At 39.3% G+C, this 56,527-nt stretch overlaps 5 protein-coding genes across 5 annotated transcripts in view; 1 reads left to right on the top strand and 4 right to left on the bottom strand.

The window, feature by feature from the left end:
* Window positions 1-8,924: 8,924 nt before the first annotated feature.
* Window positions 8,925-13,697, top strand: LOC135467396 (M-phase inducer phosphatase 1-like). The gene is made up of 10 exons (XM_064745170.1): window positions 8,925-9,109; window positions 9,650-9,689; window positions 10,127-10,408; window positions 10,734-10,772; window positions 11,040-11,129; window positions 11,309-11,555; window positions 12,051-12,250; window positions 12,451-12,584; window positions 12,884-13,001; window positions 13,560-13,697. Exons 1-10 carry the CDS (start codon window positions 8,925-8,927, stop codon window positions 13,695-13,697), a joined length of 1,473 nt encoding a protein of 490 aa, XP_064601240.1.
* Window positions 13,698-18,036: 4,339 nt separating this feature from the next.
* On the bottom strand, window positions 18,037-22,593 carry LOC135466331 (M-phase inducer phosphatase 1-B-like). Its single transcript, XM_064743765.1, has 7 exons — window positions 22,464-22,593; window positions 22,079-22,141; window positions 21,460-21,664; window positions 20,367-20,566; window positions 19,489-19,622; window positions 18,507-18,624; window positions 18,037-18,261 (listed from the first exon to the last, which is right to left on the bottom strand). Exons 1-7 carry the CDS (start codon window positions 22,530-22,532, stop codon window positions 18,100-18,102), a joined length of 951 nt encoding a protein of 316 aa, XP_064599835.1. The 5' UTR covers window positions 22,533-22,593; the 3' UTR covers window positions 18,037-18,099.
* Window positions 22,594-26,558: 3,965 nt separating this feature from the next.
* On the bottom strand, window positions 26,559-36,884 carry LOC135467745 (glutamine amidotransferase-like class 1 domain-containing protein 1). The gene is made up of 8 exons (XM_064745578.1): window positions 36,833-36,884; window positions 35,380-35,456; window positions 34,593-34,698; window positions 34,009-34,116; window positions 32,409-32,506; window positions 31,055-31,148; window positions 30,675-30,786; window positions 26,559-28,395 (listed from the first exon to the last, which is right to left on the bottom strand). The coding sequence occupies exons 1-8, from the start codon at window positions 36,882-36,884 to the stop codon at window positions 28,368-28,370; spliced, it is 675 nt and encodes a 224-aa protein (XP_064601648.1). The 3' UTR covers window positions 26,559-28,367.
* Window positions 36,885-44,614: 7,730 nt separating this feature from the next.
* Window positions 44,615-45,923, bottom strand: LOC135468076 (alpha-crystallin A chain-like). Its single transcript, XM_064746113.1, has one exon. The coding sequence runs from the start codon at window positions 45,808-45,810 to the stop codon at window positions 45,178-45,180; it is 633 nt and encodes a 210-aa protein (XP_064602183.1). The 5' UTR covers window positions 45,811-45,923; the 3' UTR covers window positions 44,615-45,177.
* An 8,625-nt stretch (window positions 45,924-54,548) lies between these two features.
* The window catches only part of LOC135467611 (uncharacterized), a 5,951-nt gene continuing 3,972 nt past the window's right edge, over window positions 54,549-56,527 (bottom strand). The window contains exons 6-7 of the mRNA XM_064745387.1: window positions 55,597-55,679; window positions 54,549-55,142 (exon numbers count right to left, since the gene is read on the bottom strand). Coding sequence (XP_064601457.1) covers window positions 55,116-55,142; window positions 55,597-55,679 — 110 coding nt within the window. The 3' untranslated portion in view covers window positions 54,549-55,115. The remainder of the gene's footprint in view (window positions 55,143-55,596; window positions 55,680-56,527) is intronic.

Here is a 56,527-nt window from a genome sequence, read left to right as displayed (position 1 = left end):
ACAGACAGGATCATTCATTTCTTTAGTTTTGTCTTACTACATACCAGTGTACGTTACAACAATATTATACCAAAAAATGGGACACCATGCACAATGGTGATGATTTTTTTATTATTTTCATTCAACCTGGTTTTGAAACGGTTTGTCAGGTTTTTGTGTGTGTGTTTTAATTGACTTACCTGGCAAGTCCAGTGTATGGGTATTGAAGTGTAATCTGTTAGAGAAGAGTTTGTCTGAATTTAGCATGTTGGATCAGGCTCAAATAATTATGTCCAAGTGTAACAAATATTTATGGCTGTCGTGTTAGTGATTCAGGAATCAAGATGTGGTACAGCAGTGTTGTAAATTTGTGAAATGAGAAATTCCTCTGAATGAGGTTATCAATTGTACTATAAGATAGATAGCCCCTGTCACTCATAAGTGAAAGATGAATCAGAATAATGTGAAGTCGCCACATATAGTTCGTCATATGTCTTTGTGGTTGTTTTAGTGTATACATATCACAATAGTGTTTATTTCATCCGTAGACTGTTGAGCTGCAGCTAAACCAGGTCATTTGATATCGTTTTAGTATATTAAGAATTGGTGCAAACTCATGCATAATTGAGAGGAGCTAAAGTGTTGAAATAGTGATTCTCAAAAGTAGGCAACTAAATAGTACTGTTGTGTGTTTCTATGTTTAGATATAGAAAAATAATGGAGAAGAATTTATCATGTTATTTATTGTTGCAAAGAGGTTCTTCTTTAAAAGATTGCAGATACCTTGTTTTATATATTTATTCTAAGAGAACTCAATGCAAAATCTTGTCTAACTTCATTCTCCATATTATGTGAATAAACACATTCTCCATGTGACATCTCAGAAATATTCTTTGCCTTCTGCATTTTGGTTTTATTCAGTGAATTAGAGATATCAGGAATCTAATCTGTGTTGTTAAGAAAAGGCCCTTGAGCAGTCTAGCCTGCCTGAGGTAAAACCTTTGACTGTTAAGATTTTGTGTTAAATCCAGTTCTTGCTGTATTGGTTGCGACCTTACTTACGGTGTCTGATATGGTGCGGTTGTTTCCACAGGATGTTCGCTTATGATTTCCTCAGCCCATAAACATTGCCATTGCCATTCAGGTGAAATATTCTTGAACATGGCACAACCACACAGTGATTGCTAATTTCTGAAATTATCAACCACAGACTGATATGGTTCACACTGGTCATCAACATTGGAGGATTCCATGAAAGAATCCTTATGCATCACTCTAATTGTTGCTTATTGCAAGGCCTGTGTTGAAAGGCTTCTAAACAAGGCACAGTTTCAATCCTGCTGTTGCAGATGTGCTCCATATGTATATTTGTGCAATGAATCCCAAATAACCGCGTGTCTTTTTAATGAAACTGATACGGCTTTACTTTGGGGTCGCCTTGACCATCAATTCAGGTTTAGTCGTTGGTCCACTTAAAACTAGATCATGATAACAGCACACCCAGCACTAAACCGGTATGTAACAGTGTACAGAGTACTTGCCTATCAGTTTCTAAGACACATGAGATCCTGTTTCAAACTCTGCGCTGGACAAAGAATTTGTAGAACTTCTGCTCACAGTGTTCTCGGTGTTGACGATGATTGTGTGTTCATTTGTGTGGACAAAAGTGTTGAAGATCGCGTGTCTTACCAGTTCACACTAGGGTAGGTTTGTCAATAACTTGCCAAAGGCTGGTGTTTTAACCTGAGCATTCTGGTTTCCACCACTCAAAGAACTGACCGCGATCATATGATGAAATGGCGTATGGCGTTAAACAACTATCTGGAAACCGTGAAAAGCTGGAAATTGAATGTAACTTTTCTAGGCCTTTAAAAACCAAAGAAATCAGAATGTTTTGTGGTTGGACTGGAAAAAAGCCTTGAAATTTCTTTCCTAGTATCTTTGTAATCTATTTCCTAGTTGCCTGGAAAATGCATTTTTGGTCTGGAAAAGGACTAGAGATTTGAAATCATTAACGCGTACGAACAACCCCTATAGATGACAAAAACCACACGAGGTAGTTCTAGCTCAGTGAGAGACAGAAATTCCATTGCCTCTAGCCTCAGAGCTTTCCTGGTCTTGATGGCAATAAAATTCAGCACTCACACATAGTTTCTGCTATTCTTTCATTCCCTCTAACAAACATCACACCTCAAGAGCAAAGCTGTCAATATTAGCGCATAGAAACCTAACTAATCTAATTCATCTTTTAATCGGCTTAATCTTCATCTATACTGTAGCTGGTAAAAGTGACTGCATACTTCATTAAAGTGATTACCGGGGATTAAGATGGGTTATAATTCCAAACGCTGACTTTAACTGAAATGATAAACAGCTATTCCCTAAAATCCCGCTCCAAGCATGTGTAACCGTGTCCGCTACGGTATAGCCTACATGAAAAAGTCTTGGATACAACTTTAAACCCCAGTCAAATAAATGTACTTTCTGTATATGCAATAAATCGCTTAAAAAGTAGATCATATAGACTGGTCAAGGAGAAGGCTGTTTCGAACCAGACTCAAGCGTCGTAAGAAAGTCCCTCTTCGGTTTTTACTTCCTCAGTTGACTGTATGTTTGCCGCATGGTTCAGCTGGGCTTTAGTCGATGAACCTGTTCATTATAGCTTCTACGTGAACATACGACAAAGGTAGTACGACTTCTAATGCGTAGTGTAAATACAATATAACACCAAGAAAACAGATGTAGGCCTATATACTGACTTAAGAAGCTATTAAGATCGAGTTTCAAAATTGCAATGAACTTTATCTATTTGCTGCCTAAAGATCAAGAAGTTTTGACATACGACGTCCGCCTAAGGTTTGTGAGTAGATTGAGAAAAACAGATGTGCCACAGTAATCCACCGCCTGTCGACATCTATCTTGCAAACCTCCAGTCGCAGCCGAACCTGTGAGAGCTGGATTCGAACCTGTGGCCTTATTGGTCTGGGGCCGATCGACTGAGGAAAAAATCGCGCAATGGTTGACTGAGACAGCGAAGGTTACTACAAGCCTTTCATAACGCCTTTTATGACAAGCGTGGAAATATAAACAAGTGTATGAGTGTGTGCAACGAGCAATAGACTTGCACGGATGAACCAAATGTTGACCTATAAATACTTGTATAGCTTTGGGGCGTGTACAAGTCACAAAAGCCGAATAGGCTATGTTATATCTAGCATAATTATAAATATTGATAACTTTAACCTCGGGGAAACATAATTGAATGTATCGGCGGTGATATATGTGTGTACGGCTTGTGCGAAGGAGCCATTCGTGATGTGCTTCGGAGGGTAACCGGTTACAGCACACATTTATCCCCCAAAACACATAGAGATGTGATATTATACACAAGTTGTAAAATTAAATCAAGCACACAGAAATATAATATGGTTAATTTTAACGAAATAAGGATTGATTACGTGCAATTAATGTATAAGATGGTCAGTGGTGAAACACACACAAAAAAGACGAACCTGTATTTTATCTCTAATGACGTGATAACCGCGATACAAAGTAAAGTAAGTATCAATAGTCCAAGATAGCGTCAACACCAGATTAATGGACTATCGCGCTTGATGCGACCCTTTAAACTTTTAATCCGATTATCTGTAGGTTTGCGGCTAGGATTCCCACGCCTGTCAACAACAACACGTATCTATTTACAATGATCGTGGGAGAAGAGAAATGTCCATTCTAAATTTATTTGACATTGTTTTTTTAACTGTCTATAGACGTGTATAACGGAGCAGATGTTGATGATTTGAATATGTACACACACTGTTATGACTGGGTGTCAGCATCAGGAAATACGTTGGATGTATAGTTTATAGTATAGCAATTGACAGGAACAACTATCACCCCATTTCACATTTGTATATATTATATATAATAAACATTCCAAGTTTAATATCCCGAAGACCAACTTCCAAGACTGCCCTTTACAGGTGCCACCCAGTAATCAGGAAGGTTTGCTGGCAATCAATTTATTAATTGATAAATTAACACCCACGTCATTCATATTGCCAAGCTCCAAATGTCTAACTAATTTCAGAGTCCGACTATATGCCATTTAATGTATCGAAGACATTTCTGATGGAACAAACTCTGTATTCTAATTGCTTCATCTTCCCTCTCTTTACTCTTCAAAGAATATCTTAGCGATTGCCTATTTGTCATTTTACAGTATACAATATAAACCGCTCGAAATTCACTCTGCCTTTTGCTTTTATTCTTATGCCCATGTATATGATATGTCGAGTGAATGAGTGCTTCGGGTTTAACGTCGTACTCAACAATTTTTCAGTCATATGACGACGAAGGAATCCGTAGGGTGTATGTAATGTGCCTCCTTGTTGCAGTATGGATTTCCACCGTTCTTTTATCTAGTGCTGCTGCACTGAGACCGAAGGTAAGTAAGCAGTCCTACCGATCAACCAGTCGTTGCACTTTCCCGTTTATGCTAAACGCCAAGCGAGGAAGTCACAACTTCCTATTTTAAAGTCTTAGGTGTGACTCGACCCAGGATTGATCTTGGATCTACCGCTCTGATATGTCGAGATCAGATTTTTCAAACGAGACGTTGTACTAGGTACTGCGATTCAAAATCCTGTCCTTAATTGTGAAGTGAACCCTGGCGGCAAGCGTGTACCATGCATGTGTGATGTTCAATACAGCATCATGAAAAGGATATTGCAACAACAGGTTGACCCGTATCAGTATAATTGCTCGAGCGGGCGGCTCACTTACCTTCGGTTAGGCGTCCCAGTGAAGCAGCACTAGATAAAAGAGAGGTGGAAATCCGTCCTGCAACAAGGAGGCACATTACAAGCATTCTAAGGACTCTTTCGTTGTCATATGACTGAAAAATTAAGTACGACGTTAAACCCCGAGCACTCACTCATTCAATGCGGCATCATACTTAAACGTATTCTTGTTGCTGATTAGACTTCGCCATACTCAAAAAAGATTCCAAATACAGGCCTATTTAAATGAATTGACAGCGTCCCTGGCCATGCTTTCATCTAATATTTATGCAATTGGTGGCCTATACAATAACTGATAAGGTGCGGTTTCTGTAGGTTATCTTAGTGCTTGTGCGACTTCAGAATGAATGTATATATCTGTTGATTTTGGATAATGTCATTTCGCTATGGAAGACAACCTGTACATGAGTAAACGCACTTCTTTTTTTTGTTTTGTTTTGTTGTTTCAAGAGTGCATGTTTGTTTGCTTTTAATAAAAAATGAAAGAAAATATGTATAAGTATATTGCGTTTTCCTCCGCATACTAATATAGCACATTCAAGTCAAACTATAACGTGTAACATCGGTGTTTTATTGACGCGCGGCTTGTGAGGAGAAGCCGTGCATGCGGGAGGTGCTCTGAAGGTAACCGGTTATACAACTCATTTACCTTCCAAAACACATTCCGAGGGCACTTGTTATTATTCGCACAAGCTGAGAAATCCAAACTGATAAAAACAGACAACAATCGAATACGGTTTATGGAATGATATAAGTGTAATTTTATGTAATGAATGCAAGATGATGAAGTGTGAAACAAAAAGACGAATCTATATCATTTATCCTTAATCACGTTATCCACGTGATAAGGTATAATGAATGAAGTGAAATAGGTTTGCTTGGCCTTAGATTACCTGAACACAAGATTAATGGATTATGGTGCCTGATAGTCCTTTGAGCTTTTAATCCGATTATCTGTAGGTTTATGGGTAGGAATCCCACGCCTGTATATCAAAGCCTTGTACGCAATTTATCTACTGTATAGAAGAAGAAATTAATATTCTTGAATTGTTATATATGTTAGCTCACAGCTGATATTGGGCGTCAGCGTATGTAAATAATCGCTGAGATGCTGGTCATGTATACGATCTGACATTGGCTTTATAATAGTTATGCTCAAGTCGGGATCATACGTAGTTTGTTCAGATGACGTATTGGGCGATGCTTTCATTTAATATTTACCAATGCAATTTACCTATACCATATCGAGTATATATCCTAATACATTTTTGTCTTGTCTCGTGTCTGGCTTGATCTGGGACTAATACAACATTATATAGAATTATAATATAACATTATATCAGTCCCAGGTTTGATCATGGTTCTGTCATCTTCATCTAAAAACCCTAACGTTATAGGGATAAATCTATTCCTGATCAACCGTTTACAATTTCTAATATATAATGGGAAGAAAATATTTTTGGGTACAAGGGTGTGGTTTAATCTCAAAAAAACTCTGCAGATGCACTTGACTTGGTCTTCTGGATATAGGCTACTCAGGCCGACATGTTTTGTTCTTCTTATTGTAATCTCCTGGAAACATACATATACATGTTTCATTACAACTGAATGTAACTGTGGTGATATATGGATGTGCGGCTTGTGCGGAGGCGCCATGCGTGAGATGGTTCGAGGAGTAACCGGTTATACCGCCCATTTACCCTCTAAACCACAAAGAACACTTGATCTTATACACAAGCTGAGAAATCAAAACTGATACGGTGTATGTAATGAAAGAAGTATTAATTTTATGTAATGATTAAGATGATCAGAATGATACAAAAAAGACGAATCTATAGGATTTCTCATTAATCACGTGAACCGCCCGATAACTTATAATGATTGGAGTAAATTAAGTTTCATTAGCTTAAGATTATGTTTACACAGGATTAAGGGGATTACTATGTATGATAGTCCTTTAAACTTTTAATCGGATTATCTTTAGAGTTATGACTGGGGTTCCCACGCCTGTGATGACACCTTATGCACATTTCTAGTTTGTATAACCATGCATAGTGAAGCGAAGTGGCAATTCTCCATTTGTTTGAATATGTGGCGTGTTTTGAACTATCTGTAGAGGTGTGTAACACAGATGGTGATGCGTTGAACATGTTTGCAAAGATTTAGGACTTACCACCAGTGCATATGACATCCTTACATTATGGTCATAAGCCAATGGCGAACACTCGTACCACCCCCAACACTAAGTAATAAACACATCTAGGATTGAAGTACCCCGTATTATTGATTATACACAGATCCTTAATAAACTACCTGATATTTACTATATCTACCAGTGCATTTAATTCTTATAATTCTTTGTATGTCTCGACGAGGTCAATATATGTAACAGTATTGTAGTTATTAGGGATTACACTTTCTGAAGGGTTGAGATGTATTGCTTTCTAGACGGTTGACATGAATTGCTGGCGATTTGGTGCCTGACTCTGAGGTCGCTGGTTCGAAACCCGCAGTGGTCTCAGTCAATTTCCAGCACTAGAATATGTGTTACATTCATAAGAGGAATCTCTAATAACGATAATACTGTTACTTAAAATCCGCTTTCTTAATGACGAGTATCAATCTGAGGTCAATATAGCTCAACCGTTATGTCGTATGGAGATCACATCCGTTTAACTCACATATTTAACCTCGATAGGACCACTGTCCTCGGGTGTGTATACCTTATGATGCTCCATGTTTTATGTTCATATGGAAACACACTCTGCATCCTGATTCAAATGTTTTCTAGGAATGATACAGCAGAAAATACTGTACGTCAAGGTGGAGTAAAACTGCATTCATTCATTGAACAATTTAGTTGTCTTTTGTGGACAAGTGACTGACAACAAAAGTATGGACATACTTTATCCCGTTCGTTATGGTAAAGACCCAATACCGTGACCGGGAAGAGTACATGTGTGTGAAAAAAAAAAGGGAAGTTGGCGGGAGGGGGATGGGGATGGGGGGGGGGGGGGGGGGGGGGCTGTATGGAATGAACTACAATGTGATTCTACCACGTCCATGTTTATTTCAGACAAAAAACCCATAACAGTCTGATTTGGATAAGGGCTCCATTGCACAAACCCATTTCCAAGTAAAAAATTGAAATACGATCATAGAGCTTATATTTCGGCTTTAGAAATTAAAATTTTGCCCACTTCATCAATATTAGCTGGAGAAAAGTGTCAAAATTTCGACTTCCAGAACCAAAAACATTGCGCATTGTAAAGATGTTTTAAATGTTGTCAGAAATGGCTTTGTGGAATCGATCCCTGTTGTTTTCTCTTCACCTTTACGTGAAAAATGTGTATACGTCATAGACATACGTGCTGATATTGAATTTACGATGTACCATTTGTCACTATGTCCATGCAGCGGAGACGGAGATCAGTATTGAAATAGGCATTAATAGTTCCTCCATTTTTAAAAAAATGTTCCTTCCATCTTTGAAAAATAAATTCTGGTATTATACATTATATCCAACATCTATTTTCTTTATTTTGGTATGTATTTTGTCGATGGTCAGGTTAGATCAGGTTAGAAACAGTTACCGTCTGGCGTGGTATACGTCTAACCCTGATGACAGTACAAGAGTAGTTCCTGCGTGGAATTTGTATTTTTACTCCTAAACACTGAAAGAGAGCTCACAAAGAAGTCTACCGGCTGGATTCCTCACTGGCCGTCTGTCCCTATTGTATAATCTATTGAGGTGAATTAAACTCGAAGCCCCGGGCCCAAACAGCAAGGGGTTGAGTAGAAAAGCCTGGCGAACCCCAACCGTATTCTTTAGGCGATTTCATTGGTTTTGACAAAGCAAAGGGTGGAAAGCGCGGGAGATCTGGACTCCAGCCACCCTCCCCCAAACCTTCCCCTTCTCGTTGTGTTTCCTGAGCAAACTAATGACACGGGGAAACGAGAAAAGCGCTCAGTGGTTGGACGAGACGGTACATTTCACACAGTTTTGGAGGGGATTACGTAAGTGTATATATACCTGGGGACTTGGACCAGGTGTATCACAGTCCACATTGAACCACACAGGTGACTTAATGCAGCGCAGTTTTATGTGTACCTTTATGCATCCTGGACTTGATAACATCTACCATGGCTAACTCTGTTGTCCAAACCCTGTTTGAGGACGCCTTGGATGGACTAACCCCAGTGAAGTCATGTACTGCATTCCTCGATTCCGATGTTTGTATTTCTCCTATGATGGAATATTTTCTCAATAAACCAAGGCCTGGATGTAACAGTACAACGTCGAAGGAGACGTCTGATGCCAAACCAAGGTAACTCTCAGTGCTGGTGTAACCCATTGACCTATATATGTCTTCACTAAATGCTCTGTAAAATTTGAGAAAGTCATGCATAAATCATATGCAGCAATTACCCGAAAAGTGGCAACACATTTCTTCATGTAGATGCAGAATATGGTATGAAAGACACATTCCTGTCATTACAAGTTGCAATGACTTGTACAGAAGATGCATGTGTGCGTATAGGTATGTCAAGCGTGAGACAAAACAATTTCTTGCGGTGATATTTCACCGAAAAATGTATACATATGATGCGGGCTATAAATCCCTGTCTAGTTAGTAATTTACTCAACTAACAGCTATGAAGCCGTGTAGCATGTACTTCAAGGGGTTTCCCTTATACAAACAACTATTATATAATCACTGTAGGCGGGGCATGGATTTTTCTTGTACGAAACCATAGGCAGTACACCATGGTACATTACATAACGTGTCCAATGTTCCTAAATGCTGGTGTAATAAGTACTGAGCTTTTGGGGTGACGCTGACGTTTCTGTTTCTGCTATTTTCCAGGCGCCGATGTCGTACCATAAGGAGAGTGGGAACGTTGTCGGTGAGTAATTGTGTTATTGAATTATGTGTACTGATAAGCATGCAGATCTCGTCACGGCCAGATTGTCATATTTCAGACATATTAGAACAGATAATCACTTAATCAATTAGGTCACAAGCGCAGGGTATGAGTTTATCACTATCCTGTGTAGAATAGCAGGTGATAATCGACAACGTTCTAAAACCATACTTCCGGATTAAATTGGCAATTCATATCTTCTTCCCTTATTTGTTCATAACTACTAATGATAGCGGTGTATATTTTGTCTTGTCGTCGGTTACGCATTGGATTATGCTTCTAGCCAGTGGTTCGATTCCATGTTACGCCAGTTGTTATCATTTCTATAGTTGTCTGACTGTCAGTTTGTCATCCCTGAACATAATATTACACTATACATTAAATGGTCTTGTTAACCAGAATCGGTTTGTGTTTTGTAGGACAAGGACCCTCAACCTAACCTGGATGAATCCCCGAGTAAAGATGGCGTCACGGTAACCGTGGTGAAGCACGATTTCGGCACCAGTCTGTTGCACGACGAGGGCTCACAAGACAGCGGGGTTCGCCTAGACGAAGACAACTCGAGTAGCGATTCTTTCACAGTTCCTCTTGGTCTGCCATCAAGGAAGATAACTCTGTTTGAGGAGGACGCATGCTCCCCTTTGTCCTACTCCCCCGTAAAGTCCAACCCCAAACCAATCTCCTTTTCATTGAGCAATGGGGTAAGCTTTTTTTTCTTTAACCTTCGGATTACTTTCAATATTTCCTTTATTTTCAACTTGAAGTAATACGTATGGAATTGAATATTTGAAGCCTTCCCTAGTTATGAAATACCCTGGGATGTAAAATACGCTTTAATTTTAATCATCACGCGAATCTCCCACGACCTTTCGCTGGTCCTGGCTTCTGGGGAAAATCGCCATGTTCTTCGAGTAAAACACCAATTTCTAAGCAAGTGCAAAAGTGTAAGCACATGTGCATATCTCCCGGAATCAAGGGAAATGAAAACGTATGGTGTGCTGTTGATACTTTTTCTCTCTGTTCAAGGACGATGGGTTCTTTGAGGACTTTGCAGCTGTGGAAACAGTAAGTCAAAGAACACTTGGGGCTTCTTAGCTCCAGGTAGGCACACTGTATAACTGGTGCTGAGCAAAATGTGTGTAAAGGTGGTGTTGAGCAAATGTGGCCATATTTTATGTATTTACATAGATATACTACTGCACGACACTCGAAATTGCAAATGAAAATGATACTGACAACAACGGTAACAGTAACAAACTATATGTTTAATCACGTGTTCGTAGTCTTCATATCCTTCTGTTTACTCATTCGTAGGTTCAATTCATTTTGCAGAGTGACAGCACCGATTTACCTGGCACGTTCGCCACACTCTTCAAAGCCCCAGTGCTTAACACACAGAAAAGTGCCAACGACGACTTTCAGGTAAGTCCAGTGTTATATCCCATCCGCATTACTTCTGTCCGAATAGAAGATCCCCAAATGGTAACATTGTCTTCTCTTTTTAGATTTATTGTTATTATTACTAATTGCAATTTAGTTACTGCTATTGGTCAGATATATTATTGTCATAATTAGTTTGTACAATGTTGACAATTTCTTAGATCAAGAAGCCGACCTGTTTGAAGGTTCTTAACCGCCTCAATTCGTTGGAGATCCGACCAAAGGGAGGGAAAAAGCGACAGAACCTAGACGACGAGGACGAAAGCCGGTTCCAGAAGAGGCGACGTGGTCTGGGGTTTGACAAGAGATCGTGTAGCGAGGAACTTCCGGCCAGAGAGCAGACGAATGCCGTGCCTCTGAAGAGATACCGCTCCGACACAGCTGCCATCATCCAAGCCCTGGATAGAGGTATTGAAATCAACCAATTTTAAAATGGATAGATTCCACAAACTGACGTTTTACTTTCGGCTGATCTAAACTAGATTTGTGGATTCCATAAAATAACAGCAGTGGTCCTGTTTCTTTTAACAGATGCGTCGTCAGGATTCTTGTTAAGGGTTTGCCCAGGGCTCTGCCCGGTTTCCTCCCACCATAATGCCCACCACTGTCGCATAAGTGAAATATTCTTGAGTGCTGCGTAAAACGCCAATCAAATAAATAAATTTCTTGTTAATTTCACAAAACAGGGTCATCGTTGCAAACCATTGCATAGAACTAGTTTGTATAACCATAAGGCATACATGTATTCATATCATAATAAAAACATAATTATGGTACAGAAAACATGTCCAGTATGCAAGTTCAGGGTCAAATAGTGTATAGTGTAAGTTCAGGGTCAAATAGTGTATAGTGCAAGTTCAGGGTCAAATGTATAGTGTCTTCTTCCTATTTTTCGATATTTAGTTGAGAATGACCCGGATCTGATCGGAGACGGCACCTCCTCATTCTGCTTGCCGACGGTACCGGGAAAGCACCAGGATCTCAAATCAATCACACCAGAAACTCTGGCCAAGGTGATCAATCACGAGTATGACCACATCCTAGAGAAGTACGTGATCATCGACTGTCGTTACCCGTACGAGTATGATGGCGGTCATATCCAGGTACGTTAGTTTTAAAATCCACATCTATGCACACCATGCATCAATTCGCATCTGTGAATTTCAGTATTCCACACAGTATTGTTGGTACAGAAGATCGTAATAAATGGGCATAATGATGTTCTTCAACGCCCCAATTTGATATCTTTTGATTTATGTAAGGTAACGGAACTGGCCTTAATGATAGTGCTGCTTGTTTTCAGGGAGGCTTGAATTACTACACCAAGGACACGGTCATGGAGAAGCTGATGAATGAGCCTCTGCAACTGTCCGACTCCCAGAAGCGCATTGCTCTCATCTTCCACTGCGAGTTCTCCTCAGAAAGGGCTCCAAGGATGTAAGTTCAGTTCACGTACTTTGAAGAAGGAAAGTTCAAATTTATCACAAGGATTAACTGACAAATCTCTATCGACAAACTGGTTTGACAAAATAACGAATCAGTTTTTTCTTTTATCTCTCGACCAACAATTTATCAACGGTTGTTGTTGTAGCGGTTATCAGCAGTTCCTCCACCCGTCTGTTAATTGGACTGTCTGGTTACCCAAAATTTTTAGTACGTTGCTCGGTAGTTTTTGTATTTGTCCTCAAATCATTTGTTTTTTAAATTCCTAATATCCTTATCAATTCCGATTTCAGGTCACGATTTCTTCGTAACATGGATCGTGAAGAGAACAAACAGTACTACCCCCATCTCCACTACCCAGAAATCTACATTCTTCACGGGGGCTACAAGAATTTCTTTGAAACACAGAAGGTAAATATCGATAACCATGGATAATAATAGTACACTAGTACCCAATAATTCGTTTCGTCAAGCTGCTATAAATTGGTTTGGATGCTTGTTCATTTATTCCATCCTCTCAAAGTACTGAATCTGCTTATTTATTGCATGCTAACATAGCACATGAGAATACAGCTGTTGGCATGCGTGTGTGCTGAGAAATATTGACCTGTCGGACAATCGCAGCACCATTACATTACTCTCACATATACATGGTGTCCCAGAAGTCGCACACCATCCAGGTTGAGGTTGAATGCTTGAGCTACAGAGCGGTGTGTTGCCCCATCTCTTCCAAACATAAAAACCAATTCAACTCTTTCTTGTACTGTTAGTTTATTAGCCATAATTAAGTCTGAAAGAGTAAGAAACAAATTTAAAATCAGTATTAAATCTGAAACACAGAAAAGATATGAAAATTAAGATGGAGCACGACTTCTGGGGCACCCTGTATAATATCATTGAATCACACTATTGATAAGGCAAGGGCAGCCAACAAACTCGGGTTTCAATGACTGTTATTTGTTATTGCAGGAATTATGTGAACCTCAGACCTACTTACCCATGCTTCACGAGGACTACAAAGAAGATTTGAGGACATTTCGGATAAAATCAAAGTCCTGGGCTGGTGACAAGAAATCTCGGTCGGCACGAGGAAGACTTGGTTTCTGAAAGATTTTAAGACATGGTTAAAACTGTTGGTATTGGAGTGTGCAAAATGTTCCCCGGTATATTATAACATTAAAGAAATCGTTAACCTTTTAATTTAAATGGAAGTATTGACTGGGGGTAAGTTTGAGCGTATTGAGCGAAAATCTTATGAAGTGCTTTAGAATGTTTTATGTCATGTTATGGCAAATATATAGTTATGTTTATTTATTTATTTGTTTTCTCAATTTCGTGTAAATAAATTTACGCTGTATATACGATCGACCTTCCAAATGTTAGCAACTGTAAATATGTATATGTTCAACTATTTAATGATCTGCTTTTTATCTCAATTAACTTGTTTTCCCATAATACATGCGCTTAGCTTATTTATATTCAATGGACGCAAATTTACCTTTTACCCTCAGAATTGTATTTGAGCATTATTTATTGAAATATTTAAGTATAAATTTATTTGTGCTGATCCTTTTGTTTATTGTTTAGAGGTTATGTGAACTTTTTATTTGGTAACTGAATTTTAAGGGCAACACGCATTAATGGGTGCATGACTTTTTATTGAAAAAACGGTACGATACAACTCTACGTTTTCTTTACTATTTTCTTACAACTGTATATATAGGCAGATTGTTATTAATTGAACACACTGTATATACAAATCCAGTAACCATGAAACTATAATAAACAACAAAATAATTCACATTTGCGACTTTGTTGCTCTGTTTTAGTATGTACGTATGTATGACAACCAATGCTCTGCGATTCAGAGGTTCAATCCCTCGTCTGGCCATACATAAGACTTCATAACCGCCGTTCTTTACACTGTCTGCTTGACTTGTGTTGGTCAGGCTTTGCCTGGGTACCAAGCACATTCGATGCACCACTGTGGATTGTGGTCGACCCTGCTACAAGGAGACAGTCGTCATTTGACTGAAACGCTAAATAATCTGCAACCTACAACGCCAACGACAGTTGGTTTCATTGCTCGTATGGGGTACTTCTTTCTCTGGTATACGACTATGGCCACATTATATGAAATCATAGCTGACTGCTGTTGGACACAGACCCCCATTACAACTTCCGTTTTTCGGTAGGGACGATTGTAGTTCTGTGAATTTTAAGGTAAAAAGTCTTTTTTTGCTCCCAGGCGTCCATTTTTGGTGCACAGGTGCATGCTTGGTATTAAAATGCTGGAAACTGTCTAAACTTTGAGGAGGTATGAGCTTTATTGATGAAAGTTTGAAATTCTGGGCGAGAGGACACAAGGTGTGAGGTAGTGATGAGGCTGCGAGTGACGTCCCCTTGGCGTTGCTAGGCACGCCTCCCAGCTGCCGGCATGGAAAGGTCCAGATTTTGACGGTCAACCTATGTCAAGATTTTTATGGCTTCTTTCTCACAGGCTGGGCCAGGTATGCACCAAAGCTTAATGGCCACGGAATGTTTGGGACTGAGCTACAGCGCTAGACGTTAACATTGTCGCTTATGGAAAATTAATGGGGGTCCGAGGCCTGTTATCCGAATCACGTGGGTTAACAGCCGGGTACTATTTCCAGAAAATTGTGGACTCTGGGTTTAACCTGGACTGGCTATTGTTTTCTTGCAATACTTGAGTAATACGTCAGTAGTTTACTCGAGGTGGGGGTACTTTCTCCCGCGCAATGGCGACTCTGGCTATAGGCCGGATTGACTAGTTCTGTAGGAATAATACGTACCAGTTTGTCTACAGAACAATGGCAAAGGCAGGAAAGAACATGGGACCACACAGCTTGGACCAGAATCATGTATATATGCATAAGGCTTTTCGTCGTACTTTTTTGAGTCATATGGCGAGGAGGAATCATAGGTGAGTGTACATGTTTTGTGACTTCTTGTGGCAGAGCTAGTCCATCAGTGCGAACATGTAGATATACGTCTAATGTTCTCAAGGTTACTTTACATCTGGACAAGCATTAATATTTAGTTTCATCTAATTATACACGTACATCTCTACTACTCTATGAGGAAGGGATTTATCCTCTAGGTGACAACCAGTAGGCATTTCCTGTCTTGAGCTCATCATCGGGGAACAGATCAAGTACCGTCAGTATCAAGACACTGCATGGCTGGGATGTCATTTATTTTTTATCACAGGGGTCTCGCATTTTTATAAGGTTGCATCGAGAATATCAGGAGAAAAGGCTGATAGTCTAAGATCGGTATAAACATGCAATTAAATCTTATTTTCAACATCGTGATTCGGTATTATTTTTCAGATGACACCGCCCATTCTCCAAAAAAGTCCTTTTTTTGTAATAACGATGACGTCACACGACAATGAATTCTTGGCATCGAAAACAGGTACAGGAACTTTCACATTATAAATAAGGGAATGTGCATGAATATTAATTTCATTTTCTTTATTATATAGCATACTGCGTATACCCAATTTTTCGATGTATAGATCTTGTTGCAGTACTTGGCAATGGGAGAAGGCAAGTTTGCTACAGATTATGACTGCTTTGGGGAAAAGCTGAAGTGGGGCAACAGACGAGGCAACCAGTATATGTATAGCCAAAAACATTATATACAATGAACTTAGATTGGTGGCAGGTCTACCAAAGAGCTCGTCTGTAGGAGACACATGAATGCAAAACTTCAGCTCAAAACGCATAAAGTACTGAAATTGTGAATTTGGCAATTTACGATATTAATATGCAGAGATAGCATCGTCTATCGTCCCCCTCGTGTCATTGTGCTTTATATGCATGTAAAACTTCAGGCCAATACATGTTGTACTTTTTTGGGTACCACTCCTAGCATTTTGTTTAACTTTCATTCTAATACACAACACACCAAGGAATTCAGTAATTTACAGTATTTAATATGCACACCATCCAATTAACTATGGAATATTCCCCTTGTGTCATTGTGCTCTACATGTGTGCAAACCCTGATCTCATTACCGGTAGTACATTTTAAGATAGGAAAACCAACATTTTTAAAACATTTTTAACAACGCACAGTTCTGGATAAAGTTGCATTAATTTCCAAACGATTCACGATGACAAGATGCGACTTGATCTGTAGTGGAATATTTGTGCATGCATTTAACTGTATTGGAGGTTTGCGCTTTCAGAGTTTCTTCTACCATGCTAGACCCATTTGATTGGAGCTCAATATTGTGCCACACAATTTTCCATTCATACAACGACGGTCAAACTTTGGAGTGGAGAAAATCAGAGTGCATCGAACTTCCCCATGTAGGTCTATATAAGCATGACACACTCCTAGAACCCCTTCTAAGAAGCCATTTCTGACTCTAGTTGAAACTTAGTTTGATTTTTCTTTAACTGAGCGTTAGAAATTAATATTTTGACCGCCTCGTAAATGTTATCTTAAGACATTTGCGTCAAAATTTCAACATATAATATCAAAACCTAAGCTTTCGGACGAGGTTTTTAAAGTTTGACGTAAGTTAGGCATGGCCACCTTGAATCGGTCCACATTAACAGCTTAATTGTTACCAGAGCAATGCTTGACACGCAAGTCAAACGTGAGTTCCCCGACATGCCACTTTAGAAATCTCTGCAGATACAGACACGGATAGAGATGCTCTAATTTTGCACGAAAGTACGTGTATAGTGCCATTGCCGTCCGTCTCGAGTTTAATCTCCCATTCACCGCGACTTTAATACGTTAAAACAAACCACATTTAAGGTCACAGTACAAAATGCATCATTTATTTGAATAAAAAAAATCAGTTAATGATAACGTTACTCATTGTGGATTCTACGAGAACGAATACATGAATCAAGCCTTTTCTCATTTGGCTTTTGAATTAAATTAAAATAGCGTTGAATAAAATAGGTTGACGGATGCAAATTAAATCTTACAACTAAGCATTTGAACATTTAAAAATAAGGTGATATCAACAACACATTTAAAAGAAAGCATGCATATACCACTTTCACGAGCAATTGTAAGGAGTGGCATAAACATGCAGCACGTCAATACCTGAACACTTCTTATCCATGTTGTACAACTTAAAAGTTATGTTTTTTTTACGTGTCGTTGACCAACATTTCTAATTACTAAAATGAAAATCAGCATCAAAGCGTGACGTTATTCAGAAGCCGGTGAAGTCATCAGTCCATGGTTATATTTGTGAGCAGTTACAATATCATTTTATACATATATTTATAGATAAACATTTAACTCCTAAAATACAAAATTAAGCATTTTAACATTTAAAAATAAAGTGATACTCACAACATTTTCATTTAAAGTGTGGAAAGAACACAAAGCACGTCAACGCCTTGACAATTTAAAATTTACAGTTAATTCTCCACATGTCGTTGACCAACATCTTTAATAACTGAAAAGAAGGTCAACATTAAAGCGTGACATCACTCAATTCCAAGTGACGTCATCAACAGGTGTAAACAGCCTTCAGTGCTGACAGACGGGTTTTTATCAGCCCTCGTTTATTTTTATCCCCAGACCAGTGTTTGGCCTCGTTCCGGAATTTCCACAGTTCTTCCTCGAAAAGCTCGTCATTCATTGGTTGGTATGACTGGGGTGTGCAGAGCTCCTGTAAAACAGAAAAAAAAGTGTTCCAGTGTGTTCAGTGAGCTGTATTACGGGGGAGGCCAGATGTGCAAAATGTTTTAAAATATAACAATTCTGAGAAGTCAAGATATATGGAACTGCTCAAATATATATTTTGTTAAAAGCAAAGACAACATCAGACAAAACATATGTTCTTTGTTAGCAGATTACATGTATATTTCAGTCACCCCAATGCCAGCCATTTTGGCCATGTTGTCTAAGAGGTACCTTGTGAGAATAGAAGAATGCCTTGTAGCCGTCGAGTAAAACATACACTTCCGGGTAGTACAAGGATGGATACCTGGTCACGTTATGTTCTCGATCCTGGTTTCTCAAATATCTCAACCTGAAATGAAATCCATATACACTGTGTCCTTCTACTACGGTAGATCCACTTAACTGGTGCTCAATATCGCGCTACAGAATTTTCCGTTCATATAACGACGGTCAAACTTTGGAGTGGAGAAAATCAGAGTGCATCAAACTTCGACATGTAGACCTATATAAGCATGACACACTCCTAGAACCCATTCTACGAAGCCATTTCTGACTCTAGTTGAAACTTAGTTTGATTTTTTTTAACTGAGCGTTAGAAATTAATATTTTGACCGCCTCGTAAATGTTATCTTACGATAATTGCGTCAAAATTTCAATGTATAGCATCAAAACCTAAGTTTCGGTCGAGGTTTTAAATTTTGACGTAAGTCAGACATGGCTTTGTCGAATCGCTTAACATTATATCGAATCTATACATCGCATGTATTTTTACTAGGGTTGCCCGCGGCTTTATATACCGTTTCTTCCGCAAACCTTTACGTCGGACAGTTTATCAGTTTTTTTTTTGATTGGTGTTTTACGCCGTACTCAAGAATATTTCACTTGACCGGCGGCGGCCAGCATTATGGTGGGAGGAAACGGGGGCGAAAACGGGTCAGAGCCAGGGGAAAGCCCACAACCATCTGCAGGTTGTTGATAAGCCTTCCCACGAACCACGATGGAGAAAGCATGGGTTGGACTTGAATTCACAGCGGCTGCATTGGTGAGAAGCTCATCGATGTTTGTGCCGCACTAGCACGATAACCACTACGCCACATACGCCCTACCGCGCCTATAAATGAAATAATTTATTGTGTGCAGTGTGAAACGCCTTTCAAATAACTAAACAAAGCATATACGCTTTAAAAAGAACAGAACTGGTCCTCATACTTACAGCTTTGGTGCTCGTTCTGTGGAGAATTCACAATGGAAAATCAGAACTTTTCGTCGTCCTTCAGTTTTGGATAGAGCAGCGCCTTTAATAAATCTTTCAATCAGGGCGTCTCTGGTGTACACGTTCTCAGAGCCCTGCGGGCATAACAACAACTCATTAAAGTGATGGCATCGCTGGACCGCATGGCATCATTAATATCCATGGTCTGTTCTTGTTTATGTTTAATGCTTATTAATTTCGTTACTTTTCACTTTATATCATTCAATTACACTAAGGAAATTCATGCATAATGAAATCATATCTATTTATGTGGTATACATAAAGAAAATGGCGATCTGGTTACTATGAGAACCGCAGAAATAGACAAATGTGAGTCGCGATACATTGTCATCTGTGTATGTATGTATCCACCAAAAATTAAAAGTCTATATAGTTACAGCCTGGAAACAAATATGGACGGACGGACAGATTGACAGACGGACAAAATCGCTATAACATAATACGCTCCGCCTAAAGGTATGTCCCCTGCATGACGTACCCTGCACCACAACACAATATGTCTTGTCAAAACTCATATTGATTCTAACGACGGCTTGTTGCAAATTTCATCTCAGTATTTTTAAAGCATTTTTGAGAAACCCGGCCCGGACCTACCACCACAACAGAATATGTCACTGTGTTGTCAAAACTCATACTGATTCCAACGTAGGCTTGGGTTGAATTTTATCTCTGTGTACTAGCCCAGTATTGACTTTTAAACTCTTAATGCATTTTTGAAAGACCGGATCCGGACCTGCCACCACAAAAGAATAATTCACTGTGTTGTCAAAACTTTTAGTTCACGCATCTGTATATTCAGGCGGGAAATATGTACTTACCTGGATATGGCCGCCATCATACTCGTACGGGTAACGGCAGTCGATGATCACGTACTTCTCTAGGATGTGATCATACTCGTGGTTGATCACCTTGGTCAGGGTTTCCGATGTGATCGATTTGAGATCCTGGTGCTTTCCCGGTACCGTCGGCAAGCAGAACGTGAATGTGCCGTCTCCGATCAGATCCGGGTTACTGTCCGCTAAAATCAGTATTGGAGAAACATGGAAAATCGATAAAGTTTAAATCGAACGTATATGCAATTTAACATGCTTTACATGCATGTAAGTAATACATATATACATGGTACAGTGGGTTAGGCTTGCAACTCCTGTAAGCACAAGGTGCACGAAGTGTGAACTCAATACCGATTCGAATATGTTTGTTCCTCCCCGCTCCCATTACTGGTGGTGACAGTACGCAGTTAATGGCGGTTATCGAACTGTTTGCACAGTGTAAAGGTGACCGCTTCTGTGACTATAATGGTCAGAGCGTGTGCGTCGACGTCCGCAGACCCGGGATCAAATCCTGCTCGAGACATACCAAAACTGGTATTTGTTACTGCCTCGCTTGGTTCTCAGCAGGTTAGAGCTAGGAAACAGAGCTGGTTGGTCCGGTACATGACTGAAAAATGGTTAAATACGACGTTAAACCCAGGCATTCTTTCATTCAGGGTAAAGTTCTTTGAAGGTTTTCCACATGTTGGTCTGTATACGTGGAGAAAGTTCGTCACTAACAAATGCGGATGGTTTACCCAGAGCACTACAGTGTCTTCCATTCATGAACTGATCTCCGTTGTATAAGTAAAACGTCGTCAGCATACCGTTTAATTAAAACGACAGCCAACTAAATAAGCACAAAGAGTGAAAGCTGTTAATGGAAGAAACACTCATGTCGATAAAAACTACTTTAACGTTAACTCAAGTAAAGTTCCCTACCAATTCTCAATCTGTGTACTGACTGTTCTAAATGTATAACATACACTCCCTCAAACAAGAGAAGAAACGAACTTTGCTGACAGAGGAGTAAATTGTGACGTTTGTAATAAAACAAACATTATTGTGAAACCTTAGTACAGTTTTGAACAAAACTCACCTCGTGCCACAGCAGCGTCGATATGTGTCTTCATTGGTGATGACCCCAGGCTGAATGGTCCACCGAAGTGGGGAGAAGATTTCCATTGGCTATTGGATTCTTTTGGCGTAACATTGGATGCGGCTTGGTCATGGACCGGTCCAGCCACAGGAGAGTCTACTTCCAGGCGTGGGTACTGCACCATAGACACCACCGGGCCAACGATCTACAGAAGGAATACTTGCAATGTAACAGTACTTTTTATTAATAATAAAGGTAATATATGCCACTAAAACGGAGTGCAAAAAATCAAACATTCGCTTCTATTCTAACGAGCTGGTTATTAGTTGAGTATTTAATTATTTTGTTTAAAGGCTTCAAAGACATCGTCCACCCTGAAGATGTTCAGAATAGAACATTGCAGTACTCGGGCAAGTTAATCAAAAATCAACGTGTGGCGCTTGGCAAGGTGACCAATAATGCAGATTTTACATACATGTAGGTTTGGACTGTTGTCCACCACTAAGTGTTGTGGCTTGTAGTGTGTTACGGTATACGGATGTGTTAGAAAGACACATTAAATTACAACTTTCTTTGTGCATACCACATAAACGCACAGTATGCATTAGAAAACACCCACCCAATAGGGTTTCTCTGTGTTATAGAACGACCCATCTCCGTCGTTGGATGTTGTATCTTTAGTCTGCAAAACAAAGCCAAACGTATCAGACTTCAATCATAAGTTATAAAAGCTAGTGGCAAACAAGTGGCCCTTCTTAATATATTAGACAATCATATACAAAAAACATACATGCAGTATATACGATTTCCACAATGACTGGGTCGTATAAGTTCAATATTACTACGGCGTCAAACATGGATAAAAAAATCCAAAATATTACGTGTATTTACATTTACTTACCGCAGGCACTAATTAAAAATTTGCATACATTGTTAAATTACGAAATGTGGTATTTGCAGACAAAATTACAAGATGAAAGGCCACAACCGATAAGAGTTCTTACCACAAACGGAGACAGAGGAAATGAAAGTTTCATCTTCGGCCGTTTTACGGGCGTTGACGTGAGAAGCATTCTAGCAGGCTTTATAAGGCTGGGCGAAGCGGTCAAATAGCCGGGAACAGCAACTCGTCTGGGAAACTGCTCTGACGTCAGCTTCGTCTACAACAGTAAGTATATTTCTGTGTAAGAGAGGGTCACAGTACAACCAGAAAAAGCCTCTAGCCAACTTAGAAGAAGAAATTAATTTAACACTCAAGTACCTGCTGCTTCCTGAGTAAGCAGATCTTTACTAAAGCTACAGATCGATGTCCAAGCAAAATATTACGAATGGATGTATTTACTTGTACTTTGATCCTTTATTATCTATTTCTATCGAAACATATAATAGTTCGTAGATGCAGCACATGTAAGTTGTTGTATCTGTACCATATGTATATGTAGCTTTGGAAGAGTTTTTTCTTCTTAAGCTTAGATGTAAACATACTGGGCATACAGTACCCTCTCCTGCTTTGTAAAGCCTGGGGTGAAATATGATAAACCAGTGCGGACAAGTGGGAACACAAAGATTGTAACAGGAGTTCATGAAAAAGTACCTAAGTTTCTGAATGAACAAAACCGATCTCACAACAGTAAAATAGTGGACGTGCAAATAATATAAAATAGAACTCTTTTCTGAACTTCCCTTGAATGTCTCTCAAAGAATGACTCTCCAAACAACTAGGCAGTAAACGTAAGATAAATACTCCATTCCCTCTTCTGTACGCGCTACTCGCTGTGAGTCCAGCTCGTGCTGGCTTCCTCTCCGGTTGTACATGGGAATGTCTGCCAACAACTTGCGGATGGTCATGGGTTTCCCCCGGGCTATGCCCTGTGTCCTCCTACAATGGTTTCCTCGTATAAGTGAGATATTCTTGAGCACGGCGTAAAACTCTGATCAAATAAATATAGGCATTACTATACTGATTGGGATGAATAGCAATGTGAAAGTGGTGCCTCCGTGGCTCAGTTGGTTAGCGCGCTAGCGCAGCGTAATGACCCAGGAGTCTCTCACCAATGCAGTCGCTGTGAGTTCAAGTCCAGCTCATGCTGGCTTCCTCTCCGGCCGTACGTGGGAAGGTATGACAGCAACCTGCGGATGGTCGTGGGTTTCCCCCCGAGCTATGCCCGGTTTCCACCCACCATAATGCTGGCCACCGTTGTATAAGTGAAATATTCTTGAGTACGGCGTAAAACACCAATCAAATAAATAAAATATAAATAAATGTGAAAGTACACAGCCTTATTGTGTTGTGTGCTACAAGATGGTATGACACATCGCATGACGTGAACGGAACTTACCGATTTAGTATATACTTACACTTTCGGGGGAACATGGCTCAGTGTTTCCATGGAGATTCAAACTACAAGCCAAATCTCTGTATAAAGGAAATCAAGAACGTCCCACTATATTCACAGAGAACATATCCATACATGTTTAAGCGTTTTGGGGGCCTACTCAATAAAGCTGTCAACGGTTTACTTGATTGTAACTATCTGGGAAACATATTTGAGAAATACGTATACCCTGGTACTTTCATATACGTTGGTAGTTATGTATACCGTGGTAGTTACGATCAACTTAGCCTACAATAGCTTGCGTGGGATAGACATGGCAATGACCTCTTATAATACAATGAAGTGATCAGTATTATGTGTATTACAGTAATCAAAGTATACGTTATATTTATACACACTGTGTATAAAGCCAAATAATATGTTCACGTGATCTATGGTGGTGGTGGTGGTAGTTTGTTTAATGGCGTTTCCATTCTAATGAATGATGCACGCCATGATCAGTGCTGGAACCAAGTAGTGCTCACATTAATGCATTATAACATAGAGCTGAGAATGAACTGTACTCTAAATTTCCTCCTAGCACCTGGAAGCAAGAAGCTTACTGTAGCTTCCAAAACTCTACGAGACTTTTTGCAAGGCTTTAAAACATTGTCTGGGCGAGGGTCTGTAATGCCTGCACAGAGTAGTTCCGCATAATAGCGATGTCTCTGGAAAGTATATTGTGGGCATCGGAACAACATATGCTCAGTTGTTTCCTCAACCTGTCAATGATCACAAACACCCGTATCATGTAAATAAAATCTGTTTAAATAAGATTTCGTTTGAATGAGCCCGGTAATCAGTCTGTTGCATATGATTTCTACTCGCGTGGAAGAAAGAGTAAGAAGGTGAGAATTAGAAACAGTGTTATTAAAATTATAAAAATATCTCCCTTTAGTGAAGGTTTCCAGTTCTTCTTGCCAAATTGAAATAAAATTCCGCTTAAATATATACTTCTTCTGAAACAGACACAGAGACATGTTGAGCAATATGTAAATGAGATAGCGCTTGTTTCGCTAGCTTGTCCGCCTGTCATTACCTGCAATACTAGAATGACCTGGAACCCACTCAAAACAGATTTCCATACTTTGGAAGAATAAACAGTGATCTATGATGAAGGTATAAAACTTAACAGCTTTTGGATCCAATCATAATTCTAGGAGCAACATATGCACTGACATTTGACGCTGGTGTAAAACAAATCTATGACCATGAAGATATGGCATTTGCGTTCTTATTTCAAAATATTGACAATCTAATCTAGACATTCACACAAAAATATTAATTTGCCATGACTACAGACATGATGGACAATAAAATAAATAGTTACCTGTGTTTGCCAAGGAATGGATTTGTCTTGAGTGATTTTACGGTGGGAGACTCGCATAAAGAATCGTCTCTCATATATTTAGAATCAGCAGGAGAGGCGATTTCCATGGAATTGTCAAAGAGTCTGAGAAAAAGCGGATCGGCCATGTTGGTACACAACTATAATCGCATTCACTTCTTCAGCTTGTATATTCCAGTAGCTTCTGGTCACTGGCTCTAGACTGGGACGTTAACCTTAGCTCAAAAGAAACGACTGGGTCCACTCTGCTGAGGCACAAGTCACTCCACAAACCACGTATATGGCTCCAACAAATCCCCAAGCCAAAGTCTCGTGACTTTAATGTGAGTACAGCTCTTTAATTTCTCATTTTTTTGTTTAGTGTGTCTATTTTCTCTGTATTTTTTTTCTTGTCACATTCTTCTCGTGCTTTGTGTTGGAGTTAATCGTAACTCACCTTTCTCTCAAGAACAGAGCTGGCGAAGTAACAAAAGAGCCGTGTGAATTCAGATGCGTGAATTCACACCTTCTCCTTAAAAGACTAAACAGAACAGGTAACGCAACGGGTTAGAGAATACTTGTTGATCAAGCTATTTAGCATAGCATATGCACGTATAGCGCAAAAGCATAGACCCTCCAAAAAACTGAGAAGTATCTATGCTTCAGCACGGTGCTAAGTCAGAAAATTATAATTATTTCGGCTTAAATTTTTCTTCTTGTTTTAGAGACATAATGTGCATGTGTCTCATGCACGCGGGGACCTCCGTGGCCGAAGGGGGTAGCACGCCTGCGCGGCGCAATGACCCAGAAGCAACTCACCAATGCAGTCGCGGTGAGTTTAAGTCCAGCTCAATTCATTCGTTTATTTATTTATTTATTTGATTGGTGTTTTACGCCGTACTCAAGAATATTTCGCTTATACGACGGCGACCAGCATTATGGTGGGTGGGAACAGGGCAGAGCCCGGGGAAAACCCACGACCATCCGCTGGTTGCCGACAGACTTCCCACTTACGGCCAGACAGGAAGCCAGCCTGAGTTGGACTTGAACTCACAGCGACCGCATTCGTGAGATACTCCTGGGTCGTTACGCTGCGCTGGCGCGCAAACCAACAGAGCCACGGAGGCCCCCCAAGTCCAGCTCAAGCTGGCTTCCTACCTGCGAATGGTCCTTGGTTTCGTCCGGGCTCAACCCGTTTCCTCCCACCATAATGCTGGCCGTAGTTATAAAAGTGAAATATTCTTCGGTACGCTGTAAAACACCAATCAAAAAACATAAACGAAAATTCAAGTGTGCTAAACCATTACAATGAAACTTCATAGCATACACAGAATATGCCTAATCAAACACAGAACCTTAGATATAAATGAGAAATACAACAGACATCCATAAGGGTTACACGTACATATATTTCATTTATTTGTAACACATACGATTAAAGCAGATTAAAAACGAAAAACCAAGAACGAAGATTGATGACTATAGGTATGCGTAGATTAAAATGTTAACTATCTGTGTACAATTTACAGGTGTGAGTCTGCAACTTCGTCAACAAAATCACTTATACAGCTTACTGGAGCACACCACGGAAGTACAAATACATTTATACCTTCACAATCATAACAACAGGAAATCATAAACAAATATGTATCCATTTTAATTACTTTAGGTCGGGTAGAGTCTTTTCTTGAACACATCAATGCACTAACTTTCATTATATTAACATCAGAACTCTCCAGGAACAGCCAGCATCGTTCACTGCTCAGAAAATTATAACCCATTTAACGTTCCTTGACAAACACTGTAAGTAGTGAACTTGTTTATGTTTAAATAAGTAGCTCTTGTCACTGTTCGTAATTAGCCATGGCGTCATATTTCTGTTTTCCACACTAACTGAGCAAACATACTTCGACATCCATGATGTCTGCCCTACACCGTCCACACAAGAACGACAGCAATAAATGTTGCCACAGTCGAAACTCAGATCGAGTTATTCACGTTTAAGCACTTCCAGTCTTCGCGTGTGTCACAAACAACCTTGCTAATTCCCTAACGTTAACTTCACAAATCCAAAGCCCTGTACCAATTAATGCAAATTTTCCAGCCAATGCCTGGAAATGCTGCATTCACTGCATTAAATCATTTCAAACTGGTCCCTTAAGAATGGAAAGAATACTCATGTGGAAGGTTTCTCAACCTACCGCAAACCATGGGGAGCCGTGCAACACTTATGGTTTATCCACAATAAATGTAGAAACAAAATGGCGAATGACAGATCATGTACAAAATTGCTACTTTCTCAGAATTTGACTTGTATGATTGTTGTTCTATGCTGTTCCCAATGATATTTCACTTATTTGATTTATTTATTTGTTTGGTGTTTTACGCCATGTTCCAGAGTATTTCATTCATACGAGGGCAGCCAGCATTATGGTGGGAGGAAACCAAACCAATTTCGTTATCGTATTTGAATGTTTTAACAAACTTAACAAACAGACTTCAATCTTTATAACTCAGAACAGAGCCAGAGTACTGAAGGAGGTTTGCTCTCCAATTGCAAAAATATTGTCTACTCTGTTCTTCATTTCAAATACAGAAATGTATGTCCACAAGAATGTGTCACTTATGTATCTGACAGCAGTCTGATTTACCTGTCGACAAAACCTCGCAGATCTGAAGCCAAGTAAAAAACTACTAAACTTTCCAGGTTCTTTACAAATCTGCCTAAAAAGTCACTAATGACGTTCTCCAATAAAACAAAACAACGTGAATGAAGGATTATACGGCTTAACGACACTTCAGCACGATAGACAAGGAAATTCTCAAGGAAAGGGCAGTTGGGAACATTGAGACATATTTGCTAACTCGTCACGTAAAAGCAACGATCTTCAAGGCAAAGAAAATAGGAATTGCTGATTAATTTGGATGTCAGTAAATCTTTATCACAAACTCTGAGAGAATTTTAGGAACAATTCTTTTAAATCAGAGTATCTTGAATATTTGGGGAAAAAAACACCCAAAAAGTGTTATCTGGTTTTGAACAAAATCACAACAGTGACTGGTGTTATATTTTCTTTCAATCAACATTAGAATCTTTGAAGATCAAAGTTTCTCAATCAATTCGTTCCCAGAATGGATACCCTCATGTTAGTCACGTCAAAGTTGAGACGCCTAATTTCCTGGGAAGAAGACCTATAGACATGCTGTTATCTCCCTCCACCATGTTTAGTTTGTCTGAAATGGAACCAACAGAAAATAGAAGAGTAACTTTCAAGAAATATTGAAATCAGTACCGATTGTGTTTAAGAATGACACTGGAATGTCTATCAAAGAGGAGTTATAAACAATGATAGAAAAATAAGGTAAAAAACAAGGTAAAAAATAGAGGTGATGTTCGATCGTTCTATAATGCGACATAGGTGATATTATTAAACAAATATACAAGGGTGACTCAAATCAGCATAAGGCCATGGAGTGATTGAGTGAGTGAGTGCGTGCTTGGGGTTTAACGTCGTACTTAACAATTTTTCAGTCACATGAGGACAAAGGAAACCTTAGAGTGAGCAAACATACTTCAATGTGCCTCCTTGTTGCAAGATGGATTTCCACAGCGCTATTTTATTTAGTGCTGCTTCACTACGACGCTTACCAAAGGCAAGTAAGCTGACCCATCCGAGCCATTATACTGATACAGGTCAACCATGCTGAACTTCCTCTTTTAAGGACTTAGGTGTGACTCGATCTAGGATTGACCCTGGATCTACCGCTCCCGAAGTGAACACTCTATCAACTGTCCTATCGGGGCTGATCATTAGGCCGTGGAAGACCCAAGTTTACGGAGTTTATTGTTATCTAAACAGGTGATAAATTAACATCCTTGTGAGTATGAATGTTGTAAATAAAATTAAAAGTAAATGAGACAAGACATTGATTTTCAAGTACATGATCTAAAATTTCGTCCAGTTTGTATAAGTTACTCACTGAACATTCTTCCTGATTCTGAGAAATGCCTTAAAAAAGAATTTTGAGGTTTGTTTGGAGGGTGGAATGACATTTTACTTGACATATAAAAAGCCTCATTCTATGGCCTATACTAGCTTATAAGACAAATACAGTTACGATACTTCATATAATCACATATTCCTTGAAATTGCACTTAACCTAACACAAAACCCAGCACAAAAAAATTCAGGAACTTGTGTCGTTAAGATCTAAATGTATCATGGTGTATCCTACTTTAACTACTTCTCCTCAAAAGCCTAAGTGCAGGAAGGATAATAGATTACACCCCCCCCACAGTTATGAGTATAAGAGGGAAGATATAATTGTGTATAGTTCTGCTAGTAAGATCACCTAATGAGCAACAATTGAGTCACTATATCAATTTACACCACATAAAATGAATCACTCATTCCCTAAACTAGTACAAAAATGTGTGGAAGACAGAACAGTATCAAATGTCCGACAACCATAGAAGTTGTAACCTGTCTTCACAGTCAGTAATGTCAAAGAAGGCCAAGATACTATGACATGGCGTGCATTTCGCATAATTAATCTTGCATAGGTAGCAAATATCTAATTTTGTGCACAGGTGTGAAAAACAAATCATCTGGTCTGCAATATCAATGTCAGCTTTTACATTCAGCTGAGAGTATCAAATACATGTGCAGCTATCAACTGAGAGCTATGATTTTTAAGAAAAGTTCGGGTAGTTAAAAGTATGAAAACATAACTTGAAGCAATGAGAAATTTCAAAAAAATGTCCAGAAACTTGTCTGTCTGGCATCAGATTAATTGAGCTACAATACTAACTGTTTTATTTAATGTGTTATACGCCATACTGAACAATATTTCTCTTATATGACAGTCGCCGGCATTACAGTGGGATGAAATTGGGCAAAACCAAGGGAAACAGGTTGCTGGCAAACCTTCCCACGTAAAGCCGGAGAGGAGGCCAGCATAAGCTGGAGTTGAACTCACAGCAGTTGGATTGGTGAGAGGTTTCTGAGGTATAGTACTGTGTTAGTATGCTATCCTTAGGACACAGAAGCCCTACCAAGGCAACAAGAGTACATTGCACCAACTCATTACATCCCATAGTACGTACTTATTTTCACGGGCATTAACACCAAGCCTACCTGTTTATCACATAAGATATAATGGGCCATAAGAGTATGTGCATCAGCTTTCCTGACAAATGCCTGGTATCTGACTAAACAGCCAATAGGAGTACATATTTGTAGCATTACATTTCCTGAGAAAAAAGTGAATCTACTTATGCATGGCATCAGGTTACTGGTAATAAAAGTACCTATACTTATGGCATTACACAACATGGGCAATAAGAGTACATTTTTATATCGTTAGATGTCTTCAGAAATAAGAGAACCTGCTTATGCCTGGCATCTGATTACATATGCAATAAGAGAACCTATATTTAAGGTATTACATAACATGGGCAATAACAGTACATATTGAAAGCATGAGATTTCCTGAGAAATGAGAAAACCTACTTGTGAGTACAGAGTAAGATCAGATTTTGAACAGCTATCAGAGTGGACTGTGTGTTCTGTCCTGTCACCAGATGTCGATCCACCACGATGTGTACAGCATCACATTCACTGCCTGCAAATAACAAATATATATTAAGTACATGTAGAAAAGGCCATTGTAGAATCCGAAGTTTTTGATAGTTGTTTGAAAAAATTCTAGAAAAAGTATATAGCCATTTCTATGGACAGTGTTTAATAGTCTTTTATCCGACATTTCATGTTAGTGTTTTCTTTGCTTTAGAGATCAGAGAACTGTACAGGATTAAACTATTTTGACTTTTTCTACCAGTTTGCATGAATTGGGATTTCTGATATTTTATCTCTCAGAAATAAACACCTACTGGAATATTTGCCACCACTGTCTTTGATGAAATCTTCCAATAAAATGGGTAGAATAGCAAATTCTGGTGTACGTGCGATTTCAAATATTGAGGGCTGCAAAAAAAAAAAAAGAATACAAATACTGAGAGAGAATCATTTAAATTTATTTTTTCACTTGGTGTTTAATGATGTGCTTAACGATTTCCCTTACGTAATATTTGTCAGGTTGACAAAATGATTCATTTCTTGCTAAATAGGATGTGACTTGACACAGAAAAGTTTTGCAAGTACCTGCTAATACCCGAGGTGCTTTCTTCTACCTTATCTTTTTCACCCATAAACTAAATGCCATCCTTTAAGCAAAATATTCTACACCCATGACATAAAATAAAGAGAAAAAAAGAATTCTCAGGACTCGAAAGAAATAACAAGGCAAAGCCTGTCTTTAGAAAGGTGGTCACCAGTAACAGTGGAAGAATGATTTATTTATTTATTTGATTGGTGTTTTATGCCATACTCATGAATATTTCACTTTTATAACTGAAATCCGTGGCTTAGTTGGTTAGGGTGCTAACGCAGCATAATGACTCAGACGTCTCTCACCAATGCGATCGCTGTGAGTTCAAGTCCAGCTCATGTTGGCTTCCTCTCCGGCCGTAAGTGGGAAGGTTTGCCAGCAACCTGCGGATGGTCGTGGGTTTCCCCCGGGCTCTGCCCAGTTTCTTCCCACCATAATGCTGGCCGCTGCTGTATAAGTGAAATATTCTTGAGTACGGCGTAAAACACCAATCAAATAAATAAATTTATAACAGCGACCAGTATTATGATGGGAAGAAATCAAGCAGTGCCTGGGGGAAATCTTCATATGTTTCCATGTACGACAGGAGAGGAAGTGAGAGAGAGCTTGAACAACCATATTGGTGAGAGGCTCTTGAGTCCCTATACCGCACTAGCAGGTTAACCACTTGGTAACGGAGGCCCCATTGGAAGAATGAGGCTAGTTTTTGTGGGTGGGTTGGCGGTAGGTGTGAGAGTGTCATTCAACCTACATTTTACTTTCTTCCAGGAGTTATTGCGTGTAACATCACAACTATGCCATACAGGCAGCATTCAGATTCTCTTAGACTATACCCTGTTTCTTCCAACCTTTTCACATGTTCACCTGACACTGTTTTAAGTGCATTCTGAGGGTATTTTTCTACACAGACTGATAAAAAATTCACTGAGCCACCAAAGATAATTTTTAGCCACAATCAAAAGATAAAAGTTGAATAAACTGCATTTCAATTTGTCGTTTAACACACAAAAAGTAGGTATTTCAACAATCGCATTATCAACTTTAGCTGAGAGGATAACTGGTGCTTGTAGACTCACAGCTGTCATACTGTAATCTGCAAAGCTCCAGGACTTCTTATCTTCCTGTCTGGCACCACACAACCCAGCTACACCAGGGCCTATTGCACAAAGTGGCTCTGAAACATAAGTACACTTTTTGTAGTAAATAACTAAACATGGTCAACCACAGTACAAATGATTTATTTATTTATTTATTTGATTGGCGTTTTACTCAAGAATATTTCACTTATATGACAGCGGTGAGCATTATGGTGAGAAGAAACCAGGCTCGGGAAAACCCACAACCATCGGCAGGTTGCTGGAAGACCTTCCCACATATGACCAAGTACAAATAATATAGTACAAAATAAAATTTTATTGACTTCATTTGATTGACTGTTGTTTAACTTCACACTCAATAATTTTTGTCTTACAGTGTATTATAGTATATGATGGCAAAACGGAAACTGAAGCACCTGTGTAAACCTCTGACCGTTGGCATGTGCCTAATTGCTTTCCCCATGTGTGACATACAAATATGCAAGCCATATTGGCAAAGCGCAGGTGGTCTTTCCTGAACAGGCACGTGAACATCGTCTACCAATTCCTGTCAACAAGGCCCTAGAAACAATGAGAGCGGGAGATGCTACAAATTCCCTGACCAAGGCTGGGTTTGAACCTACACCTTGTGTGTCCTAGCCATTCAAAGGTAAGCACCTTTACTTAACCATGGCCCACTCCCAAAATGGTACAGTTGTATTTAATAACATCTACATGATGTTACCATCGTAGCATTTTTGACTGGTTGCTTGTGACATGATGCTAAGCCTAGTATCAACTCAAGGTCCATCCATCCCACAATTATCCCAGTCTTACTCAACAGGGTGGAGATAACTACTACTTTCTCCATTCACTGAATGATTACAGCTTTACCACGCATCAACAATATTACAACCATGTCATAATAACTTCCTAAATAGATTTATTTGATAGGTGTATTTCATTTAGTATTTGATGGGTGTATTATGCAGTACTCAAGAATATTTCACTTATACAATTATGGTGGGAGGAAACAGGGCAGAGCCTGTGGGAAACCCACAGCCATCTGCAAGTTACTGGCAGACCTTCCCACGTACGCCGGAGAGGAAGCCAGCATGAGTTGGACTGGAACTATCTAATAGGTGTATTAAGTGTCCTCAAGAATATTTCACTTATTCGATGGCCACTAGCATTATGCTAGGACGAAACTGGGCAGGACCAGGGGTAAACCTGTGACCATGCGCAGGTTTCTGGCAGATCCTTGCACACACACACTTCCTAAACAGGACGCTTGAACGAATGTTTGCATGTTGTACTTAAAAAATTGTACGAAGAGGAGTTATTAGCTGTGTGTCCATATAAAGTGTCTTCTTGTGGCAGGACGAGTCCATGCCGCCAAAGTGCTGCCACCAATGACATATCATGCCGAAGATACCAGGCATGACACCCCCCAGTCACATTATACTGACTCCTGGCCAATCAGTCCTGTTTACTTGCTCTAACCACTCTTCCTAAATACAGACATTAAAGACATTGCCACTGGGTTTACAGTGACTGATAAAAGTTTTAATCTCTGGCAGGCTATCTTTACAGTCCTTACTGTTTTCTTTGGCAAAATGCTGGACAATCTGGGCAAGATGCTGGTTAGTGGCAAGGTCATGGATGGCTCCTGGAGCTGCAGGTATCAACAGGGCAGAGTAGCGAGCCGCTGAAATAAAGTATAACAGTTATACATCAGCCTGTGTTTAGTTTATCACCAAATCATCATTTATACAAAAAGAAATAATGGCCTGCATATTCAGTCAGCAGTTCTCTGGTAAAATTAATATTTTATGGAATTTCTGCATTTAAGGTTAAAAAAAGATCAGTGAAAAGATTTGGATTTTGAAACCATCTTAGTTTATTTTAGATGAAACAAATGCAAATTCACAACACCTGAGACAACTTGCTAAAAGTAGATGTCTTCTTGCACTTGGAACCCAGTTCAAGTGAAAGTCCAATGTTAAAAGATAAGATGCCGAAAAACTGGACTCACCAACCGACAGCGTGACTTATACAGAGATAAGAGAATGAAAGACAAATATTTTAAAATAAACTTGGAGACAACAAGTCAATACAAATAAATATCTGGTCCTGGAAACTTTCAAAATTATTTAATAACAAACAATAACAACTAGAGTATACCGTCAATAGATTCTAAGCTGATAGGCATGGAGTAGGACTTGGTCCGGAAATCATTCAGCCAACGTCTGTTATTCTCATCTTGTTGAACAAATTCTGTCACCTTTCCCTGAAAATTGAATCACAGAAATACTGTAGATACAAGCAGTTAAAACACTTCAAACACAGATGCAACTTTAACTATTGGAATGGCTGCATTTAAGAACTTACGATCTAAATATGATTTGAATATTTTATGTTCTAATAAAATTAAATTCTCCCTGTTTGACTACAATATGTAAGGTTATGTCAAACATAAGCCACATGAACAGTCCACAAAGGTGTGAGATAACAAAGCTTTTAGGACTTCATAACACGGTGAAAGTTACATGCTACAACCTGCAACGTGATCTTTTCCACTGCTCTTTTCACGGTGAATGACAAGAAAAGAAAATGATGGAAACGTGCACGGTGCAGGTCAGAAAACGTACCCATGGCCTGTAAAGGATAAAAGCTTTGTTCTCTCAAGTGACATTAAATTGCTTTTTTGGAATCTTAACCCGTGAAATATTACTTGAATCCACTAGTAATATTTTCAACTGATTGCAGATGTTTTAATGAAATCAGTATTCACCTATCCAGGACACCACTAAACTGTGCATTCTATTTGTACACACAAAACGGTTCACTTTCATAAAACTTCATACGTAATATTTCTAAAAGACAGTGTGACATAAGGCAAGTTTTGAAAAATTGATTTACAAAGTTTTGTGAAAGTGGGCCCAGGTGTAAAATACTGGTGGTCCCTTACCCCTGGAGAAGCCAGCTGTATTGAGAAGTTTGTATGTGTAAGCTTAAACGCCTGGACAAATGACTGTGCGGAAACACCTGAATAAAATAAACATACACATACAAATAATACCAGCAGCATTTATTGCAAATGTAAGTTTGACACTTTATTTGCATTAATAACTGTGATACAAATTTATTTTCTACTTCTACACATGCCACTTGTAATAGAGTAGCAAGCACTTTGAAACTGATGCTGTGCTGTCCCAAGGTGTGCATGTATACAGGCTTTTGGGTTCACAGCCGTTTTACTTAAAACTTATGGTGTCGCCATTGCAAAGGAGCAGGCGTTTTGCTGGTACATGTTCTTTGATCAGATACCATAGTGAAGTCCAGGCTTACAGCGCAATTTTGAAATTCTGAATATTTAAAGACAAGTTCACCATATCAAACTTTCCAGTGCTATTCATTAGCCACAAAGGCCAACAGTGTACATTAATCATGACATTTAGCCACCGTACTGCAGATCTCCTTTTTACATGCTAATGGAAAGAGAGCTATCAAGTGAAAGCTAACGAAACTGTACGCATAACTTAGCTATTTAGGCATGTATCTTTGGGTACACATTAGAGAAAGAAAGTAAGGGCCTGACATTCAGTTAGTTGCAAAGATGTAATTCTGATTCAAGTGGCACTGCCACATTAGTTACAATGCAAAAGAAGGTCAAAATGTATCGCTGGATATCTGTATCTGTGCACAGAAGAGTTGTATTTTAGTCTGCTCTGACGATAGGTTTGGCAAAACCTTGTTCGGCCAAGGAAGGCCCTAAATCAATGTTAGAGCGCGCTCCTTTTAAAAACCTGAAACAGTTACTTGTCGGTGTCAAACAAGTTGAGGCTGTCAGTACAGCCGTTTGCTCTGAGCATCACAAAGGAATCTTGGGCCCATGCAGAATAGGAAATAACAGATTGGTGCTATGCTTACGATAAGATTAGGGACACAATGGAGTGCAAACTTAAGGCCGTGGACATGTATTTGAAAGCTGTTTGATAAAGAATTTTTGTTTCAAATGCCTTGACACACTGCAACGACAACTACATCAGGGTTTCAAATGGAGCGCGCTCAGACGTTGGTTTGGGGCCATCCATGGTCGTACATAATTTCAGAGCAGTCTTAGACTATCTGGCACTTTGTCCCAAAAAACTCTTTTGCGGTAGCTGTGCAGAAGAGCACTGACAATTTAAGAAAAAGAAAATAACGCAAAAATGCGAGCTCTTCGGTGGGATTTCTCTTAGCGGTAAATGCCCTAATACAATGTACAACTAGACTTTCGACTGTCATTAGTTCTGGTCTCCATAAAATTGAACTAAGCGCACAATAAATATTCAAAGGCAAACTCTGTCACGAATTGAACGGTTTGCCAACACATATTAACACAAATCCGCTGAGAATGGCATGCATCGGCCTCAAACTACCTTCAACTGCTGAACTCAAAACGATCAGACAGCTTGCCCTGGGCGCTGACATGTTGGAAATGGTAACGCCTCCTTTTAATGGGGGATAACTCTAACAGGCATTTTGCAAGCATCCGTCTAAATGATAAGCACTTAACAGCTACGCGTGTTCGAAGCCAGATCTCTTCATCTACGGATTTAAATCAAGAGTTTTGTCAGTTACCTGACCAAGATCGCTGGTTTATTCTGGACACTCCGGTTTCCTCCACCCATAAAGCTAGCTAGCTGACCGCTATCATAAAAGAATTCTAGTAACGTACATATGGCGTCATACGCTAATGAAATAAATATGTAAATGTTTCTGTTTTCATTTATTGTCCGGAAACAGCTTGTATTTTAGCCAGCTGAGAAGTTACAGCATTTGCGATCAACCAAAACAAGATACAACAGTGAAACGGGACACAACTGCTTTACATGTGTACTCGGTAGCTTATTATTTATTTCCTTTTAAATATTTTAGTTAAAGAATGTTTTACCAAGGTACATGTATATCCCCAATATACCTGACCAACAATTATTGCCATATCCATTTCAGAAGATCACAAGTTTTTTTCTTCTTCTTATCAGCACATAAATTTTATATTGTTTAAAAACATTTTGATTTACATGCATATTGTACACAGCTTTAATAAATAATAAACCTAAATATGTAAAAGTCATCTAAAATTTACGCTTGACTGATTGCAACTATTATGATTAATGTGTAGATGTAGTGTTAGTCTAATGTATTACCTTGCTGTGCTTAAGTATACATATATGACAATCGCTCAACCACGTGCCCACTTCTGATGTCAATCTTCAGCGAAATCTTTTCAAGTTATTGTTGAGATTTCACAGTACATGTGAAGAGATGTTTCAGCTTTTCATTTTTCATCTCGAATACAATTTGGTCAGCTTATCTGTGCGGAAATATTTTTCTTAAGGATAAAATTTGAACTGGGTTTATCAATTATGCCAAAACTTTGTGGCTATACTATTTGATAGACAGTTGTAAGAAATGACACAAAATATAACATTTCTCATGCAAAATCTGCTTCAGTTGCAACCTTCTATGAAAAGTGTTGGGTTTGTCGCCTGTATTTTTGTGTCAATATCCAATATTCCAACTCCATTTCCACGATTCTTCGAACGCCCAGGCCCCATGATTTTAATATTTTGTTGCACATAATGAAGGCCTATATACACGCAGTATCTCATTAAATTGGTCACTAACGCGAGTAACGTCCTTGAGGATTAATTTCGATAAAAATGTTTAACTGACAGAAGTGCCGCCTTAGTGGCATTTATGTAAGTCAGTTTATTTACCTCTTCCAAATTAAAGAGGTTATGTTGTTAAGAGATTAAGATAGACGGACGCATGTGTATAAAGTATTATCAGAGACAAAGGTTGATAAGGTTTGTTTGCGTTTTCTTATATCCCTCCCTGCCTTATCACCGTGACCCCAGTGACCTAGGCGTTGTTCAAGATTTCTGTACAAAATTTGCTACTGGTGGCATGTGCTGTAAGCTGTATGGCAAAAACTTAACTCCCATTTCCGGAGGTAACGATCTTTAAAGTTTGTTATCATTCTTCTCGTCATTTAATCCAGTTGGAGCAATTAATCTTATGACACGTTGCCGCTGGGGATTCGGTCGCATCCTTTGGTTACAAGAACCTGTGCCAAATTATATTTTGGCCGGGGTTTACTTATATGTCTATATGTCTGTCTGCCTGTCCGTCTGCCTCTCAGCAGCCTAATACGGCCAAAGTTAAAGATGAATATTTAGATACAGATATATGTGGCGAGGTGGTTAACAAGCTATCGCAGAAAAATGCCCCAGAAGCCTCTCACCAATGAGGCCTCTGTGAGTTCAAGTCGAGCTCACGCTGGCTTCCTCTCCGGCCGTACGTCCGTGGCCAAAGTAGTTAGCGTGCCAATGCGATGCAAAGACCAAGGAACAAAAGTGGAGCTCAGGCTGGCTTACGTGCATGCGTGTTGTACGTTGGAAGGTCTGGCAGCAACCTGTGGATGGCTGCGGGTTCACCCATACTTGACCCGATTTCCTCCCACCATGATGCTGACCACCATCGTATAAGTGAAATAATCTAAATACCTATCAACTAGATAAATAAAAAAATTTAGCCATAGAACCGTTCCTTTCAAGATTTTAAATACACTTTTGGTACACAAATTGTGTTATTTGTGCACTGCTGGTACACAGAATTATGATGTGGATATCCATTTTTATTACAATATTGTGTACCACTCGTACACAGTCATGTTTAGAGAGTCTATGAGGTAAGTATAAAATTGATATTCTTGGATACGAGTATAATATCAAAATATTATACTCGTTGTGAAATAATCTTGAATACCGCGTAAAATACCTATCAAATAGATAAATAAATAAATTTAACCATAGAACCGTTCCTTTCAAGATTTTTAATACACTTTTGGTACACAAATTGTGTAATATGTGTACTGCTGGTACACAGAATTATGATGTGGATATCCATTTTTGTTACAATAATGTGTACCACTCGCACACAGTCATGTTTAGAGAGTCTATGAGGTGAGTATAAAATTGATATTCTTGAATACGATAATATCAAAATATTTTCCCTAATCGTAAAACTTGTATCCGTAAAAGTAGCTAGGTAGGGGGCGGTTAAACGATATGCTTGTATTTGTCTGAGAGCCACAGATGCATGTGCATGTGGCACGGGCAATTATGGCAGCGTGTTCTCAAGGCGAATAACAGAGGTTAGTTAGGCTTAACGTCGGAGAAACATTTACTTGTACGATCCATCATTTGGTGGCATACTAGTAACCAGCCACAGGCTTTCTCACAACACATTTATAATAGACGTCTCGGTATGTTTGAAATATAGACGCTCAATCAGCTGTATGACCTTCGGCATAGAACATATGGCCGTCTATCGCCATGGTAGATGCATTCCAAACAGTGTGTGCAAATACCCTCCAAGGCATTTGTTTTTGTCGCCTCTAAAGAGGTGCCTGCTCATCTTTTAGCTCTGTGAGCCAGCAATGATATCATTCCCGATCCCTGTAAGTCGATCTTGTTCTCTGCAGCCCAGTTTACAATGATAACATTCTGTCAGCTAGGCGTCAGTCGTGCTGCTTCAGTTTGTTATTTAAGACCAAAAACTACCTTCACACCCTTGCCCTCTCGCTGCCCCGGTCGGCAAGCGTGCTCTGTTACAGCCTGCTGTGTATGTGCGCCTGTCTGTCTGTACGTCTGTCTGTATGTCTGTCGGTCTCAATGTGAAACTCTCAGCTTATACATGCAGTATCTCATTAAATTGTGCGTCTATCTGTCCGTCAGTCAGACTCAATGTGGAGCCCTCAGCTGACATTGGTTAACTTTCGATAACATGCTTCATACACCAATCATCACTTATCACTCCTCGATTAACTACATCCTTATGGATTGAGTGATTTGAAACTGTGCACATACCAATTCTGCTCACTAATTCATAATGTGCCGTCGATTGTTATTCCATATTGATTGTTTCCTCACATTCTACCGGATTAATCCTTTCGTCAGTGATTTTGTTCATATTGGTTCCGTTTGACCGAATCGATTGATTAATTGATTAGGTTAATTCATTATATTTTTCGTACATATGTACGGTAATACATCATCCATCCACTTAATTTATTCACAAATTATTGGTATGTACAAAAATTGCGCTATATATAGATTGAATACATTGCTTGTTCTATGACTAGCGACAGCGTAGATGGCCAGGTCCCAAGTAGGTTCTGTAACTCTTGAAAACCCTAAGCAGTGACGCACCCACAAGCTTTCAAGAGCCACTCATTCTCCAGCAACACATTTTATGATCACACTGTACGCCGTACAGTCGCTGCCAACAACTGCCTAAGAGGTCAGTAATGCAAGTTGTTTATTTTCTTATACAGCCCTCTGGAAATGTTAATAGCTGATTGAGTCAGATGCCGTCCCATCTCTGCTAAGGTACAGGGCCTACACGGCACTGATTCTGAGTTGCATTACATGTTCTTGCCCATGCATGGGTGTATGACACGATATGCTGGAAGTCAGTTGACTACAGTGATGCGTTTCTTCTCCCATTAGTACATATCGTACATCTAAATAACATTATGGTAATCTTCTGTTGGGATACTCTTTGTGGAAGTTTGCATTAATTGTGACGGGCTACTTTTTGGATATAGCTTTAAGACACTGTCAAAAAAATATTAAATGCACCGTATATTTGAAATTATATTATGTTTTCCATAATTTGTAACTATTGGCAGCGCTTCAATAGTACTAACTACGCACATGCATGATGTATAAGTGTAATAGATTTTTTATCATCCATTCTCTACAAAAAGTTGTAAGATAATTTCAGTTAGAATTCGTGTAAGACGGGTATCCAGTTTTAACTTTTAAAAGACTCGTCCATGGAGAGAATTCAGTCGAACTTTTGCTACATGTATTTTAGAGTAGTGCAAATAATTACCATTATGACTAAAGAATCAATTTTAAGAATATGAATAGCACAGGTACGAGTCTGATATTTACTGGCAAATACAGAATATTTGATTTGATTAGAGCATTCTTCCCTAAGATACAAAATTCTTCTTCAAAGAAGTGGATTTGGTGATGTACGCATTGTGCCTTACGTTCCCAAGGCCTGCCTGTGCGCTTTGATACGAATGCGCAGTTGGTAGATGTCAGCAGTGTATTTCAAGTGATATTCCCGCTGAGGTAGCCCACTGACTTAACCACAAGCTGGTTGTTGTGTGGATCATACCGTACGCACCCTAATTCTTTACACATGTAAACCCGGTAATTGTTGTACACATGTAGACGTGCTTTTGATTGTTCAGTTTGGCTTCGCGGTGTTTGGTTGAATAGTCAGGGAGATGTATGAATGCTTACTTTATACTGCATAGAGAAAGTACATGTAAATGTAGACCTCCCCTGTGGCTTTTGTTTTTCCTTGTTTGTTTGATTGTATATTTAACGGCTTTATCCAAGAATTGTTCTCTTAGATGATGGCGGCCAGCAATTGGTAAAAAAACAAGTTCCCTGCCCTATAGTGGTTAACGACGATTACAAAGGAGCTCTACACTAGTGCCATCGCTTTGAGTTCAAGTTAATTCGGTTAATGCTGCCAATGGCGGTTCGTCGTGGATATTCCCGGGTGTCCGCTGTGGTATAAGTAAAATATCATTGAGTACAGCGTAAAACTTCAAGCACATGGATATAAATAAGTAAATAAATAAATTTCCATGTCTGAAAATAGCACAGAATCTCGCTCGCTCCAGAATTTGCCGTACGTCACTTCATGCAATTGGTTCTGAAAGGCTTCTTCCTCATGTTCATGTTGTTTTGGACAAGATTTGACCAAAGAAGTCGTTCTGGCTGGTTTGAATGTCACGAGGCTTGTGAAGTATCTGTTCACCTGATATGTACGTATAACATATGTAGTTACGTCCGGGAAGTAAACATTGGTAATCATCATCAGACAGAATGATGGAATCCGTTTTTGAAATGTTTTATTTATTTCTTTTATTCCTTTATACATTAATGTCCACGAGGGCTGGTAGGGCGGGATTGGGTATAATGTGACCGGGGGTAGAGTGTAATGTATGTTGTCTTCGGTACGATACTTCAGTAGCGGCAGCATTTTGGCGGCCTGGACTCAGTATTAAGGTACAGTGTATCGCTTGGGAAGGGAATTCATGGATTCCCCGCTCTCAATGTTCGTGCATGGGGCCATGGTGACAATATATAAATGGTCGACCGCTGACATGGCCGTTTACGCCATTAACGATCGTTGAAGACCACTTGTCTTGGACTAATGTGGATGATGGGCGTATCTAAACATCATGTATGGAAAAGTTCGTAACTTACTAAAGCTTTGGTGCTTTATTCCGGGTCTGCTCCATCTGTAAAGCTGACCACCATCGTATTAAGTGAAAACTTTTTGAGCATGGCGTTTAACAACAATCAAATAAATATATAAATTACATACACACGAGCAAAACAGACACCTAGAAAACAATACCGAAACTTGGATCTCAAATGTCCTCTAATATGCACATTCGTTGATCACTTATTTCCTTTATTGCACGTTATTATTTGGAAAGTTAAAGAATCCAGATTGGACCTCGGGCATCGTCGACATATACTTCACCTCATTTGTTAATATAACAAAAACAAATTCCGCTATATTCACAAAACCAACATAAGACTGTCCTGTCGGTCAAGTGTTGTAGGGAATTTGTATGTAAGTCTTGGAAATCCAGAGCATGTTGGCCTCTTTTATACGCACCTTGGCTGCCTCAGCTTAATGGAAATGTTGGACAAGATAAAAGTTTAATTATTACATACGTTTTATTAAAGCCAGCGAATTTTGACATTGATTAATTTCATAAGCTTCTGCATATAATGACATCTGGTAAACGGAGTCAAGAATTATGTTAATCATAATGTTTATATAAATCGGCCGTTTTTCCCTTCCAATTGACGAATTGTATACTTATCTACTCTACTTATTTTAAGTATATTGAATTAGAACTGATTTGCGCCTAGTTTGGGATTTCAATCTTAACTGTCTTGGTGATACAAAGACCCTTATGTTTCCAGAGAATCTTATTATGCACGCTCATCTACATGCAGATATTAACTCACCAGAGCTTAAAATATACTTATTTGATTGTTGTCTAATAAAATTCTCAAAAATTTTCCATTTGGTGAGTTTATTTACTGACGGAAACTCATTCCCATTACATGTGTCTTGCATGCCATATTTGTGAAATATCGTCCTCTTAACGAACACCAGACTGTCATACTGGACACGAGCACCAACGACTGTTCATTGTCACCGTATATGGCCTTAAGAGCAATGAAACAGTGTCGGGAATTCTAGATATTCGCTGTCTAAGGTTCGAATTGAGCCCTAGCCTCGTGTTCCTGGCGGTAAGGAGTCGTGCACCTTACCACTGAGTAACTTGTGGTCCCCCTTGTTAAGTTCGCCTGCAGCTTGTCATGGGTAGGTGACTAATTTATCTTAATTTCTTCCACTTATAAAACTGACCGCCATCGTATAAGTGAAAAATTCTGGAGTAGGGCGTTAAAGAACGATGTAAAAGATCCCGTACGTAATATTTATATACTGATAAACTCATTGTTATGGGTTACGCACGATTCGCGAAAATAGCTGATAGACGTATAACGAAGGCCAGGTGATACTTTACAGCCGTGTTAAATAAGACGCCTTGAGAGCTTCAGCCAGAACATGTGTCGATACCAGCGGGCACAATAAATTAGCTATGCCATACCTACAAAACAATTCGTGGCGAATGGCCACGGATATATATACACAAATGACTGGCAAGGCTTCTTGTAAACTGTCCTGTATCAGCTAAACAGACTGTATGTACTTAGGTCTACAAGTAACCCAACAAGTTTATGCAGACGACTGATGAATCCCATCCCTATCGACACTGGAGTACTGCCCAGAGTAGTTGCAGGCTATAAATGGAACTCTCTATCAACAAAGCCACATCGCTGTGGTATGTGTTTGCGAAAGGCTCGGATACATAGCCTTGTCACTATCAATACAGCTGTGCACAGCATCATGTATTAGGAGGTGAGCAGCCTTATAAGCTAAGGAGATAGTGTACCCGGAAACATACCCACATTTCACACATTGTTGAAAAACTGGCAACTACAACATCTACACGAATAAACAGAACGACGTCAGATAGCGAACATTGGCACAATTTAATGCTAACATATTCCGTCTTACTTTGAGATAGTGTAAAGTGTACAAAAATAAGATTTCGTCTGTTTCTATACACGATACAGACGCCTCACTCACGAATCTGACCTGTAGAAGTCAAAGGTAACAAACTTGACATTTCACGTGTGGATTTTACCTTTACTTTCTGTCCTTGAGCCAATTAGGCCCGGTGAAAATGTCACTCTCCTGGGTACGAGCCTCCGCCACAGATTGGAGCTATCATCTCACAGGAGTTGCTCCTCACATTTGCGATAAATACGGGTTGGATGAGCCAATTTAAACATTTTAACACAATAAGTTGTAAATTACACGTGAAGATACAGGTTCAAATTCTTCTTGGTCTATGTCCTAGGCAATGTCCTTCAGAATGCCTGGCAACGAACAGTTACAAAGATGTTCCATAAACTTCCTTTCGAAGAGATCTTTAATACCCAGTGTTGCGAGTGTCACGCGATCATTGGTTTAAACACTGTGGTAATACAATAATGAAACAATGAATAATTCGGTAATAAATTAGCATATATTAAAAGTCCAAGCTGAGCATGGGTAAGATCCTCTCTTTGTAGGCCTCCAGGGAGTCTGGTGCCGGGGCTTCGATGTCCAGGACCCCATCCGTAGAGAGGATTGAGGATAACTTCTCGGGGTCGATCTTCTGGGGCAGGATGTACTGCTTGGTGTACTCGCGGTACACTTTCTTGGTAGGGGTCACCTCAGAGTGCTTAGCTTCAACCATCAACCTGTTGTCCACCGCTTTCACTGTGATTTCCTCCGGTTTAAATTCACTAACATCAAAACGGAGAGCAAGTTTCTTCCTTCCTTCCAGATCCTCCACGATAGGCTTGTCCACTTTCAGCATGGAAGAGTCCCCTGTCAGTTTGAACATGCTACTTTTCAAACTGTTAAGCTCTTCTTCAAACGCCTTCATTTCAGCTTCAAACGTTTTGTCCATGGGCTCGTTGAAGACATCGAGAGCTTGAGAAGCCGCCTTGTCCAGCGCTTTAGAGTTACCAGTGTTTGAAGACTTGGATGTCGTTGACGTTGAGGATGTTTTCACAGTCGTAGTGGTTTTCGTGTAGCGTGATTTAAAAACCGTTCTCTGACGATCAAAGAAACTCCAGTCAGACTTCTTCACTGGTACCATAATTTCTCGAGACATTCTGATAGGTTTCTTGTGGTTCTGCAACAACGTGAATCGGTGGCGAGGAGTAGAAGGCAGTATATACGGCTCGGTCCGGGCACGACTGACTTCTGTGGTATTTGATCGCTCTCTCGATTCGCTGTCTGTATTTATAAGAATCAGCTGGGCTATAGCCAGCCTTTGAACGCTACGCTCCATCCGGGATAGCTGGTCGTTTAGTCAAACTCATCGCAAAGGTAAATCCCAGCTAGCTGCCGATCATCTGACGTCAGGAGAAAGGGGTTTCTCGATTCTACGAATGTGTGGAAGGAAAATCTTGTTTCCGGGATGGTTTTGTTTGCAAAACGAAAGCACTGAAGGTTGACATCACCGCAACCAGCAAATTAACTATTTTGTTCTTCTGGAAAGCACTAGTGCAAACAGAAGTAACACGCGAATAACGTGGATAGATTCACAAAACCTTCGAGAACCGAGCATTAACACGCACATATACATACATGACTGTTTAAAAAAAAACAATGAACAAAAAAAACATACACTTACATTTTTCTTAAGCTTACATGACATAAAAAATAGTATCGCGCACACCAGAATTCATGTACAAATACCGATTACTGAAGACAAACGTCTCGGTTTGTGGTGTGCCCTGGATGTCTTGTGTACTATTGTCTTTAATTGCAAGCAGATATGACTTTATATTTAAAGATAAAACCAAATACTTCTCTCTTTTTTACAGCCTATAATATGTACACAACCATCATACACATACACAGAATCAAGGCAATCGCGATAGGCGCAAACAAATTTTCGCACAAGCTATTCAGGCCTGGCCACCGTACTTCGAGGTGTAATGTGTTTATTGTTTAAAGCCAGCAGAAGCTTTTCAGCATGCCATGTATAGTTTAGGTCTATAGTGACTCAGTCCGACATTGTGGAGTAGATGGTTCAGCTTTTAATGAGGATCTTCTGTCTGAAGTCTGTGCTATGTCTTACTTCAAGCAGCTGCCTTAATAAGGTGTTTCGGGTTTTTTTCGTGCTCACAGTATATATCGTCTCATTGATTACAAAACATTAGCCGTATATTCTATACTCTTTTAGGATACCAATTCAGCAGCGTGACAAATATGTTTGTCTGGGCTCGCATTTATCCAGCAACTTAAGACTTGAGTAATAAATTGTAAGTGCCTAAAACCCAAACTCTCAACAGAAATTAACTCAAATTGTAGTTGGTTTCACAGTAAAGGAATCAGTGCACAAACTTTGAGCTTCACCGAGCAAATCGTTTTATTCATTGCTGTGTCTCAATTGTTGACTTAAGTTTTAAGACGTTTGATAAGCCCTGGTTCCAATTTTGAATATTGATTTGGACTACAGAGTGATGGCTGAGAAATACAGTACGGAAGTCGGGAAAAGTTTTTGGGACAAACGTAAGGAATTGTCCACGGCTCTGCATGATGATTTCCACAGGTCATGATTTTTCGGTCAAATCCAGAATGAACGTTTTTTTATGATGTTTCCACCTATAAAGCCAAAAACAAAACAAAAAAATTGTCATCTCAGTGCGATGTATTTCCTGATTTATTTTGTTGATAGTGAGTTGAGCAGGATGACGGGCTCCTGAAATGGTGTAATAGGTGTCTGATATCCCTTGTGGGATTATGAATGGGGTAAGGGGTAATAACTATGCCTGAGTAGAATATGAATCATTCCCTTCCACTCACGCATAATCGCCACGTTCAGATTCCTCTATCCCACCCTAACGTGGGACATGGAATCGTATCCGGTACTAGCGTCACTGGAATGGCAATCCTGGCCTTTTACGTCATATTACCCAAAATAACTGGCATGTCCGAGAAATCCAAAGTTTATGGCGCAGTTGTAATATCACCACTGTGTTTATTTGAAAATTTGCGATAAAAGCTAATCGAGATGCTTTTATACTTTTTCTTGTTTTAGAGCAAGAAATAGAATTGGATATATAGTACAAAAGTGTGTAATACAAATACAGGCCTTATTTATTTATTTATTCATTTATGTGATTGGTGTATTACGAATTACGGTACTCAAGAATATTTCACTTATACGACGGCAGCCAGCATTATGGTGGGAGGAAACCGGGAAGAACCTGGAGGAAACCCACGACCATCTGCAGGTTGCTGGTAGACATTTCCACGTACGGTACGTCCAACATGAGATGAACTCACGGCGACCACAACGGTGATTGCGGTGATTGCGCCACGCTGGAACGCTAACCACTTTGGCAACGGAGCCCTACCCCACCCCCCCATGCCCCTGGACCCTATCAACGTTTTAAGATGAAGTGCTGTGGACTACGCACTGAATGTCCCGATATCATTGAAAACGGCTGCCTGCTTTTTAGCTCCATTTAAATTACTTATATAGGACCTACTTTTTTAGAATTTTTTTTATCTTCTGGCTTTTGATGCTTCTTATATAAGGTTATTAAGTGTGTTAAGTTTATCACTTTTTTCAAGATCATTTTGTTAATACATTTTTGTTTTGTGGACATTTTACCACATGTGACCAGGTTTACCATATTAGATAATGTATTGGACTGACTTTTTGTGACGATTTATTAGTAAAATGACATAAATCTATAGAAATGAAATGTGTATGGCATCATGACTTAAAATGAAAGCGTATGCATTTTTTTTGTTTGAGTGTATACATAAACGACTATATATAAATGACAAGAAAGAAAGTTTGAACATTGGAGGAAATAGGAATAAATGGTAGAAGCACCCAAAAATAATTCTAGACGCAGCATACCATAAATCGATGAAAATTACAAGCATTACCTATCTATTTAGAAAATGAACTGAATTTGAATTTGGAGAAAAAAAATTACAATGGGAAACAGGTGATTTAGTCCAAACACACATGGGTTATCTCCCTTGGATTGAGTTAAACTTAAATAATCCAAATCAAAAGTTTGTTGGATCGCTGTAGACACTCCTAGTGTGAGAAAATCCCGAAATGTAATAATTATTACACTACATCATATAGGTATAATATTGCAATATTAATATATAAGTATAATTTTGCTACCCGAGGCATAAAAAGACATATCTTTGCCTGATGATATGGCTGAAATATTGCCGATGTGGCGTTACGCCATAATCATTCATTCTTTGTCTGAGAATACTAGAACAGGGGCCCGTTCTTCAAAGCGTGTGCAAATTTTTGCCAGCGCAACTACTATGGTAACACGCACTGAGTGATAAATTATGGCAAATCTCTGCTCGCTTTGTAGAACCAGCCCCATTAGAACGTCAACTCGTTTTTCTGTCGAGACATTTTTCCAACATCCTTTGTACAGACACACGGCTGTGCATGGTTTTGAACTGACAAACCTCCAGACCTAAAGAGGATATACCACCGAGTTTTGGCACAAGAAAAAAAAATATCAGCACAAAATCACTCGAATTTTGGGTATTATTTTATAATATCGGAGATAATTACCTATCACAAAATATCATGCACGCGTTACCGTTTTTTCTCCAAAGTTTAGAATCATAAAGTACAAGTCTGGTATTTACTGAAAGGTGATCATTTGAGTTATTCTTCGTAAATACAGAAAATTAGCGAATATGGGATTTCTTTGCTGAAATTCTCGGATATAGCCTCTTTTCGTTCATGTACACAGGTTTTGGGATATTTGTTTGACCTATGTCAGGTCCAGCTTGTGATTTGTTTCTATTATGAACCAGTTTAGACCTACCTGTAGACAAATATTAAGGCCTACCGGCCTACCTTTCTGCCGACTCGCCTCAGCTGGCTTGACCAAGACCGTTTTTCCAGCAGTACACTTTTGGCTATAGTCTAAAGTGACATGACTGATACCACCTCTTGTTAACAGTTGACTGCCTATTTGTGCGCCCTGAACGCAAACAAAGCACCTTTCCCAGGTAGGTACCTTAATGATTTCTTTGGTTTGTTAGCAGTCTTCCTGAACGGATATCAGTTCAACAAAGCACTCGTAGGCTAAGCTGAATGCAGATGCCATGGCAACATATGCCTTTGGCAAGTGCTATGCTTGTGGGCTAAGCGTCCCCGAGGCCTGGCGCCTTCGCATTATTTTAATGTTCTTGTATGTTAAATGCGATGACAACACAGCATTTTGAAAAACTTTAGACAAGTGACGTTCAATAAAAAGTGCAATTCAAATTATTGTTTTTTTTTGTTTTGTTTTTTTTACCTAAAAAATTCTGCTTTGTAGTAGAGGCGTGTAGTTTGCTACTATTCTAGCTTTTACATGAACAGTTAGAATAAAACCTTAACTGGGGCAAACTGCCATTTTGGTGACAAAGTTGCCATATGTCACCGGTTATGTGTGACCATTTGCCAATTATCACACTGTCGTCGCTTTGTACATGAATTTCATTTGTACATTGCTCATCAAGTGTTCGCCCTGACCCACTCGTGCGGAGTGCAGAGCCACTTCTGTGGTACACCCTGGTACTCGGTAAATCATGAGTTATTTCCCTTTTCTAGTATACACGTGAAGACAGCATGGAGTCTGTTCATTAACGAATAGAATGTTTGAGTAATACTCATAAGCCATTACTTTGTTACTTTCTTAAACGACGGTGAATATTCATAATAGTTCTAACACATATCGGTAAATTTCATGATAAATGGTTCACTGCTGTGTGTCCGTAGTTTATCAAGTACAAGGGAGAGTACTGTTGTTTGACTTGTAACGATCAGTTATGTACTGAAAGGATAAAAAAATGTAAATATCAAACAAACATCATTGAAAAGAGTGTGCATTCTATAAAAAAAATTCTACTATGTACCTCAAGTTGATTAATTATAAATAAAGTCAGCGCCAAAATCCGCTGTGGGCTCTCCATTTTGCCCAAGAACTAGTCCTGAAGTCTTCTGTGTTAGGAGGAGAATTGCCTTCGGAAACCACCGAAGTGCAGTTCGTACATTTCCGGTAGAACTCTTCTTCACAGAAAGTAATGAACAGTACAGTTCGTTTTCCGCTTGACGATCGGGAAACTGGAATGTTGGATGTAGGTTCCGAATTTACACGAACAAGCCGGCAGTTTTAACGACTCTCAATGGCTGAGAGGCAACACATCCCCAGCATAAATTACAGACTGTTACAGATGGAGGACGCGATGGACTCAGCGATTTATGCCAGCTTTGCCGTTTTCAGGCTTTATGTGTATGGCGAGGAAAAATCGCAAAATCATGCAGCAGGCACCACCAGAAAAAATGTGCTCTTTTCAGCCTATAGTGTCATGTTTCAAAGTTTTATTCTCCTTTAAAGCGAATACAAGCATCTTACTGCCGACGAAGATTTACTGTATTCTTGTAATTATAAGCATACGTAATGTGCTGTTTCAGTTTTGGCGTAACATCACTTGTGTTGCTGTTACCCCTGTAATTGTCATAATTGATATAGTGTTGTATTAATCGTGGATTTAATTTTCTAAATGGTATGTGAAATCCACATAAAGTTGTTTTGTTTGATCATTAGCAGTGAGAGGCGTTATCATCGACAGAGCAGTTGTGTATATGTGAGCTGATCTATACACTGCACATGACACCGTTAAGGGTGAGTTAGTTGTCCAGATGTATAGACCATGACATGTATAGCTTACATTCATTCTGGATTATTTGTTCATTTTTCAATATTCATTTCTTTGTTGGACATGTATGTATGCCATGCTCGCCAATAAGTATAATACGTATGTAACACAATACCTTTTGTATTTAAATCAGAGTTAATACAATTGTTATGTATGACTATTTAACCTCTTCATGTACTGTTAGTCTGCGGACCTTTGTGAAAGCATAACAGGCCCCTGTTATATATGTACAGCGCGGACCTGGCCGAAAGCACCTTGTTCAATGCTCTGTTTATTTAACTGGATGTTCATTGGCTGTTAATTCTGTGTCTAAGAATAGTTGAATCCACCTGGACCCGTATATAAGCCGTGTTTTCTGTGCAGAGTGGAGGTATTTTTGCTGCATCCACTGGGAGCCAGGAGAGTGTGCGACGCTCTCGTATCGAGTCCATTATATTTATATGAGCTGGTGATGCCAGTTTCATTTGGGAGGACAGTTTTTTATGCCGGCACCGTTTGTGTACCACAGTAGTACTGATGTCTGGTTTATGTGAATTTCTGCGGAAGTCACGTTTATTGGTGTTCGGATCTTTATTATGATTATACAGTGTTGACTGTGTAATTTGTTTAACACACTGACCTCACCTGACCGTCAAGGTCGTCAAGGACTCTAAACTGAAGTTTTCAGTTTTGCAAAGGACGTTCGTTCTGCCACAAGGTGACATTACTCTACGTCTCTGAACGGCTCGTTTGTGAGTTTCTGCGGGAGCGGTGACTGTTCTAAAGTGGATTATACCTCCATGCCTGTATTTACCCTGTGTTGTGCTCTGCGGGTGTGACGTCATTCAAAGGCTTGACTGTTCCAGTTCTGTGTAACCTGTGTACTGTGTTCGTGTTCGCTAACCTGGCGAAGTACCTGTCTAGGACAATTTGTGAATTGTGTGTTTATCCCATGGTCTTTACGTTGGATCTCCTGGAATACATTCCTTGGGATGCAAAGGTGAACTGGAAACTTTTAAAGACCGGTAATACTGATGTGTATGTTGTTGTTGTTGTTGAACTGTCTGTAAAACTGTACGTCTCATTTTATATATATATATATAAAGCATTGTTTACATTGTAATATTGAGTCACTGAGTCTGTTTTCTGTTGCTGTTTTCAATACCGTAACACAATATATACATTTTATTTGATTTCATTCCTGTTAACTGTTCATTCATGCATATAACGAAATATGTTGGTCCTCGCTATATAATAGCTGTACTGTGCGACCTACCGTAATAGATGTTCATGGAAAGGGAGATAACTCGCATACCCATTCACTGTATAATCTTACAATATGGAATAATAATGGCTAATATACTTTTGTGTGCCCTCCATTTGTGTGCTTTCCATTGCCAAGGTGTTAATCTGTACCATAGACTGTCACGGTAATAAATGGACTAAACCAACATCAATGGCACTCGTTCTTCTTCCTGCTGTCGCACGTGTAACATCGACCGCTGCTCTTTTAACGTGCATTTTTGTCGTACAGCTTACATTCATAAGTGTTAAACTTTGCTACGCGCAGTTGACTTTTTTTTTTTTTTTTTTTACTTATCTTGACCGCATGTAAGCATTTGTGCATTATACAAGAACCACTTTCACAGAATTCCTAAATCAGATTTCTCGTATTTTTTCTTGTTTGCAGGCTATAATATCGCCATAAGACGGCTTCATATATGAGGAAAATTATGAAAGGCTTTGTGAAAGTGAGTTCAAGTCTACAATTATTGTCATTGAAAGTGAAAATGTGGGTGTTTTTTTTCAACGTTCGACTATACAACATGCGTTGGATTTAATCATTCCCCTTTATTTCAAATAAAAATTATGCTTTATACCAGTATATGTCTGTCTGGAGGAAATTATTTATTTCTTTATTTGATTGGTGTTTTACGCCGTACTCAAGAATATTTCACTTATACGACGGCGGTCAGCATTATGGTGGGTGGAAACCGGGCAGAGCCCGGGGGAAACACACGACCATCCGCAGGTTGCTGCAAGACCTTCCCACTTACGACCGGAGAGGAAGACAGCATGAGCTGGACTTGAAAGTCACCGCGACCACATTGGTGAGAGACTCCTGGGTCATTACGCTGCGCTAGCGCGCTAACCAACTGAGCCACGGAGGCCCCTAGAGGAAATTAGGGTATTAGGATAATTAAAGCGCAGATGTTAAACTGTCAGCATTTTCTTAGCGTTAAAATGGAACAACATATTTATCCTGTGTGTGGTCATAGTAGTGGTGAAGTATTCTTGAGTACACCCATAATGTAATTTATTTACTTGATTGGTATTTTGCGCCGTACTCAAGAGTATTTCACTTATACGAAGGCGGACTGCATCATGGTGGGAGGAAACCGGACAGGGTCCGGCGGAAAACCACGACCATCCGCAGGTTGTTGATAGAACTTCCCAAGCACATGCAGCCGGAGAGGCAGCCAGCATGAGTTGTTGAGACGAACCCCGAGTTATTGTGCCCATCAAATATTTATGTAATAAAATAAATACAACAGATTTAAGGTTGCACCAACATTTTAAAATGTCAGGCCATGTAAACATTGTTGTAACACATATTTAGATTACAAGACTTTTCATCTTTATAGTACGGAACACAGCACCTAAAAGTGTAAATTGAGATAAGATGGTGTTAGATTACGACATTTTCGAAGGATTTTGTAGTGTGAAAGTTTAAAATTTCAAACTCCCTAGAAATGTTAACCTACCATCATCGGAAATTGACAATGTTGTACAAAGCAGAGTAATTCTAAACCAGTAACTCCTAATGAGTTCTAAGTAACATCACTGCATTTTTTATCTAATTCTGCTTAAGTCATGCTGCTTGGGGGTGTGTACGTTGCCATTATCTAATCATTTACACGACGAATCAGCCTGAAACCTTAATGGAGGTAAACTGACACGAGGCTGGATATTACTGGTTGTACGCGTGATCATTTGCCACTTTGGTGTTACTCTCGCTGTTGTGATCTTTCTTATACATAGCGAGGGCTGTTGAGTGCAACATCGAATGCCAGAGCAGAGGACCAAAATGTTGAGAAAACATGGAATACACCAAAAATGAAATGTGAAAAAAAAAATGAGATGCAAAGCAAATTAGGTTGGATATCTTGAGATTTATTATACTGGGGACACAATGTTGAAGAACGGAGTACATATATAAAATGGTTCTGGGAAATCTAGCTGCATTGTAGTCTCCTGAGCCGGAGTTACAACCATATTATGGGTAATCATTCCAGTACTATTATAGATGAATTAATAACATTGACTTTGTACAGCTTTACTAACGCCGAAATTCACCTCCTGAGATTTGTATATTTGTATATTTGTAAAGCATTACGAACATTCATATCATGCGTTTACGCCAGCGTGAATGTATACGTACACACACACACACACATATTTATATTTATTTTATTGATTTCTTTATATAGGAAGAAACAGTGAATTACAGACGTACAACTGGCATGATCTCCTCCAGGTCATATCATGCTATAGTATATATTAAGTTGAAGTGCATAAGTGGACTTTGCATGCAAGAAACAAATTGGAGCGTTTGCTCCACATGGGACAATGAGTAGATGCAGCCATGTTACCGCCTCTGTAGAAACCATCCCTTTCCTAAGTCCAAGCTACCGATCCTCCGACGTGACAGAATTTATTTTATGTGCAGTCTCTTACTATGTTAACCTGTAACAAAAGAGAAATAAACTTTAGAACTTTCACTTCTTAATCAAAATCATGTGAACGAGTATAGCTCTGGCTATTGTTTTGTAACGACATGCAATAAGACCGGAAGCTGATCAGATAAACACAGCGCATGACAGTGGTTTCACATGCCCTGTCCTGTTTCCTCCAGCAATAACTTTTACCAATAGGTCGATCAATAATACCGAAATGGAGAAGATTGAACAAAATAAATATTGTTAGGAAACAAAGCCAAGAAAGGTATACTTTAAATCTTTTTTGTTTTAGGACAGGTGCTGAAAGCTCAAAATCACACTTCTCTCTTTATCTTCTGATTTATTTTTCTTTGTTGATGTTTTATTTATTATATGGACTAACACTGTAAGAAAAGAGAAACTGTGTATTCTTGTTAGACAGATGTCTCAAAAATTAAAACAATCAGGTTACTAATACTTACAGCGTTCATACACATGAAAGAATTCACAGGGGCTTGTCCGAAACAGAGAGGGCAGTCGCGGGAAGCAATAACGAACCCACGTCCTGCAAAAACATCATTGAATAAGCATATACAAATTTCCGTTAAACCTTTTTGTAATCGGCTAGTTTTGTGATTATTTGTACAAGCAATAATTAAAAAATGTGAAGAGTCTAAAATTCAGTTAATCCCCAGCTTTAAGGGGGAGCTGAATGCATCCACTCTTTTCATTTTATTTTTGTGGATCATGGATTGAGATTCCTAGAAAAAAGTGTACCGCCCTCCAATGAGATAACCAATGAGAGCCTGTTACGATAACAATGATACTGAAGAGACCACAGTGCCACAGATATACCACAAGGTCAAGAAAAGACGGATTGCATGATTGTTGCTGACACAAGAATTCACAGCGGTGTAAGACACCGTAGAGCTACTCATTGAATAGATAAAACTTGGGCTAGAGTGTAGATTCCCATGGCCGTGCTCATTTTATGCGAATTATAGAGACAATTAAGAATGGCAAATGGCGGAAATTTAGCGTAGAGTAAAGTATTTGTGAATGAATGATTGAGGTTTCGCGTCTAAATTATTCACGTGCCGAGACTACACTGCTCACATTACCTTGTAAAAGATGTTGTTTTGACATCACAACTAGATGTAATTGTGCTGGTCTGGTCAACAGAAAAGTCGTAATACTGATCTTAAGTTTCATTACCATCTCTTTGCTTTTGAATATAGACAGTGCCGTTCCTTCCTAATAATTAGGGAAATTAGAGCATTGTGTCAAATGGGATGAGTTGAGAGTCACTTATGTCAGAGTGTATGCTCGTATAGGTTGTCTAATGGCATGAGCTGTGCTTGTGCTGCAGTAAATGAATAAGGATGAGGCGGGATTAATAGTGTGACAGCCATA

The sequence above is a fragment of the Liolophura sinensis genome, chromosome 6 (genome assembly GCF_032854445.1).
Source record: "Liolophura sinensis isolate JHLJ2023 chromosome 6, CUHK_Ljap_v2, whole genome shotgun sequence".
Lineage (NCBI taxonomy): Eukaryota > Metazoa > Mollusca > Polyplacophora > Chitonida > Chitonidae > Liolophura > Liolophura sinensis.
Note: the sequence above shows the minus strand (reverse complement) of the source record. Positions and strands in the feature narration are given on the sequence as shown.

Bases quoted from the DNA above. Each gene is read 5' to 3' on its own strand.
- LOC135467396 (XM_064745170.1), top strand. From the start codon at position 8,925: ATGGCTAACTCTGTTGTCCAAACCCTGTTTGAGGACGCCTTGGATGGA. The intron at 11,130-11,308 runs GTAAGTCCAGTG...ACAATTTCTTAG, and splicing joins GTGCCAACGACGACTTTCAG to ATCAAGAAGCCGACCTGTTT. The intron at 13,002-13,559 runs GTAAATATCGAT...TTGTTATTGCAG, and splicing joins ATTTCTTTGAAACACAGAAG to GAATTATGTGAACCTCAGAC.
- LOC135466331 (XM_064743765.1), bottom strand. From the start codon at position 22,532: ATGCTTCTCACGTCAACGCCCGTAAAACGGCCGAAGATGAAACTTTCA. The intron at 20,567-21,459 runs GTGAGTTTTGTT...TACTGATTTTAG, and splicing joins CGACGCTGCTGTGGCACGAG to CGGACAGTAACCCGGATCTG. The intron at 18,625-19,488 runs GTAAGTATGAGG...ATTTCATTTCAG, and splicing joins ACAGAACGAGCACCAAAGCT to GTTGAGATATTTGAGAAACC.
- LOC135467745 (XM_064745578.1), bottom strand. From the start codon at position 36,884: ATGTCAGCGCCCAGGGCAAGCTGTCTGATCGTTTTGAGTTCAGCAGTT. The intron at 35,457-36,832 runs GTAGTTTGAGGC...TATTTTATTCAG, and splicing joins TTTGAGTTCAGCAGTTGAAG to GTGTTTCCGCACAGTCATTT. The intron at 31,149-32,408 runs GTGAGTCTACAA...TTTTTTTTGCAG, and splicing joins CAGATTACAGTATGACAGCT to CCCTCAATATTTGAAATCGC.
- LOC135468076 (XM_064746113.1), bottom strand. From the start codon at position 45,810: ATGTCTCGAGAAATTATGGTACCAGTGAAGAAGTCTGACTGGAGTTTC.